This window comes from Coffea arabica, chromosome 8c, assembly GCF_036785885.1.
Source record: "Coffea arabica cultivar ET-39 chromosome 8c, Coffea Arabica ET-39 HiFi, whole genome shotgun sequence".
Classification (NCBI taxonomy): domain Eukaryota; kingdom Viridiplantae; phylum Streptophyta; class Magnoliopsida; order Gentianales; family Rubiaceae; genus Coffea; species Coffea arabica.
In genome coordinates this window covers 1,708,418-1,780,335 of record NC_092325.1, presented here as the reverse complement: position 1 = coordinate 1,780,335, position 71,918 = coordinate 1,708,418, and the positions used below count along the sequence as shown (strand labels likewise).

The following is a 71,918-nucleotide window of genomic DNA, read 5'->3' as shown; positions in this document are numbered from 1 at the left end:
GGGTATGATGGTTCTTTTACTAACGTAGATTCTCATTATCTGGGAGTCTTGAGCTCCACTTTAACACACATGTTTCTGAAGTTGCTCTAAAATTTCGCCCGTGTTTATGATAAGTAGTACTATTTTATCCAGAAAACACAAAAATGTAAATTAAAAAAATAGTACAAGGATGAATACATGAAGTTACTTAGCCCCTTCATTAGGGATCAAAACTGTACCATTTGATATTAAGCTTGCCGCAGAACCGTTAGCAATTCCAAACTGTACTATTTGATCTTCAGATGAAAAGGCCCCTATACATCAAACTAGAAATGCAAAATCAACCAGTGTTTTCCTTAGCACTGGACATGACTCAATGGTTGTTCTTACTTCTTAAAAGAGCAATTTTGATGAGAGTGGAGGAATGGGTTAGGTGATACGAGAGAAGAGAGTATGAATAAAAGATATTGGGTTCAAACCTTCTCACTTACATTAGAAAAAAACAAAACAAAACAAAAAAGAGCAGCTTATACGCCAACTCTTCCCTATTTTGTCGATAGTCAAGATATAACAGTTGACTATTTCTCTAATCAGGAAATAACTTTAGGTACGACTATAAAAGTTTAATTACCCGATTGCATGAATAATTAGAAAAATCTAATTCTAACCCATCAACACGCTACGAGATCTCTTTAAGTTAGATTATTCATTTTCCTAAGACAAATCTAGTTATGCCAGTTGCTACCAGGATTAAAGCAATATAACAATTACGAATTGAATCAATTCAATTAGCAATCAACTATCAAATCAATTCAAATACTGGGCCCTTTGATATTCGAATAACATAATAGTCACAATTATTAAAATCAAAAAATGAATAAATACCAACAAATAAAAGAAACAGTGTAATTGATTCGATCTCACAGTTTGTACAACAAAGTCTTCAAGTAATCCTCAGGCTAGAAATAGAATTTAGCGACGCATCCTTAAGAGAAATCCATAAAACTCCATTGATAACAAATGCGGATGTTTTTTCTCTAAAAAAACTAACGAAAGACAAGAGGGAAAGAAAAGAAACAAGTGACGGCCGTATATCCTACTTCCAAGAGTCACACTCAGAAATTGTTGCTGGCCAACTCCTATCAAGCGGTCCATTTGTTTCCTATTTGGTCTCAACCAATGTTTTAAAAACCGGACCGTTAATCGAACCGGTGAAGTGAAAGGGTCGAGGTTCAACCGGTCGGACCGGTTCAACCTCGGTTCAATGAATTTTTTAAAAAATAATTTATATAAATATATATGTGCACAAAATAAGACATGTAATGGATAATTTAATACTTTATATGATGAAAAGTTTACTATTTTTGAATAACTTGGATTTTTAAAAATAAATTTTTTAAATTATAAGTTAAAACAAATAAATTTCATCTCAATTTCAATTATATCAACCAAAAAAATCTTAAATATAATCCAAAAATATCACAATATTTGAAATTATACAAAATTCACGTCTATGAGAATTTAGACATTGTGAACTTAAATTTTAATTTACATTTTGGAATTTAAATTTACAATTTAAAAAAGGAAGTTTGGAGTTCGAAAAAAATCAAGAGAATTGAAAATAGAAATGCAAATTTGATAAGAAACAAAAAATGAGATAAAAGTGAGTGGTTGTGGTATTAAATAAATTGGGTTAAAGAAAAATAATTCTTTTTTAACTTTTTTAAATTTAATGGACAAAAACAAAATTAAAATATGGAAGAAAACATCAATAAATTAAAAATAAAGAGATTTGATTAAAAATGAGTGGCAAAAGAAAAGATGATAGAGAGAGAGAGAGAGAGAGTGTGTGTGTGTGTGTGTGTATTGAAGATTAAAAAGAAAGAGTCATGAAAGGATGATATTTTGTAAAAAAAATGGAACAAAAGAAATATGAGTGTTTGTTTTATATAAATAAGTTATAAAAAAAAACTAATAAGATGTGATAGTGCAACGGTTACTACATTGGTCTTCTATTACAAAGGTCTTGAGTTCGAATCTTGGTAACTACATTTTGCAAAAAAAAAAAAAAAAAAAAAAAAAGGAAAACTCAAAAACCGGAAATAACCGGTTCACATCCGGTTCAGCGGTTTGGCGGTCCGACCGATTTTTGACCGGTTTCTTGACAAAGTCAAACCTGGCATTGAACCGGACCGGAGCCATGGCCGGTTCGCGGTTCAACCGGTCGAACCGGCCGGTCCGGTCCGGTTTTCAAAACACTGGTCTCAACTACCAATAACATAACATGTTTCCTAAATAGAAAAAAAGTAACTATTAAAGATAATATTTCAAGTTTTCTAATCCAATACTAGAACTAATAATGAAAATTAAAGTTTTAAAAATCTACCTCTAAAAATTAACCTGAGTTCGACTTGGACTTGGGAATTGCCCCGAATGTTCCACCATCAAATTAACTCTTGGAATGCTGGAAAGTTACTCCTTTTGATCTCATCTCACATAATTCCCTATAATTAACATAATTAACCAAAGTTACTCCTTTTGATCTCATCTCCTTTTGATAACATAACATGTTTCCTAAATAGAAAAAAAGTAACTATTAAAGATAATATTTCAAGTTTTCTAATCCAATACTAGAACTAATAATGAAAATTTAGGGTGCCAGTAGTCATACCAGAAATATGTATCAGCACCATTTCCAATCAAATGTCTAATGAAAGGCTGAGCTTCGTCCCTCAACAACAATATTTTCCTCCATACCCAAGAACCATTAACAGGAATCTTTGCTGCCCAAAAGGAACACCCTTTCAAGTTGTTGATATGAACCCATTTAACCCAAAGAGCATCCTTTTTACAGCAAACATGCCATATTTGCTTCATGATTAGACATTTGTTCCAAAGTTCATGATTAAACATGCCCAATCCTCCCTCCTTCATAGGCATCCATCTATCAGTCCACTTAACTTTTGCACAGTAATGAGTTGTAATCTCACCAGCCCATAAAAAGGAAGTTAGCAACTTAGCACACTACAAACCTTCTTGATGACAGATTTGGGAAAAATAAAAGCACTAGACCTAAAAACTTGAACCCCATTTAAGATGGATTTTATCAATTGTAATCTGCCTCCATATGAAAGTTTTTAACTAGCCCAACTATGAATTCCTTGTTCTATCTTATCTAAAATAGGTTGACGATGTATAAATCTCAGTCTAGTAGATATCAATGGCAAGCCCAAATACCTGACAGGGAGTGAGCCTAAAGGCAGCAGCAGTGGATTGCAAAGCTGAATCTGCATATCCTCATTCACACCAGCCATATATATCTGACACTTGTGTAGGTTTTGTTTGAGGCTGGACATTTCACCGAATTCATGCAAGGTTTTCTGAATCAACTGAAATGATCTCCTTGTAGCAGCAGCAAGTATAAAAAGTTCATCAGCAAAAGATAAATGGGATGGGATATTTTAAGTTCTTGACACTTGGGGTGATAGTTGAATCCATTCTTATCAATGTTCCAATTCAGCAATTTTGTGAATATCTCCATAGCGATCAGAAACAGATACGGGGATATAGGATTCAGTAAATTTTATGATCTCGCATTCATATTTGCATGATGTTGTTTATGTACTGTATTTCACTCTTATCTTTTTGTTTCTTTAGCTTTTCTGTATTTGGTTTAGAAAATAATCCCTTGCACGCAATTTCAAATAAGAATTCAATCTTTATTATTTCTTTTTTCTCTAAAGAAGCACTTGCGATGCACATTTCATTTGGATATACAATTTGCAAAAAAAATGCACATTATCCACAGAATATATTTTCTAACCACCTTTTTATTACATATACATCATATTAAAAAAAAGTGATATATAAATAACATCAAAAAATTCTAAGACAAACTTGTTGTTTAAGTCATGATCTAAATCTTAGTATTTTTTTTCTTTATTATTTCTTTTCCCACTAGGAAGAAGCACTTGCGGTGCACCTATTGTTTAAGCAACGATTTACTTTTTTTTTTTTACTTATTTATGAACTAATACAATATTATTTTGAAATTTGCCTCAATTTAATGAAAGAAATTAATACGCAATTACATATTTTTTCTTAAAATTTTTTTCTGGCAAGGAGAAGTAGGAGGGATGGGGACGGAGAGGGGGAATTTAAACTTGGGACCTTTAAATTTTGAAATCTCAAATTTAACTACTAAATCGTACATATATAATATATATATATATATATATATATATATATATATATATATATATATATATTATTAAAATATAATTAAAACAAGAAGGTAGGTGTACTCTTAAAGTTGTAAAATTATCATTCACCACTTAAGTTGCAACACTTTGATAGAAAAAATTAACTTTGGATCCACCTCTTAATTTGTGCACTACCAAATAGACAAAACCTTTACACGTATACATTCTTAATTACAGTAGGTGTGTTTGGATTGTAAGTTATTTGAAATATTTTTACTGTAACACTTTTTGTGATGTGATGTATGTGAGATAAAAAGGTAATTGGGAAGATAAAAAGGTGTATTGGAAATTGTAATGGTGATGTCAGCAAATATATTTGGCCAAATAATTGGCTGTCCAAACACACATACTAGTATTTTACTACATATATGTGAAATAAGTTCGCAAAACTTTTATTCTAGATGCCAAACGTGCCCTTGGTAACTCTAATTAATCAATCTGGTTCTTCCCTATCTATCCACCCTCCCATTTTTTACCCAAAAAGAAGAAAAGGATGACTGAAGAATCGCAGGCATCGCTGAAGTGTTAGTATTGCTTTTCTGGGCAGATAGAAAATGGAAGGGCATCGGCCACTTGACAGCTTGGTGCTAAGGCTCGGCATCTCTATCTCTTTTGTCTTCTCGCCAATGTCGCATTGCAATATTGCACATGGGCTATAAATAACTTCTGCTAATAAATTTTTTTGTTTGCCTTCCTTTTTTTTTTATTTTTTTTTGTTTGCCCCTTTAACGTCTCTTTTTGAGTTTTGAATACTTGCAGTATCATATAAATAACAAGTTGGCGCACAACATTATGAGCTTTTTTGGTAAACAAGTTTTTTACCAAGTTTATCTGTTACGAGTTTTTTTAATAATTTTATCTGTAATAACATCAAAAAAATTTTCAAAATTTTTAAACTTTACACTTTAAAATATCCAAAAAATTACACATTTTAAAAAAAAATTTCCACAAATTTTACAGTAAGTTACAGTAAATATTTAGACAAACATTCAAAAAATTCATTTGTCAAATGGGGCCTCTATTCTACTAAAAAATATTTGGAGATTCCTGTTTAACAATAGAGTATTGCTTTTAAAAAAAAGGCAGGAAAATCACGACATATCTAAAGGACTTACTATTTAAGGAGATGGTGAGACAAAAAGCAAGGATAGGGAAATAAAAATCAGGTAACAATAGAAGAGAGAGAAACCCAAGATTATAACACATATATCTTTAATATTGTAGATCATTTATTATTATTAGCATTAATGCATGTGATCCGAGTTTTACCCTCATATAACCATAGGTAAATGAATAGAGGTGTGCTGATTTAACAAAGATCACTTTTTCTACATAAATAAACAAGCGCTCATTCCAATCATGTGCGTTCACACTAATAATTGCAAATGACTGGAAGAGACTGGCAGACAACAGCATTTTGCTATCGCAACTGGAATGAGCTGGCTCCAACTCATTATTGTCATCTTTGCATTATTTTGAAGCCTGGAGCCCAACAATTGCAATTGCATCAGCAGACTCTTACCAACTCCACCACTTGCAGATTCCCATCCATAAAATATGGTGTATTATTGCACTAATTGGCTTCCTCGCAAGTTCAGGGCATCTTGTGATTAATTTACTGATCTCCTTCATTTCATTTTGGTTTCTAGCTCCTCTGTGCTAAAGGACGCTTTCAAGTACCTACCACTGACTTTTATTGGTGAACATGATGTACCTCGTTAATTACAAATATTTATCTATATTTATATCTATACTATAGTTACCTTCAACATGGTACACATTGATGCCAGCTTTTCTACCGACTACCATTGACTTCTATTGGTCAACATGGTTTACCTTGTTAATTACAAAGATTCATCAATATCTGTAGTTTGTATTGATGGTTAGTGTTCAAGTTTTTTCTTTTCAAGATTGTCCTTCTTACAAAATAATTAGGACGACGTCAGTCCCTAAATTTGAATGCACTTTCTAATATCATTGAGGGTATTCATGGTTTGTCTTAATCAAGATCTCATATTCAAAAAAGAATTTTTATTGCATCAAATTTTCTTTTGAATTATGAAATAAAATTAGATTTCGAATGAATCGCGTTAATGTAATTTCTAACAATGCAATAAAATTAGCTTTGGAATGAAACACGTCAGTGTAATTTCTTTCTTAACTTTATCACATGGCTTTAACAATTCGTCTATAATAAGTTACCATATAAAAATGACAAACATCAAGAGAACTTTATAATATCGATATTTTATGTTATTTCTAGGAACCAACGGCACTATTGATCACTAGGAAAATTTTTTGACTTTGTTTCTTCTTTTGTTTCACTTAAAATAGCTCGAATAATGCACCTTATCACATTTGAATCCAAATTATGACTGTACAATAGTTAATTATGGCTTTGAACTAGGATTGGAGAAAAAAAAAATTGAACTACTACTAGTTTTTTAGCCTATAACTCTTTAAACTCAAGAAAAACCAATCCAACTATATGTTTCAAATTTCTCTTTTTCGTATCCCTACATAAAAAAATCTTCTTTACAAGGGTACATTCTCGCTTCCTATATATAGTCAATCTTTATTTATTCCTTGCAGATATGCAGCAAGATTTTCCCACAAATTAATTATGCCTGCAAAAGGACAGATTCCATGCTCCCATTTGGCTCCATTTTAACGATATATCATTACAATGAGGTAAACAGTAAGATCCCACCCCAAATGCTGAGATGATATAGTAAATTACAACAAATATCATGCATCTTGTATGAAGCGATTTGAGAAAGGTGAATATAATCTAGCAAAAAGGGGCAAACTTGAAAAGAAAAATTGAACCACTAGACACACATAATAGTTATAGAATGAAACATATGCCAACTTCAATACTATTGGCAATTAAAGATCAAGTATAATAGTATACCTAATTTCCCGCAAAGAAAAAAGAAGGAAAATAGAAACACAAAATTATGATTTTACTTTGTCGAGTACATCAAATTTTTTTTTTTCATTACAAGGAACTAAAAGACTAATTAGACATGATAAGATGGTGGTGATGGGATTTGGCTCAGTAGTTAAAGGTTACCTCAATTGTCTTATGCTGAGTAGTTGGTCATAGGACGAAAATAAATCACTACAGGCTGTTAATCTTTTCAAACTTTAGATTTATATTTTGATAGTAGAAAAGAGAAAATAATACTATAAAAAACAGCATAATGTGCATGTATAGAATTTTAAACGTGCCGAATAATAACTAATGCCCTTAGTATAGCCTGAAAGTCAGCATGCCTTTTGGGTTGGACCGTGGGTTTTTCTTAGGTATTGTGTGTGTGTGTGTTATTTATGGTTGTTGGTGGATAAGAAAAATCATGGAGTGGTTAAAAGCCGTTGGTGAGCCTTTGGCAATAGTCTTGGTGTTTCCCCTCCCCCTTTCCCTCTATTTCACATCGATTGTGAGTGGTGTGTGTGTGTATTACTTAAAGGTTCTCAGTGTAATCTGAAAGTCAGTATGCCTTTTGGATTGGGTTGTGAGTTTTCCTTAAATAGTGTGTGTTTATTATTTATAGTAGAGGTGGCAATATGGATAAATGGTTCATAATTGGTTTTGACTTAATGGATGGTGGATAAAATTTATCCAATCCATTTAGATCCATTTAATAAATGGATCTAAATGGATTAAATAAAAACCAATTATCCATTTATAATCCATTTAAATATTTTTGTTACTTTTTTTTTTGTATTACCATTTCTTGTAAATTCAAGCCAAAAAATACCACGGATGTAAATTCAAGCAAAATGAACTTTCATTTCACTAAAAAACTATCTGAAATTATTATTATTATTATTATTATTATTATTATTATATATGTATATATATATTACATATTACAGAGTAGCCATATATTGCAAACTAACCCAAACAATAGAAGTCCTGCATAGACCGTACGTAGGGTATCCACAAAAATACCAACACTAGCTTGTATTCGTACTCACACAACACTTGCAATGTCTACTACTAAAGCCACGGATGACTTTTGAGCTCAACATCTAGTAATCAGGTGCATGGGTGTACCAAGCAGGGAGGCTGAACCGCAAATTCTGTGGTGCCAGGCTTGCACTCTAATCCTCCACAAGGAATCGTTGGGAAAAAGTAATGGGTTTGCTTCAAAGCCAACCGAATCTCACTTGTTTCCTGACCTCTTCAGCAGTAAACCCCAACATTCAGTTTCAGGGTTGGTTACTATTCACGGGGACAGCTTTTTCACACCCCAATTGCAATTTTAGGATGGCTCCTTTTTTAGTCATTTCCTTTCCTTCTTTTTTATTTGATTTTTAAGTAAATGGATATATATGGTTTTAGTGGATAATCCATATAAATTCATTTAATTTAATGGTTTTACTTTGATCAACCATTTAAAACCAATACTATAAATGAATAATCCATTATCCATTTAATTATGAATTATATGGATGGATAAATGGATTTCAATCCAAATTGCCGCTTCTATTTTATAGTTGTTGGTGAATATTAACTAATGCATTGAACACTATCGTTAGATAGTTCTCTTGTAATTCTATACCTACTTCTTATTGAATGCTGGTTTCTAGAAAATGGGGTTTTTGGCAATTAGCTTCTTTTACATTTGTCTTCTGCTAGCACATTTGTGAATGGGTTTGAAATTGTTTTCGAATTTTTATACTATTTATTTACTAGACTAAGCTCAGAGGAGTAGTTCAGTCCGAATACTTTGATTATTTTACATGTAAATTCTAATAATCTTATGCTACTCGAACAAAATTTGATTTTGATTAATTGACAAATCAATTTCGAAAAAACTCGTATCTAGCCCAACTGGAGTAATTAACTTGATTGTCTTTCACCTCTAACTACAACTACAATTTATCGTTCTAGGGGCAAATTACTAAAGCCGATTAGTTTAGCGGTGAATAGTGCAATTATCCTTTTTATTTAAATGATTAAATCTCGCCTCTTTTACATTTGTCTTCTTCTTCTGATACATTTGTACATTGTATTCTTCCCCCGTACAAATTCTCTCCCTTCTCTCTCTCTCTCTCTCTTCTTCCTTCCTCTGTCCCTCTTCTGTCTCCCTCCACCAGAACAATAATGGAGGAGCAACTACACTCTCAACTCAACTTCCATACTAGTAGTTCATTTTAGCTCTTTTACGACGTCGTTCTACGTCTACTTCAACAAATCTGAACCCCTTTTTTTCTTCTCTTTCATTCTTTTTTGCGCCTTTTCTTTCTCTTAACTCCAACAAAGTTTGCTGCTGCTGCTGCTGCCTGTGATCTAACTTCTGAGTCCTACCTTGCCTGTAAAAGATAAAGTCTCGAACTTCAGGTGAGTTTTTCCTCTTTATCTTCTTTTGTCTCAGCTTTTTCTTTTTCCTTTTCAGTTTTTTTTAAAATTTAATTTAAATTTTTGAGGTTGTCTGAAAAGATGAATGAATGTGACTCTCTAGATTTGACTATGACTTTTCTCTGTTTGACTCTCTACTTTATGTTCTTCTGAAAATTGCAGTTTTAACTGCAAAAATTCCTTGAATTTTACGTCCATTTCTGAGCTGCATTTACTGGTAATGTTGACCTGCTGTAATGTTTAGTACTAGGGTTTATGAAGATTTTTGTTTTTGTTCTGTAACGGTTTAATAATAACGCGGAGATTTGAATGATTTAATATTTGTTTTTGCAGTAAATTTTCATCAAATGTGGTTTTTTTTTTTAATTCTTGAAAGGTTTGCGACTTCTTGAATTCTAAGCCTTGTAACGGCATTACAATTAAAGGTTTACATCAACTGTCTTATGCTGAGCACAGAAATAAGCCACGACACGATTGAGTGGTATGCAATCTTTAATTGCAAAGAAATTTGATTCTTTTTAATGCACTCCTTAGCATTTTCTGCTTTTCTTTTTTCTTTTTTTTTTTGCTAAATTTGCATGCTTTTCACAGACCTCTTAAATCAATATAGTTCACGTTTTGGTCAGACACCGCATTGGAGTGGTTTGTTCCCAAGGCTTCTTTGATATTACATCCGTTTTTATTACAAATACTAATTGGTCACCAGAAATTAGTACCATATAGGAAAGACTTTGTAGCAGTTTTGTTTCTTCGTCAATGAAATCAACAATGTCCAGTCCAAAAGCGTTTTAACTTTCTTCCTTCCCCTTGTAAAGAACCCACAGTTGAAAGAAGGTCCTGAAGGCTGATCACCCCACCATTTGCAGAGTCTTCTTAATAGCTTCCATGATTTTGTATTGTAGCAGGTAAGGCAGCTTCGTTTTTCAAACTCACGCTGCTGCCTATCTTCCTGTCTTCAATTTCCATCATGTTTCTTGCCTTAGCTTCTTCTAATTGGTTAATTCTTTCTTTTTCTTTTTGACACGGTTTTTCCTTTTGATAAATACTGCAACATATAGCATCAAAGTTCATCAGCTTATGAATCTATAACCTACTCTTCCTTCTTCCTTTCAAGATACTACAAGTGGACTGTCGCATAAACGAGAAGCCGCTTTCCCCTACATTCTTAAGTTAAAGAGAAAGACTGAAAATGGCAGAAACAGTTCTCTCTTTTGTGCTGGATCAACTCTCAACTTTTCTGCGCGAGGAGGGACGACTGTTGGGTGGGCTTCGGCAAGAGGTCCAATTCATCAGGGATGAGTTGGGGCACATGAGAGCTTTCCTGAGAGAGGCAGAAGCAAAAGAAGAAGATGCTCAACCCAGACTCCAAGAATGGATCAAGCAAGTACGAGAAGCAGCTTATGACACTGAAGACATTCTTGATGAATTTGTAGCTCGCTTTGCTCGGCATCGCACAACAGGATTCTACGGCTCTTTTCGGAGAATTTTCAGCTCCATCAAGAATTTGAGAGCTCGTCATCGAGTTGCTAGCCAAATACAAAGCATCAAGTTCAGAATCAATAGTATTTCTGAAGGTCATCAAAGATACCAATCCGAATATGGTATCTCTGCCCAAGCATCCAGCTCACTTTCTGCTGTGAACAACACAACATGGCGCTATAGCAGAGATGATGCACTACTTGTGGAAGAAGCTAAATTAGTTGGCGTTGACCAGCCCAAGAAACATCTAATTTCTCAGCTCCTCCAAGGGGATGATTACCAACTAAAAGTTGTTTCAGTGGTTGGTATGGGAGGACTTGGCAAAACTACCCTGGTGAAAAAAGTGCATGAGGATCTTGAAGTCAGAAGGCATTTCCCAGTCCGTGCTTGGGTAACTGTCTCTGAAACATGTGACTTTCAGTACCTCCTGATAGACTTGATTCGGCAGCTACACGAGGAAGGGAAGAAACCAGTCCCACAATCGATAGAGTCTATGACTACCACTGAGCTGAAAAAAATTGTCAAAGATTTTCTTCAACAAGCTGGAAGGTATGCAATTGTTTTTGATGATGTATGGGACGTGGAATTTTGGAATACCATCAAATTTGCACTGCCCGAGAGTAGCCATGGCAACCGTGTCATGCTAACAACTCGAAGAGCTGATGTAGCCTCTGCCTCTTGCATTGAATCTCGGCGTTTTGTCTACAGAATGGAGCCACTATCTATTGAGGATTCGTGGACCCTATTTTGCAACAAGATCTTTAACGGAGGTACTTGCCCTGGTCATTTGATGGATGTTGCCAAAGGTATATTGGACAAATGTGAGGGCTTGCCCCTTGCAATCCTTGCAATCAGTGGCCTTTTGGCTTCGAAAGATGTAAACAGAATAGAGGAATGGGAGATGGTTAGATGCAGTCTTGGGGTTGAATTAGAAGGCACTGGTAAGCTGGACAGAGTTAAAAAGATACTTTTTCTTAGTTATAGTGACCTGCCTTGGCATCTTAAGATATGTCTGTTGTACACAAGCATTTATCCAGAGGATTACAAAATAGGATGCCTAAGACTTGTTAACTTATGGATTGCTGAACGGTTTGTAGAATGGAGAGAAGGAATGAACATTGAAGATGTAGCCTGGAGTTATCTCAGTGAACTTGTCAATAGAAGCCTAATTCAAGTGACTGGTGTGTTTTATGAAGGAATGCCCGGAAATTGTCGAATCCATGACCTATTGCGAGAAATTATCATTTCCAAGTCAAGAGAACAAAACATGGTCACAATTACTACTGGACAACCAACAAGGTGGCCGTCCGAGAAGGTACGCCGTCTAATAGTCCACACTAGCAGTAGTAACAACACCCAGCACCATGAGCAAACACAAAATTATTGCTTTGACCACCTTCGGTCGTTCGTTACAATTGGATCCACGAGCCCACTCCTGTCCAGAATGTTGTTATCTGAAGTTTCACGGGGTAGTAAGTTGTTAAAGGTTTTGGATTTGAGAGGTCAAAAGACACAGAAGGAAATACCAAATGAGATTTTCAAAATGTTTCATCTCAAGCATCTAGACCTATATGGTACAGGAGTGGAGAGAGTCCCAAAAGGCATCGGGAAGCTTCAACACTTGGAGTATCTGAATTTGGGAAACACTGGAGTTGGGGAATTACCTATTGAAATTCTAAAGTTGCAAAAACTTCGGGTTCTCAAAGTATATCAACGAGTTGATCCTTCAGATGATGATTATGGACGCCACGGATTTAAAGCCCTATTCAATATGGGAGGGCTTCTTTCTCTAGAAATATTAAGCTGCATGGATGCAAGTAGTGGATGTATAACAGTTAAGGAGATAGGAAAGCTGACACAATTAAGAGAATTAGCTATTACAAAGTTGAGAAGAGATGATGGAAAGGAGCTGTGCTCCTCCCTTGCCAACCTCACCAATCTCCATAAATTAAGCGTTTATTCAATTGGAAAAGGTGATGATCATGAGATAATCGATCTAAATCATCATAATCCTTCTCTTTCTTCTTCATCTTGTTCGTTTCTTCAATCTCTTCGTATGCTGATTTTGTGTGGCCGCTTAGAAAAGATGCCACAATGGGTAGCTCATCTTCATAGCTTGGTAAGAATAGATTTGGACTGGAGCAGGTTAAGGGGTGAGGAGGATCCGCTTGAATCCCTCCAACATTTGCCCAATTTGGGTGAAATTAATTTCTGTGGATCTTACCAGGGAGAAGGATTGTACTTCAAAGCTGGAGGGTTCCTAAAGCTGAAGGAGTTGCACTTAAAGAGAATGGAAGGGTTGAGATGGATGAGAGTGGAGGAGGGTGCATTGCCTCGTCTCCAAAAACTATTTCTGCAACAACTTCCATTACTAGAGGAGTTACCTGTGGGTATTCAGCACTTGAGCCAACTTCAAGAGCTAACTTTGTATGAGATGAGTTCTCAATTGAGAGAGGAGCTGTTAGAGAATCAGAAGGAAGAAAGTGAAGATTACACAAGAATCGCACACATTCCTGAAATTCTCATTGGTTACTATACAGATGATTGGAAATGGAGAGAGCACCAGCTATGGGAGAAGAAGAAGAAGAAGAAAACATAATCATTCCTAGCAACAGCTGCCGCCGTGGCTTCCCTTTCTCTAGTTTATACCCTCCCTGTTGTGGACAACACTACTGCTTCCTCTTCTTTTGTTTTTATTTTTTTCTTGGTTTTCTTCCCTTCGACATCCATGAGAGAAGTTCATCATTTGCTGTGTCTTACCTTCTTGTTTATGGTGTGTATCGTTTATAATGCGTGATGATGTTGTTAATGTACTGTATACAGTTACTTTTTATCTTTTTGTTTCTTGATGATCTTTTCTATAATTAATTTAGCAAACGATCAAGAGGTAGGCAGGTTAAAAGTGTATTAATTATATCTAGCAGAAAATTTTCATTAAAACTCCAAATAATAGCTTTTAAATTTTGGTCAAATAAAATATGTTAATACGGCTTGTCTGGTAAATATAGTACACTAAGTTTGTTATAGGGTTAATTTCAGCAACCTCCCCTGAGGTTTCCCCTAGTCACACCTAGCACCCCTTAACTTTGAGAAATCACACTTACCACCCTTGGCAGAATGACGTGGCATGCTGTACCAATCAGTAGAGGAGAAATTACGATGCTACCCCCTATTATTAAGTAATTCTTGTGCAGGAAAATGCTGCAAAAATTTAAAAAATTGAGGCTATGCCTCTACCAAAAATAAAAATCCCATGTTAGCTATGCCTCTACCAGGCTTTCCTCTCCTTAGAGCACCCTGCAATGGAACAACTTTAAAATTGAGCATGTAATTATCTAGCTCTCACAAGTTAGCTAATATTTTGTGATTATCAGGACAAATTTGGTCCCTTTTATATGTATATATAGTCAAGTAACTAACATCTAACATGATGTATATTTTTGTAAACTGATTGTACCTCATAGATCACCCCGTGTAAAGTATTCACAGACAAGCAAGGACTACTCATACAAGCAAAATTACACTTCTACTATAGGGAGATGCACAAATTGATCAAAGGGCTAAATAACCATTCCAAATTTATGCGTACCATTACACTACCTTTTATAGATATACACAGTCAAGTAACTGACATCTAACATAATGTATATTTTTGTAAACTGATTGTAACTCATAGATCACCCCGTGTAAACTGATTGTTTCAAGCCAGTGGTTGTTTCACACTGTATCAGGGCATTTCCAAGTGTTTAAAGATGCTAAAGGCTCCCTGCAATCCTTACTCTTGGTTTTTGAAGTGGTACAAGTACTCTTTATTATCAAAATGTATGATAGAAGACTTATTGTATTTTTGTTGTATTTCATCTGGTGGAATATGCATTGCCATATACTAATCTTATAATATATAGCAACACATTGATGCACTAGTTGCTTGGAAAGACACGTTGATGCATTAGTTGTACGAATAGATATGAATAGTAGCACATTTTTTGGAATCTTAGTTTGGCTTAGACTTAGCTAAACATGTGACCGTGTCAAGTACACATCTGATTGGATGTCACAAGTACCATACAAAACAGGCTCAACTTCCTCAGCTTTCTACTTTGAATTGCCTATGACTATGAAGGCTAAAACAGTTGGTAATCAATTACAGCATTGCATGCTGTACTTGGACTTCATCAAATTGATTTTGTAATCTGAATAAATGTAGATAGCAATCAGTGTTAGATTGATGCACCAGTTGCTGCAATTTGCAATTTGCCCAAAGAAAATCGATGGTGAATGATATTGTTATCTTGTTTCCAATCTGTTTAATACAGCTTAAGCATCAGACAGGTTGGAATGGTTTTGCCCAACGGTCCTCTATAGTATCAATGTTAAGAAGCTTCTTGTGCTTATTAAACTTACACCCCTTTAGCTTCTAAAATAACATCACAACATAGTTTTGTTTTTATTTTTATCTTGTAAATTCAAAACTCATCTTCCAATAGGGCAAAAGTGGAACAGAAAAATAGTCTCTCTCCTATAAACAATTTTTAAATACAATTCTTACACAAAAGGGCTGACAATGTGATGAAAGTTATCATTCTAAGGGTGGTAGTGTGATTTCTGAAAGTTGGGGGTGCTAGGTGTTATTACGAAAAACTTCAGGGGAGGTTTCTAAAATTAACCCTTTATTATATGACCCCTTTTACGTGATAGATATCCTTCAATCGGCTCTTTCCTTCACCAATTTGCCGATGTTTCAATTCACATTGCATATGATATGACATCATTCATCATTGACTAGTAATAATTACTTTGTGCTAATATACCTACAATGTGTATCATTGTTTCTTAAAATAATTTTACACTAAAAATTTGCATTTCATTCTCTGATAGGAATTATCACAAAACACAAAATTTGAATTCGATTCAATTCACTATAAAGATTTTCTTTTTTTAAACTTGACAAAATGTAGGTGAACAATCAATCATCTTCTAGTAGTATAGAAGGACTCATTACTTTTTTTTTACAGCATTTATTGGAAAATCAAAAGATGTGGTTTATGCTGGCAATTAGGAACAAAAATGCAGATGACCTATGTATGTGTACGTTGGCAATCGAGAACAATCTCTGACCCATTTGCTTGAGCAATGTAAGGGCAAGCTAATATTAAGTTGGGCAATTTACCTTTTACCTCCCGTGATTTGGTATTTTATCACATAATTCCTTATGATTTAAAAACTTATATATAATAACTTTGGATTGAAGTGTCACCTTTAATTTTTCCGTTAAAACTAACGGTCAATAATAAAAGGTCAAAATCAAGGGATAATTTCAGAAACCTCGCCTGAAATTTTTGATAGTTTCACTAGACTCCCCTAAGGTTTACAAAATTACCCAAACCTCCTCTGAGGTTAAGGTTTTGTTAACAAAATTAATCCAATTAGAAAAAGTAACATTAAAAAAGTACTTTAAGGAGAGAAATGAAACATATATTCCATAAATACCCTTTATGCATGTATATAAATTGTATTAGTAAAAGAATAAACATAATTAAAAGTTAGAAACAATTAATACACACATTTCATCACTCAAAAAATTCACAATCAATAAATTAGATAACACATATAAGCAACAAAACTACACTAATGATGACAAGATTCAATAAAATAGAATAGTCATCTCTTTTAACATGATGTTTGTTATGATTCTTGTGATTTTGAACAGACTAATTTTTGAATTTTGTCTTTCTTTTCCCTCCTTTCTCCTTTACTAGTATCTAACGGTTAAATAGTTAGAGCACTAATTAACTATTAGTAACGAATTAACAAAAATAACTGTTAAAAATTTCTTTAATGATGAACGATTACTTGTAATTACAAAATAACATCAATTGATATATCTAATGGCGCAATTTTGTGATTGATAGAATTTGATAATGACAAGAAATCAATTGCACATAATGTGAGAAGAAGGGTTTTAGTAGAAGAAAAAAATACAGGGCAATTTTACAGAGGTTATTTTTCGTAAAGTTTACATTGAACCTAAGAGAGTGAAATAGATACTTGTAATGTTATTAGGGTTATATGACAATGAGTGAAACCATAAAAGGTTATGTTTAATTTACCCTAAAATAAGAGTAGGGGGTACTTAAAGCTTAGGCTAAAGTAACTGCATTATTATGGAATTCAAGGTTTACAAATAGTGGTAAAAAGCTTAGGTGGAAAAAAAAAAAACGCTGTGCCAACATATTTCTAGGTGGATTTCTAAAAATTTCACGTATAATTTTCTGTTCTTAACTCGCCCATGGCTTAGTCCATCAATAGTAGCACTACCAACACTCTCTTGTGATCACTACCAACATTAATGTCTAAATGCTATTGTCTTCTTTAATCAATCCCCGACTGCCCGAGTTTAACAGAAATTGAAATCTCACTTTTCTCAGTCGTCCATTCTTCAACTGACGCGAAAGGAGAAAAATTTAAAACCAACTTTAACCCACAAAATGCTCAAAACTCAACTGCACCTAGGGCTGCAAACGAATCGAGCCGCTCGCGAGCGGCTTGAGTCGAGCTCGAGCTGGCTCGAGTCGAAATCGAGCTCAAAATATTAAGCTCGGCTCGCGAGTTCAAGTATATAAATATAATATTTTTTATTTTTTTATTTTAAATATATATATTTTCTTATTTTCTTATTTTAATAGTAAAATTACATATATATCCTTAATATTTTATTATTTATTAAGAAAAAAATATTATTTTATTTATTTTTTAAAAAATAAAATAATTATTTTTTTTTTCGAGCTCGAGCTTTAAATTGCCGACTCGTCGAGCTCGGTAAAATCTAGTTGAGATTCGACTCGATTAGTCCAAAACTCGACTCGACTCGACTCGTTTGCAGTCCTAGCTGCACCCCTACTCTCCTGTAACTTTGATAGAATAATTCATTTTGAGTTGGGTTTTTCTTTATTGACAGTAGTAGATTCTTGTTCTCTCATGATCTTTCCTCATTTCTACTTAAACACACATTATGTTCATGCCGAAAATTTGGTCAGATATTGTACTGGAATTTGTTTCTTCCTAAGGTTGCTTAACATTCCATCCGTTTCCAGTACAAATACTAATCGGTGTAAGGGGCAAAAACAATACGAATAAAGCTAAAAACTGAAGACAGTTCGTGTCGGCAAGAGGAGTGTAGTAGTTTTATTTCTGGCAAAAATGCAATTTTGGTACCTAATTTTTATCTCATGTGAAGGTTTAGTCCTTAAAGTTTTGGTAAAAGCAAATTTGGTCGTCAATCTTTATCCCATGTTTAGTTTTTGTTCCCAGAGTTTTTGCAAGAGCAAATCTGATCCTCAATGTATCCATTTTAAAGCAGATTTAGGACATATGAAGAATTTTCCCTAATTACTGACATAACTTTGTCACATCTAGTTATGTGTCGATTAAATTACATTTCAAAACAAAGAAACAAAATAGTTAGTAGTTAACTTTAAACAACAAAATTAAGAACTAATAATTCATATGCTAACTAATTAACTAGTAAAAATTTTAAATTAAAACTAGTTGAAGTGCCCAGTTCATCAATATAGAACTCATTTTCCTTTTATTTATTCATCAATGAAGTCATTGTCCAGGCCACCAGGTTTTAGGTTTAGACATCGTTGGTTTTGAAAGATGGTGTTGTACGCTGGTAGCCTCCTGAAGACTGAAGAGTGAACGCATACGCCCCACCAACTGCGCATAGTCTCCTTAATAATTTCCATGATTTTGTAGTGCTGCGGGTAAGGTAGCTTCGCCTTTCAAAATCCCGTTGCTGTCTATCTTCGCTTTAGTTTCTTGTAATTAATTAGTTACATCTTTCTTTTTCTCTTTGACTGACTTTAATGGCTCCACTCCATTTTTTTTTTCTTTTTTTTGGCTGCAGTTTCGTTGTGACGAGTAAGAATTTTCCTCGTATTTCGTTCTTAATTTTCTCACGCGGCTTTGACAATTCTTCTATAGCAAGTTACTATATAAAAATGATAAATAATGACAGACTTTTATAATGTCGATAATGTGTTTCTGTCACCTTTCTTATGCTGTTTCTAGGAACTAGTGTTATGATCACTATGAAAAATTTGTGCCTTTGCTTCTTCTTTTGCTTTCGAAATTGCTTTTCCAAAATACAGCACTCAAGTAGCTCGAGTAATGCACCTTGTCACACTTGAGTCCAAATTATGACTCTACAATAGTCAATTTTAATAGTGAATTTCAATTCATTAGCTCAAGTAGGGGCTTCGTATTAGGATTTGGGGAAAAAAAATTGAACTCTAATACTTTTATAGCCTATGACCCGTTAAATTCAGGAACAACAAATCTAACTGCATATATGTCTCAAATTTCTCTTCTTCATAACAATATCCCTATATAAAAAATCTGCTTTACAAGGATACATTCTCACTAACTTATATGGCCAATATTTGTTTAGTCCTTGCAGATATGTAGCAAAATTTTCCAATAAATTAATTATTCTTGCACAAGTAAAACTGCAAAAGGACAGATTCCAAGCTCGGGCTTCCGCTAACTATGCTCCCATCTGGTTCCATTTTAACCATTTATCATTACAATAAGGTAAACAGTAAGATCCCATGCCAAATGCTAAGACGATTTGGTAAATCAGAACAAATATCATGCATCTTGTACGAAGCGATTTGAGAAAACCTCGGAACGTTGAAAATTCAATTCGATGATGAAACGTGAATATAATCAAAGAGAAAAAAAAAGAGGCAAACTTCAAAAGAAAAAATTGAACAGATAATTATAGAATGAAACATATGCCAACTTCAATATTATTGGCAATTAAAGGTCGAGTATAATATATACTATATAGCATGCATAGTTTTCTTCATGTTGTTTGGCTATGTATAATGCATAACTTAATTCTAACCGGTAAAAAGAGCCACTTCTTGTCCCTTTTTCCTAACCTAGTCTTAGTTGTAATAATTTCACAACTGGAGAAAAAGAACTGAGATGAAAGATTACATTGGGGATCCAAAGTCATTCATTTTACAAAGAAGAAAGAAGAAACATAAGAAACGCAAAATTATGATTTGACTTTGTCGAGTATATCTAACTTTTTTTCTTTACACATTACAATAATAAACTAAAAGAAAAATTAGACATCATAAGATGGTGGTGATCGGATTGGCTGCGTGGTTAAGGGTTTACCTTAATTGCCTTATGCTGAGCATTAAAAAATAATTTAGCCATCTCCAATATTTTCATTCCCACTTCTTTCTTCACATCCAACCTTGTCTACAAAACCAGGGGAAAAAACAAAAAGAAAAAAGAAAAGCTTTCCAGTTTCCTACAAGTAAAACTGTACGCTTCAAAGCTAGGAACAGCAAACGAAGAGAACAACTGGAGATCATTCCAGTTTCCTCCGAGTTCAAACATTATTGTTTACCTCTTTTCTCCTTTTTGAATAACTAACAGAACCAAAAGTAATAATTATCCATCCATCAAATTATCTTTAAAAAAATAAAATTACATTATTTCACAAGGTAATAATTTTGAAAGGATTGAAGAATAGAATAGCATTAGTAAATTTTTTTACTTGAGTTGCTTATTATTTGATCTGGTCCTTTTTAATCAAAAAAGGCAATATAGAATTAAATTTGTCCTATCTTTACTCCTTTAGTAAAGTTGAAAATATAAGGTCAAGAGTAATAAAAAGAGGTAAATATAGAATGAATTTTATCTCATCTTCAACAAAACTGAAAATATAAGGTCGAGAGTAATAGTAAGGGCAGTGGTGGTTGGCTACATTTTTATGAATTAAAATACACAATTTCTTTATGTTGTTTGATGATGTATGTTGCATAGGACGATTCTAATTGGTAAAAAGAGCCGCCTTTCGTCCTATCCAGCTCAATAAAACTTTCGAAGTCTGTTAAATTACTGGTTTAAAAGACTTGGGCCAAGTTATTAGTTGCTCGTGGATCCTAAGCTTTTCTACTCGATATGCTGATTTATGCTTCTATCTTCCACAGGTTTCACACTTATATGAGCTGTTATTAACAAAAAATAACATTGAACTCATGTTTTGGAGTTGTGATGCCTTTCACTTGATCATTATTTCAACATAAGAAAGTTAATTTATTAGGTTTTAATTTTCAATGTCCTCGATGATTCTCCTCTTTAATTTGTTGTTTTCCTTTTCTTTTGGAATCCCATGGTTGACGATCACTTGGCGTTTTATTTTTATTTTTTTTAATTTTGTGGTTGCCTCGTTGGCTTTGCGGATATCGCTCTAGATTAGATACCAAATAAGCCTCTCTATGCAAATGTCTATCACCTACATACATATATACATACATACATATACAGATACATACATACATATATATATATATATATATATATATATATATATATATATATATTAAGTGATACTGAATTTTTAAATAAAATTTACTCCCAAAATTAAGTGATATGCTATTCACTTATCACTGAACGTGATATGCATTCAAATATATTAGATTAACAATTCAATAAATTAATGAATTCAGATTTTAAACTTCAATTTTATCAAGCACACCATTAAATAAATAGATTCTCATTCTCATTCTCGTGCTCTTTCCTCTTTAACTACTTAAACGCACATGCATGTCTATACCGAAAATTTGGTCAGAGATTTGTTCCCAAGGTTTCTTTGATATTCCATCCGTTTTTATTACAAAAATACTAGTTGGTCCAAGGGGCTAAAAAAAAATGCAGAAATTAGTTCCATAGGAGGAGGAGGTGCAAAGACTTTGCAGTGGTAGTTTTATTTCTTCGTCAATGAAATAAATAATGTCCAGTCCAACCGCGTTTTAACTTTATTCCTTCCCTTGTTAAATAATTCGACATCATTGCTTTTGCACGATGCTGCGGTAGTCACTCCTTTTATCTTTATCCGACCAAAGGACCCACAGTTGAAAGAAGGTCCTGAAGGCTGATCACCCCACCATTTGCACAGTCTTCTTAATAGCTTCCATGATTTTGTATAGTAAGCAGGTAAGAGGCAGCTTCGTCTTTCAAACTAACGTTGCTGCCTATCTTCTTGTCTTCAATTTCCATCATGTTTCTTGCTTTAGTTTCTTCTAATTTGTTAATTCTTTCTTTTTCTTTTTGACGCGGTTTTTCTTTTTTATATATACTGCATCATATAGTTTCAAAGTTCATCAGCTTATGAATCTATAGCCTACCCTTCTTTCTTCCTTTCAAGACACTGCAAGTGGACTGTCCTATAAACCAGAAGCCGCCTTCCCCAACATTCTTAAGTTAGAAAGAAACACTGAAAATGGCAGAAACAGTTCTCTCTTTTGTGCTGCGACAACTCTCAACTTTTCTGCGCGAGGAGGGACGACTATTGGGGGGGCTTCAGCAAGAGGTTCAATTCATCATGGATGAGTTGGAGCAAATGAGAGCTTTCCTGCGAGAGGCAGAAGCAAAAGAAGAAGATGCTCAACCCACTCTCCAACAATGGATCAAGCAAGTGCGAGATGCTGCTTATGACACTGAAGACATTCTTGATGAATTTGTAGCTCGCTTTGCTCGGCATCCCGCAACAGGATTCTACGGCTCTGTTCGGAGAATTTTCAGCTCCATCAAGAATTTGAGAGCTCGTCATCGAGTTGCTAGCGAAATACAAGGCATCAAGTCCAGAATAAAAAGTATTTCCGAAGCTCATCAAAGATACCAATCTGAATATGGTATCTCTGCCCAAGCGTCCAACTCACTTTCTGCTGTGAACAACACAACATGGCGCTATAGCAGAGATGATGCGCTGCTTGTGGAAGAAGCTAAATTAGTTGGCATTGACCAGCCCAAGAAACATCTAATTTCTCAGCTCCTCCAAGGGGATGATTACCAACTAAAAGTTGTTTCAGTGGTTGGTATGGGAGGACTTGGCAAAACTACCCTAGTGAAAAAAGTCCATGAGGATCCTGAAGTCAGAAGGCATTTCCCAGTCCGTGCTTGGGTAACTGTCTCTCAAACATGTGACTTTCAGTACCTCCTGAAAGACTTGATTCTGCAGTTACACAAGGACGGGAAGAAACCAGTCCCACAATTGATCGACTCCATGACTACCACCGAGCTGAAAGAAATTATCAAATATTTTCTTCAACAAGCTGAAAGGTATGCGATTGTTTTTGATGATGTATGGGACGTGGAATTTTGGAATACCATCAAGTTTGCGCTGCCCGAGAGTAGCCACGGCAACCGTGTCATGCTAACAACTCGGAAAGCTGATGTAGCCTCTGCCTCTTGTACAGAATCTCTAGGTTATATCTACAGAATGGAGCCACTGTCCTTTGAAGATTCGTGGATCCTGTTTTGTAACAAGATCTTTAAGGGAAATAGTTGCCCTGGCCATTTGATGGATGTTGCCAAAGTTATACTGGGTAAATGTGAGGGCTTGCCCCTTGCGATTCTTGCAATCAGTGGGCTTTTGGCTTTGAAAGATGTAAACAGAACAGAGGAATGGGAGATGGTTCGACGCAGTCTTGGGGGTGAATTAGAAGGCACTGGTAAGTTAGACAGAGTTAAAAGGATACTTTTTCTTAGTTATAATGATTTGCCTTGGCATCTAAAGGCATGTCTGTTGTACACAAGCATCTACCCAGAGGATCACAAAATAGACTGCTATAGACTAGTTAATTTGTGGATTGCTGAAAGGTTTGTAGAAGGGAGAGAAGGAATGAGTATTGAAGATGTAGCCTGGAATTATCTCAGTGAACTCGTCAATAGAAGTCTAATTCAAGTGTCTAAGGTGTTTTATGAAGGAATACCCCAAAGATGTCGAATCCATGACCTATTGAGAGAAGTTATTCTTCTCAAGTCAAGGGAACAAAACATGGTCACAGCCACTACTGGACAACCAATGACGTGGCCGTCCGAGAAGGTACGCCGTCTAGCAGTCCATAGTAGTAGTAGCAGTAACAACACCCAGCACCACCACCAAAGACGAATTTATTGCTTTGACCACCTTCGGTCGTTCGTTACAGTTGGATCCACCGACCCGCTACTATCCAAAACGTTGTTATCTGAAATTTCAAGGAGTAGTAAGCTGTTAAAGGTTTTGGATTTGGATGGTCAAGAGACACAAGAGGAAATACCAAATGAGATTTTCAAGATGTTTCATCTCAAGCATCTGGACCTATGCGATACAAGAGTGGAGAGAGTCCCGAAAGCCATTGGAAAGCTTCAACATTTGGAGTTTCTGGATTTGGGTAACACCAGAGTTAGGGAACTACCTGTGGAAATCCTGAAGCTGCAAAAACTTCGGGTTCTCAGAGTATATCAACAAGTTGATTCTTCCGATGATGATTATGGATATCATGGATTTAAAGCTCCCTCAAATATGGGAGGGCTTCTTGCCTTAGAAGTATTAGACAGCATAGATGCAAGTAGTGGATCCACAATAATCAAGGAGATAGGAAAGTTGACCCAATTAAGAGAATTAGGTATTACAAAGTTAAGAAGAGAAGATGGAAAAGAGCTCTGCTCCTCCCTTGCCAATCTCACCAGTCTTCGGGAATTAAGCGTTGATTCAATTGGTAAAGATGATGATCATGAGATAATCGATCTAAATCACCCTTCTCTTTCTTCTTCTTCTTCGTTTCTTCAATCTCTTCGTCTGCTGATTATGTACGGCCCCTTAGAAAAGATGCCACAATGGGTAGCTCATCTTCACGGCTTGGTAAGAATAGATATGAATTGGAGTAGGTTAAGGGTCGAGGAGGATCCGCTTGAATCCCTCCAACATTTGCCCAATTTGGGTAGAATTAATTTCTGCGGATCTTACCAGGGAGAAGGGTTGTGTTTCAAGGCTGGAGGGTTCCTAAATCTGAAGTGGATGCACTTAAAGAGAATGGAAGGGTTGAGATGGATGAGAGTGGAGGAGGGTGCATTACCACGTCTCCATGAACTCATTCTGGAACAACTTCCATTACTAGATGAGTTACCTTTGGGTATTCAGCACTTGAGCCATCTTCAAGAGCTGTCTTTGTATGAGATGAGTTCTGAAATGATAGAAAAGGTAGAGAATCAGAAGGAAGAAAGTGAAGATTACACAAGAATTGCACGCATTCCTGAAATTGTCATTGGTTGCTATACAGATGATGGAGAATGGACAGTGCGCCAGCTATGGGAGAAGAAGAAAACATAATCATTCCTAGCAGCAGCAGCAGCCGCCGTGGCTCCCCTTTCTCTGGTTTGCACCCTCCTTGTTGTGGACAACACTGCTTTTGTTTTTTATTTTTTATTAGTAAATTTTTTCCCCTTCGACCGTAAGAGAGGTTCATCATCTTCTGTGTCCTACCTTCTTATTTATTGTATGTATTGTGTATAATGCTTGATGTATAGTATAACTCTCTATCTTTTTGTGTCTTAATCTTTATTCAGCAAACGATCAATTTTAAAATTTTGGTCAGAGATAATATGTAAACCCAATTTATCCTGATGTCTGCTTGTATATGTAAATCCAATTAATATGGTTTGTCTGGTAAATGTAGCGAATGTTGGGTATACACCAAGTTTATTATGCGACTCTTTATCATGCGAATGTTGGATACGTTGATCACATATCCATTTGCTTTACCATTGCAAGGGCTAGCTAATATTAAGTTAAGTAAATTACATTTTATCCCCTGTGATTTGGTACTTTATCAAATAACTCTCATATGGTTAAAAAAAAAAAAACCTATATATGACTTCCTCATGATTTAGGTTAAAATTTCATTATTAGTTTTTTCAATAAAAGTAATGGTCAATAGTAAAAGGTTAAAATCAAACTAATAAACTAGAATTTCACTTCTAAAGGTGACAAATTTTAGGTAAATTAGGCAGGCAATCGAGAACGAATGCTGAAGATAAGGTTTAGCAACATGTGGGCAATCAAGAATGATTGGTTTTGCAATTTGTCTGATCAACGTATGGCGCTAGCAAATTTTAAGTTCTATTGAGTTAAAATATATATATATATATATATAAAGAATATGAAGAGAGGATCTCTAATTAACTTTCATTTTTGAAATTCAGGAAGCTAGTTTCTAATACATAACATTTGGACCCTCATATTTCTTCTCAAATTTCTCTCTATTGATTACAACGTCATTTGACCACCCCCCCCCCCAAAGTTCTATATCATTTTGTCGAAAAAGCAATTCATGTAAAAAAGAATAAATTACATATAATCCCCCTATAATTTTCTTCAATGCCACATAACACCTCTAAAGTTTCATAATAGTTATATAACCTTCATGTAATTTTATGTAAAGTAGAAAATGGAAGGAATGCACCATTGGTTAGGTGTTTCAACTAAATGCGCTCCCAAAAACTTGTGTGATGGAATCATAAAATCCAATTAACCCTCTATGATTTAAATAAATACGCATTTTACCTCATTGTATTTTTTACATTTATCCACATAATTTCCTTGCGATTTTATCCAAGGTGGTTAAACATTTATTCACTTTATCATTTAAATAAGGACATTATTAGTATTTGAAATAGTGATGTTAGAGAGGTTATTTTTTGTAAAGTTTACACTGAACCTAAGGGAATGAAATAGATATTTTGTAATGTTATGGCGGTTATATGACAATGAGTGAAACCATAGAAGATTACGTTTAATTTACCCTAATATAAGGATACTTAAAACTAAGGATGACAACAATGGCAGGTGCCCGCAAGAATAAAAAGAGGGCGGGGGATGGGACGGGACAGGGGGAGAAAATTTTCCCCTACCTTAAAACGGGGCTGAGGCAAGGCAACATACACCCGCCTCATCCCCCGCACACGAAAAAAAATTATATATATATTTTTAAATTTATAGATGTATATATAATACATATATATACACAATATAATAATTTAGTTATAATCCAATTCTTTATATTTAATAATATAAGTAATAACATAAATGTGTAGTTTTGGTCCCTAAAATTTTTGCGAGAGCAAATCTGGTCCCTAATATATCCATTTTAAAAATAGATTTAGGACATTTGAAGAATTATTTTCAATTACTAACATAATTTAATCATGTCTAATTATGTGTCCATTAAATTACATTTCAAAACAAAGAAGCAAAATAGTAGCTAACTTTAAACAACAAAATTAAGAACTAATAATTCGTATGCTAACTAATTAACTAGTAAAAATTAAAAATTTTTAAACCAAAATCAGTTGAAGCACCCAATTCATCGATATAGAACTCACTTTTACACTCTATCCTGACTATGCCAAGCACAAAATCGTAACATTTACTTTTTCATATAGATTAACAAATTTTCTTTCATTTTTTTCTCTTGATTAATTAGTTACCAGCATGGCATCATGTAAATTGGTCTTATTATTGAAGGGTACTCGCTATTTTACTTCTTTTTTAAGATATTTAAAATTAACAAGCATGTAATCACACGTAACAGATTCTACGTCAATCATCCTAAATTTTGCTTCAAAATGATAACATGGGGGACCAAATTTGTTCCTACCAATATTTTAGGGACTAAAATTACACACGTGCTAAACATTGAGAATCAAGTTTGCATTTTTCAAAATTTTAATGACTAAAACTGCATAAAGGCCAAATATTAGAGACTAAATCTGTATTTTCCCTTTAATTCTACGTCAATGAAATCAATGTCCTAGCCACCACGTTTTAAGTTTAAGACATCATTGCTTTTGAACGATGGTGTGGTACACTGGTAGCCACTACTTCATTTGATCGAAGAACCACAGTCGAAAGGTCCTGCAGTAAACGCCCCACCAACTGCACTGTCTCCCTAATAATTTCCATGATTTCGTAGTTCAGCTTCGCCTTTCAAAATCACGTTGCTGTCTATCTTCTTTCCATTCAATTTCCATCGTCTCTCTTGCCTTAGTTTCTTGTAATTGGTTACTTCTTTCTTCTTCTTTTTGATTGACCATAATGGCTCTACTCCAATTTTTTTTTTTTTTTTTTTGCTGCAGTTTCTTGTTGAGTAAGAATTTTCCTCGTATTTCGTCCTTAACTTTCTCACACAATTTTGACAATTTTTTTGTAGTAAGTTACCATATAGAAATGACGAACATTAATTGACAGGAATTTATAATGTCAACAATATCTTTCTATCTTCTTTCTTATGCTATTTCTAGGAACCATAGGAAAATTTTGTGCCTTCTGCTTCTTCTTTTGTTTCAAAGCGGCTTTTTCAGCGTACAGTATTCAAGTAGCTCATATAATGCACCTTATCACATTTGAGTTCATACTATGGCTCGGGGAGGGATGGGTTGGATGACACTCCCGCTTGGACTAAAAAAAAAAAGTTCATATTATGGCTCTAAGATAGTTGATTTTACTAGTGAATTTCAATTCATTAACTCCGGTAGCAGCTTCATACTAGGATTTGAAAAAAAAAAAAAATTGAAGTACAACAACTTTTTTAGCCTATAACTCATTAAATTCAGGAAAAACAAATCTAACCATATATAAGTTTCAAATTTCTCTTTTTCATAACAATATCCCTATATTTTTTTATAAGGATACATACTCGTTAATTATAGTCAATATTTATTTAGTCCTTGCAGATATGTAGCCAGATTTTCCCACATATTAATTATTCTCGCACAGGTAAAACTGCAAAAGGACAGATTCATTTGTAAGCTCCGGCTTCCGCTAACTAAACTCCCATTTAGTTCCACATATATCATTACAATGAGGTAAAAAGCAAGACCCCATAATACCAAATGCTGAGATGATATGGGAAATCAGAACAAAAATCATGATCTTGTATGAAGCGATTTGGGAAAACCTTGGTGCGTTGAAAATTTAATTCAACGATTTAAAGGTGAATATAATCTAGCCCAAAAAAAAAAGAAAAAATTGAACCTCTAGACGTAGATAATTATAGATTTGACTTTGTCAAGTGTTTCTAATTTTTTTGACATTACAATTAACTGACAGACTAATTAGATATGATAGGATGGTGGAAATCGGATTTGGGCTTACATCAATTGTCTTATGCTGGACATAGAAATAAGCCACGACATGATTGAGTGGTACAACAATTCCAACGAATTTCGTAATTACAAAGAAATTTGATTCTTTTTAATGCACTCCTTATCATTTTCTGCTATTACTTTTTTAGCTAAATTTGCATGCTGTTCATAGACCTCTTGAATCAATATAGTTCACATTTTGGTCAGACACCGTATTGGATTGGTTTGCTCCAAAGGTTTCTTTGCTATTACAAATACTAATTGGTCAGCAGAAATTAGTTCCATATAGGACAGACTTTGTAGTAGTTTTATTTCTTCGTCAATGAAATCAATAACGTCCTTCCCCGCGTAAAGAACCCACAGTTGAAAGATGCTCCTTTATCTTTATAATCCATCTGATCCCACCAAAGGACCCACAGTTGACAGAAGGCCCCGAAGACGTGCAAACAGAGCCTTCTTAATAGCTTCCATGATTTTATATTATGGCAGGTAAGGCAGCTTCGTCTTTCACAATCATGTTTCTTGCTTCAGCTTCTTCTAATTGGTTAATTCTTTCTTTTTCTGTTTGACGCGGTTTTTCTTTTTGATAAATACTGCACCATATAGCATCGAAGTTCATCAGCTTATGAATCTATAAAAACGAGAACCCGCCTTTCAAGATACTACCAAGTGGACTGTCCTATAAACGAGAACCCGCCTTCCCCGACATTCTTAAGTTAGAAAGAAAGACTGAACATGGCAGAAACAGTTCTCTCTTTTGTGCTGGATCAACTCTCAACTTTTCTGCGCGAGGAGGGACGACTGTTGGGTGGGCTTCGGCAAGAGGTCCAATTCATTAGGGATGAGTTGGGGCACATGAGAGCTTTCTTGAGAGAGGCAGAAGCAAAAGAAGAAGATGCTCAACCCAGGCTCCAAGAATGGATCAAGCAAGTGCGAGATGCTGCTTATGACACTGAAGACATTCTTGATGAATTTATAGCTCGCTTTGCTCGGCATCGCACAACAGGATTCTACGGCTCTGTTCAGAGAATTTTCGGCTCCATCAAGAATTTGAGAGCTCGTCATCGAGTTGCTAGCGAAATACAAAGCATCAAGTCCAGAATCAAAAGTATTTCTGAAGGTCATCAAAGATACCAATCCGAATATGGTATCCCTGCCCAAGGGTCCAGCTCACTTTCTGCTGTGAACAACACAACATGGCGCTATAGCAGAGATGACGCACTGCTTGTGGAAGAAGCTAAATTAGTTGGCGTTGACCATCCCAAGAAACATCTAATTTCTCAGCTCCTCAAAAGGGATGATTACCAACTAAAAGTTGTTTCAGTGGTTGGTATGGGAGGACTTGGCAAAACTACCCTAGTGAAAAAAGTCCACGAGGATCCTGAAGTTAGAAGGCATTTCCCAGTTCGTGCTTGGGTAACTGTCTCTCAAACATGCGACTTTCAGGATCTCCTGAAAGACTTGATTCAGCAGTTACACAAGGAAGGGAAGAAACCAGTCCCACAATCGATAGAGTCTATGACTACCACTGAGCTGAAAAAAATTGTCAAAGATTTTCTTCAACAAGCTGGAAGGTATGCAATTGCTTTTGATGATGTATGGGACGTGGAATTTTGGAATACAATCAAATTTGCACTGCCTGAGAGTAGCCACGGCAACCGTGTCATGTTAACAACTCGAAAAGCTGATGTAGCCTCTGCCTCTTGTACAGAATCTCTAGGTTATATCTACAGAATGGAGCCACTGTCCTTGGAAGATTCGTGGACCCTGTTTTGCAACAAGATCTTTAAGGGAAATAGTTGCCCTGGCCATTTGATGGATGTTGCCAAAAGTATATTGGACAAATGTGAGGGCTTGCCCCTTGCAATCCTTGCAATCAGTGGGCTTTTGGCTTTGAAAGATGTAAATAGACTAGAGGAATGGGAGATGGTTAGACGCAGTCTTGGGGTTGAATTAGAAGGCACTGGTAAGCTAGACAGAGTTAAAAGGATACTTTCTCTCAGTTATAGCGACCTGCCTTGGCATCTCAAAATATGTCTGTTGTACACAAGCATTTATCCTGAGGATTACAAAATAGGGTGCCTAAGACTTGTTAACTTATGGATTGCTGAAAGGTTTGTAGAATGGAGAGAAGGAATGAGTATTGAAGATATAGCCTGGGGTTATTTTAGTGAACTCGTCAATAGAAGCCTAATTCAAGTGACTGGTGTGTTTTACGAAGGAATGCCCGGATATTGTCGAATCCATGACCTATTGCGAGAAATTATCATTTCCAAGTCAAGAGAACAAAACATGGTCACAATTACTGCTGGACAACCAACAAGGTGGCCATCCGAGAAGGTACGCCGTCTAATAGTCCATACTAGTAGCAGTAACAACACCCAGCACCACCAACAAACACAAAATTGTTGCTTTGACCACCTTCGGTCGTTTGTTACAGTTGGATCCACGAACCCACTACTGTCTAGAATGTTGTTATCTAAAGTTTTAGAGAGTAGTAACTAGTAAGTTATTAAAGGTTTTGGATTTAACTGGTCAAGAGACACCGGAGGAAGTTCCAAATGAGATTTTCAACTTGTTTCATCTCAAGCATCTAGACCTATGTGGTACAAGAGTGGAGAGAGTCCCAAAAGCCATTGGGAAGCTTCAACATTTGGAGTATCTGAATTTGGGAAACACTGGAGTTAGGGAATTACCTATGGAAATCCTAAAGCTGCAAAAACTTCGGGTTCTCAAAATACATCAACGAGTTGATGCTTCACATGATGATTATGGACATCACGGATTTAAAGCTCCATCGAATATGGGAGGGCTTCTTGCCTTAGAAATATTAAACTGCATAGATGTAAGTAGTGGATCTGCAATAGTTAAGGAGATAGGAAAGTTGACCCAATTAAGAGAATTAGGTATTACAAAGTTAAGAAGAGAGGATGGAAAGGAGCTCTGCTCCTCCCTTGCCAACCTCACCAGTCTTCAGGTATTAAGAGTTGCTTCAATTGCAAAAGGTGATGATCATGAGATAATCGATCTAAATCATCATCCTCCTCCTCTTTCTTCATCATCTAGTTCGTTTCCTCAATCTCTTCGTATGCTGATTTTGTGTGGCCGCTTAGAAAAGATGCCACAATGGGTAGCTCATCTTCACAGCTTGGTAAGAATAGATTTGGATTGGAGCAGGTTAAGGGGTGAGGAGGATCCACTTGAATCCCTCCAACATTTGCCCAATTTGGGTGAAATTAACTTCTGTGGATCTTACCAGGGAGAAGGGTTGTGCTTCAAGGCTGGAGGATTCCTAAAGCTGAAGCAGTTGCACTTAAAGAGAATGGAAGGGTTGAGATGGATGAGAGTGGAGGAGGGTGCATTGCCTCATGTCCAAAAACTATTCCTGCAACAACTTCCATCACTAGAGGAGTTGCCTATGGGTATTCAGCATTTGATCCAGCTTCAACGGCTGAATTTGTATGAGATGAGTTCTCAACTGAGAGAGAAGCTGCTAGAGAATCAGAAGGAAGACAGTGAAGATTACAGAAGAATCGCACACATTCCTGAAATTCTCATTGGTTACTATACAGATGATAGGAAATGGAGACACCGCTGGCTGTGGGCGAAGAAGAAGAAAACATAATCTTTGCTAGCTTGTGGCTTCCCTTTCAGTAGTTTGTACCCTCTTCTTTCGTTTTTATTTTTTATTAGTAATTTTTCTTCCCTTCGACATCCATGAGAGAAGTTCATCATCTTCTGTGTCTTACCTTCTTATTTATCGTATGTATAGTGTAAAATACATGATGTTGTTAATGTACTGTATATTACTCTTTATCCTTTAGTTTCTTGATCTTTTCTATATTTGATTTAGCAAACGATCAGGAGGTAGGCAGGTTAGAAGTGTGTTAATAATATCTACCAGAAAATTTTCATTAAAAGCTCCAAATAATAACTTTTAAAGTTTGGTGAGAGATAATACGTAAACCCAATTTGTCCTCACTCTGCTTGTACAAACCTGCATTAATAATGGCTTGTCTAGTAAACATAGCGAATATTGAATATTTCACTGACTAATGGAATATTGAATATTGAGTAATGTAAGGGCTAACTAATGGAGTATTTAAATTTCACTGAAATATTAAAAAAGAAATTGTAAATGGGTGTGAGGGTTCTTTTACTAACGTAGATTCTCATTATCTGGGAGTCTTGAGCTCCACTTTAACACACATGTTTCTGAAGTTGCTCTAAAATTTCGCCCGTGTTTATGATAAGTAGTACTATTTTATCCAGAAAACCCAAAAATGTAAATTAAAAAAAAAAATAGTACAAGGATCAAAACATGAAGTTACGTATGGAGAAGCAAGGTTATGTGTCCGCAGAACGGGTGAAAAGACCATGTAGATAGGTAGGTAGTTTGATTCTCCAGCAAGCAATGATCTTTTATGAGTTTATTCCTTCCTTTCCCCAACAGAGATCATTCCCTTTAGCTCCTATCCATTGCCTTGAGGCTCATATATTCTGCTCATGGTCATGGGAATATGTGCCAGAGATACATTGCTTTGGAAAGAAACGTTCATTATTCAGATACATTGCTTTGGAAATACCTAAATGTTTAATATTCTATCAAGACATGGTCTTCCCTAGTTCATTGATTACTATCAACCTTCATAAATTAGAAATGATTCTTCTACTAGAATTATCAAAAATCCGTCCAAAGTAGCTTATACAGAGGAAGGAAAAAAGATAGGACAAAAATGGCGGAGACAATTTTATCCCTGGCGTTAAATCAGCTCTCAACCACTCTCCTTGAAGAAGGAAATCTATTGGGAGGTCTTAAACAAGAAGTCGAGCATATCATCGATGAGTTGGATCACATGAGAGCTTTCCTTAAAGTTGCAGAAGCTAAAGAAGATGATGATCATGCGATTCAAGCATGGATGAAACAAGTGAGGGAAGTTACTTATGACATTGAAGATGTTCTAGACGAGTTTGCGGTTCTCACGGCTCACCATCATGCAAGTCGATTCTCTTGCTGTTTCAACAGCATAAAAAACTTGCAAGCTCGTCACAAGATTGCCGGCGAGATTCAGAGAATAAAGTCCAGACTCAGAAATATTTCTGAACTGCGCCAGAGATACCGACTTGACCATGGTACCCACCAGCACTTTCTGGGATCTGCCCCTACTGCCAACACCTGGTGGGATGATGCAATTCTTGTGGGAAAGGAAAGGCTGGTAGCCATCCAAAAGCCCAAACAGGAACTCATTTCTCAGCTCCTTGATGGTGATTCCAATCTCAAGGTTATTTCAGTGCTTGGCATGCAAGGGCTAGGGAAAACAACCCTCGTTAAAAAAGTCCATGAAGATGGCGATGTACGAAAACAGTTCCAAATCACTGCTTGGATTACTGTCTCCCAAACACGTAGCATTAAGGAGCTCCTTCAAGATTTGATTCGACAAATTGTCGACCAAATCAAGAGGCCAATTAATTATGCAGTTGAATCCATAGCCGAGCTGAAATCTTCTGTCACAAAATTGCTCCTGGGGAAAAGGTATGGAATTGTCTTTGATGATGTATGTGACATGGGTATCTGGAATTCAATCAAATCTGCACTTCCTGATAGTGGTAACGGTAGTCGTGTAATGATCACGACACAACTACCTCATGTAGCCCAAGCCTCTTCCCCAGAATCTCAAGGATATGTCAACAAAATGAAGCCTTTGTCTTTTGAAGACTCTTGGACTCTATTCTGTGACAAGACATTTCAACAAAGCTACTGCCCTATGCATCTGAAGGCTATTGTACATGACATATTGAGTAAATGTCGGGGCTTGCCCCTTGCCATTGCTGCAATTGGTGGGGTATTGGCTTCAAAAGACAAAGATAAAGACAAAGCAGACCAATGGGAGATTGTTCGAGATAGTCTGGCAGGTGAAGAAGAAAAGACAGGTGAGCAGGATATGGTTAAAAAGATACTTCTTCTTAGCTACAAGGATTTACCTTCCCATCTTAAGACCTGTCTACTGTATATAAGTATTTTCCCCGAGGATTATGAAATACAATGCCATCGGCTCATTCAATTATGGATTGCTGAAAGATTTGTACAAGACAGAGGAGGAATGACAGCTGAGGAAGTAGCCTTTGATTATCTCAAAGAACTAATAAGGAGGAGCTTAGTCCGAGTAACTGAGGTATCCTGGGATGGATCACCCGACCATTGTCGTATCCATGACCTAATGCGAGAATTCATTCTTCGCAAGTCTCAGGAACAGAACATGATCACCCTAGCCAGTCTACAACACACAAGGGGCCCGAGTGAGAAGGTACATCGTCTGGTAATCAATAATTCCCTCACCCAAAGAAGCAATTATTTGAAACATCTTCGATCCTTGATTACACTAACAAACACAGAGCCAACCTTGTTATCTGAGCTTTTATTGAGTAAGCTACTAAAGCTACTTGATCTCAGAGATGTGCAATTAGAGGAGATCCCAAATGAGGTTTTCAAGTTATTTCATCTCAGGTTTTTGTGCCTAAGAGGGACGAGAGTTAAAAAAGTCCCTAAATCCATCAAAAAGCTTAAAAATCTAGAACATTTGCATTTGGGTCAGACTAATGTGAGGGAATTACCTATACAAGTGCTGAAGCTAAAGAAACTTCGACATCTCAGGGTATTCCAAGTAGTTGATTCTTCAGATGCCAATTACAAGTGTTATGGTTTTAAAGCTCCGTCTAAAATTGGAGAACTGCTTTCGTTGCACACATTACTATTCATAGATGCAGAGAATGATGAAAAAACAGTAGTTGGAGAAATAGGAAAGCTCATCCAATTAAGAGAGTTGGGGATTACCAAGCTTAGGAGACAAGATGGAGAAGAGCTCTGTTCCTCCCTTAAGAAGCTGACCAATCTTCGCGAATTGAATGTAACAGCAATTACCAAAGATGAAGTGATTGACATCGATCACGCTCTACCTCCTTCTTCTCTTCAGTTACTTCGTGGGCTAATCTTGAGGGCCCGATTAGAAAAGCTCCCACGTTGGATAAATAGTCTTCACAGCTTGATGAAGATAGATTTGATCTGGAGTAGGTTAAGGGGAGATGATCCATTGGAATCCCTTCAACGTTTGCCCAGTTTGGTTGAAGTTCGTCTGAGTCAAGCTTATGAAGGAGAAGAATTGTATTTCAGTGCAGGAGCGTTTCTGAAGCTGGAGACTTTATACCTTGGGGACATGCAGGGATTGAAATGGATAATGGTGGGAAATGGTGCCATGCCTCATCTCCAGCAGTTGTACATGTCAGAGCTTCCACAATTAGAGGAGTTGCCCTTGGGTATTCAACACTTGAGAAAGCTTCAATCTCTTCACTTGGATGATGTGAGTTCTAAATTGACAGAGAAGCTGAAGAATCCATCTGATGAAACTGGAGTTCGCGGGAATATAGCACACATCCGGGAAGCTGTCATTGGTTTCTGGGCAGATGGGGAATGGAATGAACTCCGCCTGTAGCGGAACTGTGGACGAGCAAAATCTGAGCAGCATGGCTAGTTTCTATCACCCTCTTGATGCGTGCGATGGATTGTGATGCAATTTGTTGTTCGCAAGTTAAAGCTTTACATGTTTAAGATTGTGCTGCAATTTGTTGTTCCCAGTTATGTACTCACTAATTTGTTTGACATTTGAGCTATTATTTGTGAAAATAAAGGGGTAAAATACCAAAAAAAAAAATTACTGTGATTTGCTAAATGTTTAATTTAATTCCCTTTAATTTAAAAAATTACATTATAACTTCCCATAATTTTAACTAGATTAAAAATTGAACAAAAAACATCCAATCCAACAGTTATATCTTATCTTATCTTTCTTATATCCTATCCTATCCTAAACTACATAAAGCGCCGAAGGTGCTGCTACAGTCAATTGTCTTGGTTTCAATGCAATTCTGTTGCTGATTTCGCCCTTTTTTGTCTTTTCACCATTGCATCTAAACGTTGCACAGAGCAGCTTTGCCTGCTGTTGCTTCTTTCCTCCTTCTAGCTTTTGTCACCTATTCCGATTCTACCCTTTTGTCTTGGTTTATTTGTAATTTAGGCTTCAATTTTGTCCTTTTGTTATTTGTACCTTGCACTGCTCCTGCATCTCCTGTCTTCAGCCGCCAATATCCCAACAAAAAATATATTGATTTGCTGCAGCATGCGTACGTTCAAGGAAATTCTACGCCATCTGATGAATGCAAATCAATTGTGTTACTCTGCGCTAGCATAATTTCCCTCTACTTTTTAAAAACCTTGCTTCTATAACAAAATCAATTCCTTGTCGATCTACTGAATATAAATCAATTGTACTGCTTTTGATATAAAAAATACTATTTTTACAATATTTGTTAATTTTAAATTGCATAAAATTATAAGTTATAGAATTATTAGTCTAAAGCTTTCACATTTTAAGACTAAGTGACATAAAATAAATATAACAAATACAAAATAATAATTAATTACATGTTCATTTATTGGCGAATACAAATTTTCCCTTTTTGCTTTTTGTTGATTAATCACACATTTATTCTGAAAAATGTAAGATAATTTCCCTGTGTACAATATTTGTTAATTTTAAATTACACAAAACTGCAAGTTATAGAATTATTAGTCTAAAGCTTTCGCATTTTAAGACCAAGTGACATAAAATAAATATAAAAAATACAAAATAATAATTAATTACACGTTCATTTATTAGTGAATACAGATTTTCCCTTTTTGCTTTTTGCTGATTAATGACACATTTATTCTGAAAAATGTAAGATAATTTCCCTGTGCTCCAAAAATATTACTTTTATCAAATTTCTTTAGGACATCACTTTTATTCTCTACAAAATGATGATTAATTAGATAATTGCTTCAAAAATTATAGGATCGTTTCCCCCTATTTCATAAATGTTACTTCTGTAATATTTATTGATCAATAAATTATTATGGAAGTAAATATTTTTTCTGCTATCGAAATATTATGGAAGTAAATGACATAAGAATCATCAACTGCTATCATGCTAAAACTCGATGGATCTTTCAGGTTGAAGGAATAGAAAAAACAGAAGGTTGGCTAGAGTTCCCACAAAAACACTTCTTGTATGAAGGAAGTGTCATCCTCTTCACCTTGCTCAACAAAAACAACTATGATTTCCAGCTCTTCTGAAGAGACTTTTTCCAACAATCATAATTAAGCATCTCCCATGTACCTTATTACGCATACCAACTATATGTCCCTTAAATTCTCTATATTTTCCACCCAGTTATATCTAACAATATAAAAATAAACACATCCAAAATATACCAAATTATTAATTTATCTTAAATTTTAAAAAAATAATTTACATTTCATTATTTTAACTAATGTTTCCATTCTATTCATTTTAAAAACTAAAATACAAATCACATCACTATTACTATATCTATTTATAAATATATTAATCTAATCTGTCACATCCCTGTCTATGATTCCGACCCTATTATCATACAAAACACTCTAAATATCAATTATTAAATAAATCTTACATTACATATATATATGTACACATACATAAACAAATAAATAAATATATAATTAACAAACAAAACCACAAAAAATATAAACACTACAAAAATTTAAACTATTCTATCACCTAAAATAAAATACTAAACACACACACACACACACACATATATACATACATACATACATACATACATACATACATATTACAAAATATATCATATACCTATAACTATATATTAATACAAAATTCACTCTAACTTTAAGTAACATAAAATAACTCATATAAACATCAAACAATAAATATTAAAAAATTCTACCACAAATTGCACTGATTAAACTCTATAATTTTCATGTCCAATAATTTTTATTTCTTGTACAAAAATTTATATACATCAACTTACTTTCAATAATATCCATTTATCAATAAACTATTAATATATCAAATCTCTCAGCTCTCAAAATTAATATTATCCTTTATTTATTCAGATTCTATTAATAAAAAAAAATACAACTTCTATCTATTTCAATCACATTCATTCATAACTAAATAAACATTATCTTTACTTATCCAAAAAAACCTACTTAATTAATAAACACATATTTTACCAACGTGCAATATCAAATTATTTCCAAATTATGAATTTATGTCATCATACAACACCCAAACTATATCAAAATTTGCCAAAAAATATCTATTATGCATTTATTTCTCAGCAAATTTTCAATTCTTTTATATAATTTCCATAGACTTTTCCACTACAACAATACACACTTTCTCATCCTAGCTATCCAAATTATAAAAAAATCATCGTCTAAAATACATAAACTGCCAATAAACAAAATAAATTATAACACTGTCAATGTAATTCTTCACCTAATTTTCCATGCTATAAACTTTAAAAAATTAATATATATTCCATTAATTTAAATAATATTTACTCACCCCACAATTAAAATACAAAAACAAATTTTTTTCAATATTATCCATTAAATCCCTAGATCATATTAATTTTAAAAAACACAATACAAATCAAATAAATTTTACTATATTTATTTATAAATAAATGAATCCAATATATCAATGCTCTATCCACTATTCCAGCTCCATTATCATACAAAATACAATAAATCTATGCTATTAAATAAATTTTTCATTATCCTAATATATTCAATAATGGACATCCCGCGGAACCCGCAGGGCACCAAACCTAGTAAACTACGTAAAGCGCCAAGGGCCGAGTAACAGTGAATTGTGCTGGTTTCAACGTAATTGTGCACCTAATTTTGGATTTTTGTGTCTTTTAGTATCATGGGGGCCGGCTGCAGGCTTGATTGCCTGATTTTTGTGTCTATGTAGGGCTGCAAACGAGTCGAGCCGAGTCGAGTTTTGGACTTATCGAGCCGAGCTCGACTTAAAAATAGGTGGGCTCGAGCTCGAGCTCGAGCTCGACGAGCCTAAAGAATTGAGCTCGAACTCGACTCGACTAAAAAATACTAGGCTCGAGCTCGACTCGATATGGCTCGCGAGCTGAAGCTCGATTTCGGGCTCGCGAGCAGCTCGAATCGTGAGCTCGAATTTTTGACTCGTGAGCTCGAATTTTTGGAATTAAATCTGAGGCTTCTATTCCGTCTCCTAGCTTAAGTTTTAAACAGAATCACTAATAACAAATTGTACATCATTAGGATCATACAAGAACAAAAAAGAAAACATAGGAATTGAAGGAACGGAGAAATGAAGGAACAAAATTCCATTAGGCATATACATTAACACATTAAAGATCCTTCACACTTCCTCAGGAGCTGCATCAATACAAATGAAAGACAATCTGATATCAAAATAAAATGACTCTGAAATTCCGTTCCCATCCCTCAATTTGAAGCACATTTCTAATCCAAGGTGAAACTCACATCAGATTACAGTCACATTGCCACCTTATCCAACGCAATCATACAAAAGAGTGCAGAAATCACCAATCATCCGAGTCTCAACTAAGTCACAAGACAACTAAAACCCCACCATTCCAAGAAGCTCAGTACAGTAGAATCGACAATTCAACCATTTAAACAAAACCCAGAAACGAAAGCCAGTTACTTAAATCATCAATACCCCAATGTACATTTTCTCATTTACACGTTGTCTAAAAGAAAGAAAAGGATAAGAAAATACATGCCACATAAAAAAGGACAATCATTGAAGTCACGAACTTCTTCTCTTCCTCTGATCAGCAACAGAAACATATTGAACCAAGATAAGTTTGCAATGGCAATGGCAATGGCAATGCCCGGACGTGGAGGGCCCAGTCTGAAGCGCAAAAAGTCACAAAGTTTTAGACAATGTACAAAAACAGCGGCTAAAAATCCTGCCCAGAATTCAACTAATGAATAGCCCAAACAATAAATTAAACAATAGCTAAAAATCATCTGAAAAAAAGGAACTAAAGCAGCCAAATAACTTCCATTTTAGTTGCAATGAAACCAGCCACCAAATAGATCATATACACATATAAAGAAACCAGCAGCCAAATGAATAAAGAGGCCAATAGCCAAAAAACTAAGAATATAGATTACCTAAAACATGAAAAAGTTCAAGGAATAGGCAATGAAATCTCTTGTGCTGACTTCATTTTCTGCAAAGTAAAAAAAATAATAAAGACCAAGATTAATCTAACTATAAAACATATTGTAATAGAAGAAATAGTAATTTGCAATATAATTACCTTATCCCTTTTCTTCACCCCGTGTAGCTTACGACACCAATCCCCAGCACATATCAACATTTCTACCGTTTCTGGAGCTAAAGAAGCACGGTAGGAGTCAAGCACTCTAGTTCCAGCACTAAATGTCGCTTCCGAAGCTACGGTGCTAACAGGAATGGCTAAAATATCAGCAGCCATCTTAGGCAAAATCTTGTATTTTGTTGTGTTTTTCCACCATTTCAAAGCATCTAAGTTGACAATATCCAGGCTCGACTTCTCCGTAGCAGTGAGAAGGCCATCTTCAAAGTAGATATCCAGGTCATTCTTCTCCGGTTGAACGGGTTCCACAGTAGCAATATGAGATAGAAATTCACACATTCCAGTTATGTGTGTCATTGTAGAGGATGAACTACTGCTACTCTTGCTAACTGGATCATTTGTCACTATTTGACAGCTTGCTCCAGAACCTCTTGAACTTGAAACATGCAGCTCCACATACTCGGCATATAGATCATACAATGCTTGCCGAACTTTGTTTATATTCGCTTGCACTTCATGCGGAGGATATATTAATGGAAAGCAGTAGTTGATAACTCGCATCTTGAGCCTGGGATCCAAGATAGCTGCTATAGACATCATCAGATTACACTCACCCCAATACTTGTCAAATTTCATCTTCATCTTCCAAACCATTAATTGAATAAAGTTGTCTTCATCATTTGCTTTGCTATCTAGAAGCGTTTTTATCCGACAAACTTCATTTAAATATAAATTAGCTGTCGGATAATCACTCCCAGATATTATATGAGTTGCATTCCAAAAAACTCCTAAAATACTGCACACCTTTTTTACCTTTTCCCAATCTTCTGTGGAAGGACAAAAAGTATAGCTTGGCTCTCTGTCTTTGAATCTCGGGAACACCTCATGGAACTTGAGAGCACAAGCTAGCATCTCATAGGTCGAATTCCACCTTGTTTTGCAGTCATAAATCAGCACTAAATCAAGCAATCGCAGCTGGTGTACAATTTCACCAAAGATCAATCGCCTCCCTTCAGTTTTGTTTACAAACTCTACACTTGCCCTTATGTCATGAATTATTTCTTGAATTTCACTAAGGCCATCTTGAACCATTAGGTTAAGTATGTGAGCACAACATCTCACATGGAATAACTTTCCTTTGGCCAACAAGCACTTGTTTCTCGAGAAGGTGTCCTTCAAACATCGTAGTGCGGTGTCATTATTCGACGCGTTATCAACTGACACTGTATAAATTTTGGTCTCAATGCCCCAATCCAACATGCATTTGTAAATTGCATCTGCAATGGCAATGCCCGGACGTGGAGGGGGAACATGCACAAAGTTGAGGACCCGTTTTTGTAATCTCCACTGGGTGTCAATCCAATGTCCAGTTATAACCATATATTCAATTTTTTGGTTCTTGGACTTCCAAAGGTCTGTGGTCAAGCTGATTTTCTTGACTTTACTTAACAAATGCTTCAATTTCTGCTTCTCTCTTTCATACACGGAAAGACAATCTTTCTTGTTGATAGTCCGGCTGATTTTTTGCCATTCAGGCATCCCCTTTTTCATCATTAAGTTGAAGCCATCTTCCTCCACAATTGAAAAGGGATGCTCATGCATAAGCACCCACTCAGCCGCGCTTTGTCTCATGGCAGCCATGTCAAACTTGCCAGTATGAAGGAGGGAATGAGCATTTGAACTAGAATCAGCAGCTGGAAAATTGAGTTTTTGCTGGCGTGCCTCTACTATTTTGAGTTTCTCCAATCGTTTAGAACAATTTTTTCGATGCCTTAACAAACTTGAAGTTGTACCGGTCTTCGTCTTTTTGAATCTAGACTGACAATGCCTACACTCTGAGTAAATTGTTTTTTGAGGCCCAACTTCCACATCTTCGAAATCATCCCATGCTTCAGATTTTCTGGCTCTTTTTTTCTTTTTAAAAGCATCTAGAGTATCACCTTCAATAGCATCTTGGTTTGAAGTTTGAACAGGAGCTTGTGTATCGCCTTCTAACTGCTCCTCTTCACTTCCAAATTCTTCGTCGCCAAGAGAGTATTCCAGCTCTTCCTCGTTGTCATTTCCCCCCTCTGTGTCAATGATATTCACAGGACTAGTGGAATTCCCACCTGTTCTACCTAGCTGTGAAAACGCATCTTCCGCAGACTTATCCATATTATGATTCAACTATTGACAAAGGAAAATAATAAAACATGATTAGACAGCCATCTTTTACTCTCAAACATTCAATACTATAAAACACATAGAACTAACGAGCTTGTGTTTTTTAATTCTATCAAATTTTTTATATTAAATCATCCCAAGCAGAAAATATCAGCCAAGAAAAAAGTGCAAAAACCAGCCTAGAAAAAAGCACTTAATCTGTTGAAGTTCCCACCTGGAAAAAAACAGCCCAAACTTGGATGACTTAAAAGTTACTATCATTGTCTCTTCTGAAATGATTCCAGTCAATGGCATTTTAAGAAAAGAGAACCAAAAAAATTGTTCAAAAGAGATGTATCTGTAGATATGATTCTCTTAGAAAAGGGATACAGCAATATCAGAAAGACTCAAATACCAAACTGGAAGATGAACAAATGGAAAACAAGATAGAATATCTTCCAAGAATAAAGGGACCATTAACAAATAGGTTATATGATCCCTGCATCACTAATCAGATCTTGGTCTTGGATAGTTGGATGCATTTAACAAGGTATCACGACCTTACTGCATTATCTCAAATATTATTAACCAAGTGCATTGCTTATTGAATACATGGTATTGATTTGTACAAAGGAGAAGCAAACTATGGGATCTTCTTTTGTTGATCAGACAATAGAAAACATAAGATGCATATCTGCAAAACCTGAACAAATATCATCCAAGAAAAAAGAACAAAAATCACATTTGCTCAACATCCCGATCAGTACAATGGTCACAAGAGCCCCAGAAGTGAATATACTTGCAATAGAAAAATGTCACTAGTGTATTACACAATTCAAGTCGGATAAATTATTACCATCGCCTAATTAAATAACAAAGGCAATCTTCAAAAGAGATGTATCTGTAGATATGATTCTCTTCCGCATATTTTTTTATTTCCAACATAACTAAGCCGGCACAACTTTCATCTAAAAGAACATGATATTCAAAGTCAAGAAACCGCAGATGGTGCAGAGATACCAATAAAGCAGGCCATTTTTCTACTCTGCCACTTCAACCATCAGCATGCATCAAGTTATTGGTTTTATTGTGTTCATATATATATATATGATTTGGGCAAAATCTATATTTTGTACTTGCTAACTAGAGGGAAGCAGCAAACTTCAGACGAGAGAAAATAATATACTTACAAATTCTTTAATTGAACAAGTGAAGCTGCGACCCAAATGAAATCCCGGATCCAACGTACGAATTAGGAGAACGCCGAACCAACCTTAAATTGGAAATCAAATTGAGGGCTTTTTTGTTATAATCTGGATTCGAGGTGGGAAATGAAGGACGAGCGGCGCGAAAGGAAGGACTGTTAGCAGTCGTTAAGAATACAGCTGGGCCGAGGAGAGCCGCCAGGTGTTATTTTGATGGCGGTGGTGTCTGTGCTGGCGGTGGCTGTGGTGGCGGTGGCGATGGTGGCTGTGGACCTGTGGTGCACTCGTGGCGGCGGTAGCTAGGATTTGTTTGAGAAATTGTGAAGGAAAGAGGAAAGAGAGATGCGGGAGCACGGGACAGCGGGAGAAGCAATTAGAAATGCAATTGGGAAATAACTTTTGCTCTGAAGTCTGAAGACTCTGAAGTTTCCAACTTAGTAATTAGTTATACAACTAGGGGTATTTTTGTAATTTTATATGGCTCGACGAGCGGCTCGACGAGCTAACGAGCTTAATCTCAGTAGGCTCGAGTTCGACTCGCTTACTAAACGAGCTGCTCGAGTTCGACTCGAGTTCGAGTTTGACCGAACTCGAGTCGAGCTTTGACTCGAGCGGCTCGCGAGCCGCTCGAGTCGTGTGCAGCCCTATGTCTATGCCAGCCGTTGCTCTTTTCCCCACTTTTCCTTTTGTTGGCTTATTTCGAGCGTGCCCTTTTGTCCTGGTTTCTTTGTAATTTTGCTGCCAATTTTGTCCTTTTGTTTCTTCTACCTTCTACTGCTGCAATTGCTACCTCCAGCCATTTTCTTTGTGTGCGTTTTTATGATTTAAAAAATGATTCATTTTTATGTTTATAATTTTCCCTCCTCTTTTATATTTATTAACTTTCTCCAAAATGTGTATATTGACAAAAATATTGATTTTCTGATGTCTTTATAATTTTCCATGCTCTTTTATATTTATTAACTTATTTATTAACTTTCTCCAAAATGTGTATATTAAAAAAAATTTCGATTTTCTAAAAAATATGCAAATCGATAAAAATTCTATGTGCATCTAATATATACAAATGAATGAAATTCTATGTATATCTAAACAATATATATAAATCAATTATGCTGCTTTGTATTAACATAGATCAATGAAAATCATATGTATATCTAATATATACCAACGAGCAAAAATTTTGCATGTATCTAATACATATAAATCAATTGTACCGTTTCATATTTACATATAATAGGTGTTATTCATATCAAATAATCATAATTTAAATTTTCCTTATAGATGAATCAATGTGATATTGGTTGATTTGGAGTATGAGTTGTTTAATCAATAAATAAATATGCTCTTTTATATTTATTTGCTCATTTATTAACTTAATCCAAATTGTGTATATTGTCAAAAATATTGATTGTCTTATATGTTTATAATTTTCCGTGTTCTTTTATATTTATTAACTTTCTCTGAAAAGTGTATATATTAACAAAAATATTGATTTTCTAAAAAAAATATCCAAATCGATAAAAATTCTGTGTGCATCTAATATATGTGAATCAATAAAAATTCTATGTGTATCTAATCCATATAAATTAATTATGCTGCTTTGTATTGGCATAGATCGATGAAAATTATAGGGAAAATTGTTCAGAACGTCCCTTATATTTTTCAAGATTACTTTTTTGTCCTTCACTTTTAAAAGTGTAATTTTACGTCCCTTACAAATTCACATTGACCAAATTTGGTCCCTACCTAGGTTTGCAACTAGTTTTTTGCCGGAATTCACCACGTGACTTGCATGTGATCATTTTTTAAGGGTAAAATTGTCAAATCAAATTTTTACATAATCTGATTCATTGTCCCTCACATTTCACAAAATGAATTTTGTCGTCCCTAACATTTTACAAAATGAATTGTTTCATTCCTCACATTTCAAAAAATGAATGTTTCTATCCCTTACATTTTTCAAAATGAATTTTTTCATCCCTCATTGATCATGTGTACAAATAGTTTTTTTCTATAAATCCACGTATATGTCTATTTAATTTTATCTTAATAGTATGAATAACATGTAATTTATCTCTATTGGATTTCATCTAAACATGCTAATCATAGTTATACACATGCTATTCAATAGATATATATATAGGGGTATAAAACTAATGATTTTGTTTGAAACCCATGCATATATTTATATGATTTCACCATTTGAACCTATTCAATATTTGTGACCTTTCTCTTTTGGTAATAATTTTTTTATAATAAGGTCATCTAATTAATGGGTCCTAACTCGAATTCTATAATTGTGCTAACAAATTTCAGTTTAAATCTGAAATTTCTATTCGATACTTTTAAGACAAACAATTGAATTACTTGCCTTGTGATTGTCTTAACATTTAAAAGTGCCAATCACTTATTTCTTTTTGTCATACTTTTCTTTTGTTTACTTTTTCTATCCAAATTTAATTCGATATAAACACTCGATAATATTTAGGATTAAATGTCTTCTTTATTTTTAAATTTCTATTAAAAGAAAATAAATATAAGTGAAAAACTAGCAATTTTTTTAAATTCATATATATATTTATTTGATTTCACTTGAGCAGTACGAATAGTATGTAATATGTCTCCATTTGATTTCACATGCTATTCATACTGTTCAGGTTAAATCAAATAGATATATACATGGATTAAAAAAAATTATTCTCACACACATAATCAATAAAGGATGAAAAATTTTATTTTGTGAAATGTAAGGGTCGAAAAAATTTATTTTATGAAATGTGAGGGATTATGAATCGAATTATATAAAATCTAATTTGATAATTTTATCCTTAAAATATGATCACGTGCAAGGCACGTGGTGAATTCCGACCAAAAACTAGTCGAAAATCTAAGTAGAGATCAAATTTGACCAATATGAATTTGTAAGAGACGTAAAATTATATTTTTAAAAGTAAGGGACGAAAAAAGTTATTTTGTAAAATGTGAGGGACGTTTTGAACGATTTTTCCAAAATTATATGTATGTCTAATATATATGAATCAACAAAAATTTTCTATGTATGTAATACATATAGATCGATTGTACCACTTTGTATTAACATATATAATAAGTGTTATTCATATGAAATAATCATAATTTAAATTTTCCTTATAGATGAATCAATGTGTTATTAGTTCAAGCACATCCAATAAAATATAAATCAGTTGTGTCACTTTGTATTTAACTCCCATTAATTCCACCAATTGTTGTTTAAAAATATGAGATAATTTCCCTCTATTTCAAAAATCTTATTTCAATAATATTTCTTATCAAGTGAGTTATTAACTTAAACTTTTTTGCATTTTAACATTAAATAACATAACATAAATATAGTCAATGCAAAGTGCTGATTAATTGTGTACCTTTTTATAGATATTGATTTTCCACAAAATATATATCAACAAAAATATCAATTTTCTAAAATACATACATATATATATCAACAAAAATTTTATATCTATCTAATAAATAAAAATCAGTTGTACCACTTTTGTATTAGCTTGCATTAATACAACTAATTGTTTTTAAAAATATAAGATAATTTTCCTCTATTTCAAAATGTTACTTCAATAATATTTCAAAAAAATAAAAATTGAAAAACATACCATTAAAAATGAAGATAAAAAAGGCAAACTCCTCTCTAAAACTATAACTTACATTATCAAAAAACTATCAATAATGGACATCCCGCGAAACTTGCGGGGCACCAAGCTTAGTGTGAATATCAATATTGTTCCTACATAAATGAACTCCTTATGATACGTCGAAGTAGGCAATCTGGAAACAAAACCATACTATTCTACGAACGCAATTTTTACGTCCAAAATTAGCAACCTAATACATAAGAATCTCAACTAGATAGATGCTCACACCAATCTCCTTGTTCTTTCAACAAAACTGTACCATTTGATATTGCCGAGCATTACCCCAAGAGAGAACGAAGAAAAAGCTACGTTAATATTCCCCGCCCGCTCTTTGCAGAACTCAGCTCATTTTTTTGAAGGCCTGCTTCTTCCTTGCCTCTCACACCATTCCTACCGTCCATAACAGGCCAAAAGTAGTAAGTTTCGTCATCTCAACCAGGTTCAGAGAAATATAGATGCGTCGCCCATTGGTGCAATCGTATGTTCATATAAGAACCATCTGAGTCATGAGATTGTTCGAGAAACTTCACAGGAGAACTGACCATTCAAATTTTAAAAATCTACAGGAAGCACGTCTATTTTCATAATCAAGCATTTATTTTTTCACATTATGGGCTATACGATAAATGTGGGACTGAAAAGAGGAAGCTGTAGCTTACAACAACACACGCAGCTTGGCACGAGGAGAAGAATAATACACAGATTTTGATGGTGAATTTTACATGATACAGTTATAGTTAGGGTCGTGTAATTAATTAATCCTGTATGGAACATCCTCCATTAACCCCCTTCTCTTGTAGTACCAACAGAGATCTGCTGCATCTGAGGAGGGCAGGGCAAGTTAAACAGCCTGATAATTAGGTGATTGTTAAATATGCATGTTCCGCGTCCTGTCATAACTTTGAATGCTGTCTCCATGGGCACCCGCCTTCAAAAGCCTGTTCCAACACATCTTCCATTCGTCTGGCAAGTAGTATCTGTTCAATGAGTTACAATTAGATGGACCATGCAATCCAACCTTTAATTGCTTTGGTGGCCATAAAAAATATTCTTGGGACTTGACTGATTATACAGCCATGCAATAAGCTCCAAAATGAAAGTTACAGCATGCCAGAAATAGCATTACAAAATTTCAGCAGAGTTCTGATATAGCAGATACGGACAGAATTCAAAATATTCAGAACTTCTTTTTTGGAAGAGAAACAAAATCTCTTCTCGGTACCATGAATTTTTATTTGTTTAAAACATCTAGTTTATCTTGCTTACCTATGTATATGAATAGACCATTCTCTGATACTAAACCAAATACCAGGCATTTAAGCGGTGAATGATTGTTGTTCTTGAAATAAAACTGCATTTCCATCTTGCATACACAACAGTTAAAGCACATTTCCTGAGTGGCAAGTAACATATTATTCTATTTCATGTTTTCCTTTTTCCAGGATACAGCCACAGTGCATCACATAATTAACTAGTCTTGCGAATAAAGTAAAGCATGATCCAGGTTTATCTTACTAAGTTTCAAGTAATTCTTTTGTAGTCAAAGTAGAAGAACATGGCATTGGTACTACAAAAAAAAAATTTAAAAAGATATTAAAGAACAGAAGAAGAAAACTAAGAAAAGGCCATAACTTTTTTTCCCCAGTCAAAGATTAGAAACTGTGTGATTTTCCATGCACAACTTCAGAGAACGTAACTCCAGTGCTCCTTATCTTAATATCCAGTTGAAGTTTGAATGAAAACTTTAACCAATAAGACAGTACTTTCTCAAGGTTATTGACCAAATATTAATGGATGACCCAATATCTTTTACATTAATCAAGCAAATAGGTTATGTGAAGAACAATTTACCTCCAGACTGGAGAGCACATGAGATGGAACTTCCACCAAGTCCTTCAAGTTCCTCTCCGGCAGAATTACTCTTTTGATACCATATCGATGGGCCGCCAAAACCTGCACACACAACCTGGTTATTTTTAAGTAAAAGGTGCTACACCACTTTTTCAGCAATTCAATATCACATAATTGGCCCACACAGAATTCAGCGCATCAACACCAACAGCAAACCTGAAGGTCCTTCAATTACAGTAACCTGACAAAAGAGAAACCACTCGCTCAAAGTGTAGGTCCTTGTGCAAACAGAAACACCTCCCACCCAAGCGTCCCTCAAACAAGCTAAACAACCGTGGTGAGTTCAAATTGACCCAAAAACCTATAGCATAAAATTGGAATGTTGACCATACATTTCTAGTCAGCAACAATGAACTGGTTCTCTTCTAGAAACGGATTATATATTAAAAAATGCAACAGAATTAGGCAGTAGCAGCTGTGAGAAGCATATCCTCAATCTTTGTTTGCCAATTATGCAGCTATAATATAAAAGAGAAACAACTTTTCCCAATCAAATGAACCAAGTTTGTAAGGGCCACATAATTCTTCTTGCTGACTCATTATTTACTTCTATAAAAAACATGAAATCAACAGTAGAGGAAGCTCGTTTTTCTCCTTTGCTTATTCTATTCCTCCTTTCCTCTTTGTCATCTAGAAGTCCTAAATCTTTCTTTTCTTTTTGTCACAGTTATCTTTTTTCTTTTTTTTTTGTCCTCCTAGTTTTGGGTGACTGCTTGACCTTGTCTCTGTTTTTGCCTTTATATGTGTCAGAAATGGGCAAAGAAGGAATCCACCATCATCTATATTTTTCCTTTTTTTTATAGTGTAAGTGGGAGGGCTTGAATCTGGAACCTCTCACTTACAGTCCCTCCCCTGAACATCAATATTTTTCCTTCACAAATAATAAAATAAAATCAATCAGATGCACACCTTATCCTTGATGCCACCTACAGGTAAAACAAGACCCCGTAGCGTCATTTCTCCTGTCATAGCTGTATCTGCTCTTACTCTTCTCTGGCTGAAAAGAGAAACTAGAGAGGTTACAAGAGTGACACCAGCCGAGGGTCCATCCTTGGGTACAGCACCAGCAGGAAAATGGATATGAATATCTCGGCCCTCTAACAGATTACTTTCTTCAACTGTAGCCAGTTTAAGTTCTGTTGCTCTTGCTCGTACCTGTTAAATCACGGATGCTATGAATTCTATGAATGAAAACACAGCTTTAAAAAAATTTAATGAATTCCATGCTTTGCAACAGACTCTCCCGTTATTTGACACAACTGAAGTAATGCATTGCTTTTCAACACAATAAAAACTCACCACACACTGCACCAAGTCCATCATATGAATATATCTAAAAGAAAGTAACCAATGCATGTATACAAGGAACACATCTTCTATTCCAACCAGTCTTGCAATAAGACAGAATTACCTTTTTCAAGTAAGCCAGTATTTCCAACAAGAACACCACTACTTTCTATAAATTAAATATAACAAACTACCCAATTGGATCCTAATAGAAGTAAAAGCCAAACACTTCGTAACGATTAAATAGCAACCCTTCTGCTTCAGTTGCTAGTGTTTTTAGATTTTATTATCATCTTGAGACTGTCAAAACTGTCTAGTGACAAACTGTTGATTGAACACCCAAATATTAAGAAAATAGAAAACAACATCAGAGTATTCAAAGAATTTACCAAGAAAGATCCCTCAGTCCCATCTGTTCTAAGAATGCCATAAGCATTTTAAAGCACGTGAAGCATTTCACCTCTTAATCCCACCCATTCGATGCCAACAAGCATTTTTAGAAGATATGAAGCAGTGACAAACATCATATACAGGTCCCAGAAAAGAAATACTAGAACTTTCTCTAGAACACTTGTGCACATCAAAGCATCAGAAAACTTGGCATTAAAATCGTGATACATCCTTAACTTAAAGTAGTAACCATTTCAAAATAAGAATAAGAATAAGAATCATTTGTGTCCATTCCAAGAAAGGAGTACAAGGTCCTCCATTAACTTCTCTATGTAATGTAAACCTCATGACAAATATGAAGGTTTATTATTGTGCTGGTGTAGCCACTTGTATGACAAACAATGAGAAGGTAAACTCACCCATGTCATTGCAATCTGTGCAGATTCTTTAATCACATCCCCTAGTTGGCCGGTGAGGTGTAGATCACCTTTTCCCACCATTGCTGTTGCTTCAACAAACTGAACTTCACCACCAAATGCAGTCCAAACCAGCCCAACAGATACACCAGGGGTTGCAACTCGTTCTGCTGTCTCCCGATCATCATATCTAGCAGGCTGCATTAGGCACCCAACAGCAACAAAAAGTGCTCAAACTTTAATAGGCTCTGAGAAAAGTGTATACTAGTTATACTAGAGTGCTTAGGCTTCCTTTCATTGGATCCTGTGATTGAATATAGAATAAGCTACATTGAAATATTAATTTCTGCCTAAAACATTTGTGATCAAAGAAATTGCTTCCTACACAATCACTATACATGTCATTGGGAACAAATGATGAGGTATTCATAAGAATAGTTGTAAAAATGTGTAGACTGCTCATTCAATGGAGCACCAGGAATCTAACAATGCATAAGAAGTAGGATAGTTCTGGATAAGAAAGAGAGTTTGAATGACATTATAACCAAGTTTGGGCAATTGGAAAATAGCAACATATTTTTCCAAGACAACATTTAAGCTAACTCTTAAGGAGATGACTCACCCCTAACACTTTTTCCAGCATAGCTTCATCTACAATCAAAGGTGAGGAGGCCTTAAACGCGCTTGATATGTCATGATTGTTAACACTCATTGGAATAACTTCCATTTCTACTTCAGCCCCATCAGCAAGCCTGCTTTCTAACAGAGGTGAAGCAAGCCGCTGGACATCCTTGCTGAGTGGCATAGCTTCTTCTTGTTCTGCAACTTTGACAGCTGCAGCACGAGCTAAGGCAGCTAAGTTCCTCTCCAAATTCCGTACACCTGCTTCCCTAGTGTATCTTTGGATGACAAGCTTCACCATTTCCTGCCAAAGGAGAAAATATGAGGGCATACTATAATTAGCGTAATCTTCTCCAAGGACACCAACGAGATGGCATATTCAGGCGAAAATAACTCAAAGGCAAAAGTTATACCTCATCTAATGATTTCTGAAGGCTTGATGTATTGTATTACAGCTTTTTAGAATAAGATTGATGTTACTTAATTTTCAAATATATTACCAGAAGCAGCAAAAAAATAAAAAATCTTCCAGCATAACTTAGTAATTACATGCTCAATTTGCTTCTTTTATGCTCTTCCATTCAGAAACGATGACTATCAGAATTTGATCCAATCCCAACACTATGAGGAATGTCGGTCACAGTAATGATAACACTTCTACAGCATCTTTCAACAGATTAACAAGCATTTATGAAAATCTTCAACCATTTTCCCAGCCAGTAAAAGGGCTTTCACTGGAATTAAAAACAATACAGGGATTTAAATTTGGTAGATATTTGAAGTGTGGAAGCACAGGATCAGTTTACTCTCACTGCAACAGCCAGTAGAAATTCATTCAGATACCTAATGATGGAACTCTAGGAATTTCTGGATCAAGAACACTATCTGAGGTCAAAAATCAATTTAGCAGTCCTTCACAAGAAGAACAGGATAATAACTTAAACCGCATGAAAGAAAGATTTGCCATGTGTGACATTTCAACTTCTAGGCCACAATTGAGTATCACGCTTTGTCGGACACTTATTATTCAGTAAAGACAACAACAGAGCCAGCAAATGATAAAGAACTCCATAGACTAAAAAACCTACAAACGCATTAACTGAATATTAATCAAAGAAAGACTTCAGAAGTAGAGACAACAACCTCTGGAATTTGAAGAAAATCAGAACTAAGACCATGCTGATCTAGAACTCTTGGGATCAAATGCTGCATTGCAATTCTTAGCTTTTCTTCAGGTGTATATCCAGGCAGCTCAATGACTTCCATCCTGTCTAAAAGTGGTGGAGGAATAGGTTGAATCCTATTTGCAGTTGCCACAAAAATAACTTTTGATAGGTCATATGGGACATTTAAATAGCTAAAAGCTCAGTTAAGGAATTACTATATGATATGTACAATTTATAATGTTTGTCAAAGCTAAAGTAGTATTTCCATGTTCAGCAATTTCTTTCTTCTACAAGAACAAGAATTTGGGATGCTGCTTAATCAAATTCCCACCAACAAGGGAGTTGGGTCAATAAACAGGTAAACTGTGTTGTTTAGATTACTGACAAGCAGGATGCTAATAATAAGGAACAGAATGTTTATACTCTTGGTGATCTGCATAGAAAAAAATTGAAATGACAAAAAAAATTAGGATACTGATCGTTGAATGTTTTGTTCTGTTCAGGATCCAAAACCTCTAGTAATGCTGAAGCAGGATCTCCCCGTATATCCGAACCCGTTTTATCAATCTCATCCAGCAGCATAACTGGGTTGCAAACAGATACTCTCTAGAAGTCAAGACAGAAAAGAGCACTTTAATTTTCCACTGAGAGAAAATATCTTGCCATAAAGCTCAAAGGCCATCATTAGGAAGATATTGTGATATAAAAAAACATTGAAAAAGACCAAGGATATGACAAATAGAAGAATTCAATGTTAGCAAATTCCCAACAAATCACGCTTTGGGTGTAAAATATAATAGTCCGCCAAGTATAGACAGAAACGTTTACATGCGTGTCCCTTCCAACATTTAAATCAATTATTAATAATTTGGCCTGCCTGCAGCATGTTCTCAAATTCAATGATCCCATTTGAATAAAGAACTAGATGGTAGAAAGGTTTCATCCTAGCCAATCAGCCTAGCATGAGCTGGTCCAAATTATGTCAACAGGCATCATAATTAGCCATGCACGTGTGTATATGCACACACAACGTGGACGTATGTTCCATGTGACTACTTGCCATCTAACAAATCCATCAACAACTAGGACTTCTAATCTAACATATCTGTCAACAACTAGCTGCAATTTCCAAAAATGGAAAATAAGTATTTAGCATTTACCCATGATATCGAAACTTAATATAGTTCAACACATCAAGCAGCAGAGTAACATTGAGTTTGTTTGGATAGGAGATTATTTGAAATAATTACTGTAGCACCTTTTGTGATGTGATGTATGTGAGATAAAAAAGGTTGTTGAAAATTGTGTGTATGATGTAAGCAAAACAAAATCTGAATTTTTTTTTTTTTTTGGAATTCTTGATACCCAAACAAACCCGTTGAGAACTTGAAGCATAGATCCTAAAAGATCCAAGAAGCAAACTTTTAGTTATTGTAAACTTTGCACCAAATTTAATCATTATATTAAACCTAACCTTTATTCCATCAATAAGTCGCCCTGGCATGCTTCCAATATATGTCCTCCTATGCCCTCTAATATCAGCTTCATCTTTAACACCACCAAGAGATATGCGTACAAATTTTCTGCCCAAAGCAGCAGCAATTGATGAAGCCAATGATGTCTTCCCAACACCTGGAGGACCAACAAAGCATAACACAGGGCCTCTTGCATCAGGTTTAAGCTGCACCAAATTTTCAACTCCAAATTATACTACATTCAATGACAAGAAGATTGAAACAAATTCGAAACAATATGTATTTCAGATTACCTACCTTGCGAACAGCCAGGTACTCAATTATCCGTTGCTTGACCTTAACTAAACCATAGTGGTCACTATCAAGACGCTCTCTTGCAGCCTTTAGGTCTAACTCACGTTCCTCACTTGCTTTCTGCCATGGAAGGTCAGCAAGAAGCTCAAGATATACACGAGCGCTATTATATCCAGGTTGTTGAGGCTGCATCTTTTTGAGTCTCCTGAAATAGTAAAAGGTTTGATGTAGAGTCAAACAAGTGTTCTTCATTACAGTTTCGAAACAAAAATTAAGGGTCATTATGCGACTTTGAACAAAGTGCTGGATGGAGGGGATTGTAGTACCCACCAAATGATTGTAACAATCAACGTAATTGAATGCATGATGTTGAACAACGAGCATTAGACTGTAAAATCAGCTACCCCCCAGCAAGGAAAGAATATAATTGTTCAGAGTTACTGCCAACCAAAAATTCCAAATCACAAGAAAATGCCAAATTCATGAAGGCTCTAAAGTAGTTTCTGAACTCTGAGTTTCTAATTGTGCATCAAATAAGATTTATTTGCCACAGTATGCCATCTGAAGAAGAAAATCAACAAATCTAAAGTCTTGGAAAATAGAACATAAATGTCGGCAGTTAATTTCCTTAACTTTTTCCATGTCAGCATATACTTTATTTTTTCCTCATTTTCATCATTAAAAGCAAGGATTCATCCAATGAGGACCAGCATGGAGGTGAAAACTTTTCAAGTAAGACTTAAATGCAAGACCTGTCAACAACTGTGCAAGATAAAAGATCAATAGTCTTCCTCAAGAAACTCAACAAAAGCCTTATGCCATGCTGTGAGGCCAGCTTCTTCCAGACGCTCTCCGTATGTAATTTAAATGAGTAAACTAACTCTTTCTGGTAACATATTTCCAAGAGTCCCCAATACATGTCAAACGAAATTTCCAGCCACAAATGAAATTAACACATTAAGTCACAATTCCTTGTCAACAACACTAACAACAATAATCATGGGTCCATTCCATTCGCCTGTTGTTTATAATAAAAAATTTAAAAAAAAATTTGTTTTTCTAAAAAGACACTTTTATAGTAACTCTAGTGGAAACATTCGGAAAACACCCAAAAAAACCACAAAATACGCAAAACCAAACAATAACACATTAATCCACACACATCAGCGCCCCTTGCCCTCTTCCACCACTGCCCCCACCACCTGCCCACCCTTCCACCCCCAAGCAGTACCTCCCTTCCCTCCCCTCTCTTTTCTCCACCTTAACCCCCCCCCCCCCTTCCCCCAAAAAAAAAAAACCAACCAATTCCCCTTCCCTCCCAATAACAAAGTCTTGACTTTCAAAAAAATAAATGAAAGAAGAAATAAAATAGGCGTAAAGAACTCTTGAGTCGCAACCTTAATTTCATCATCAGAAAGTCCATGAATCAAACTCAGTGTACTATTTCAATTGGGTCATACCTCAATTCCCTCTGAGCATGCTTCCAGATATGTGCAGGCATTCCTGCATTTTGCATTTTCCTTTCTAAAGCTGCCAAATCATCCTCATCATCATCATTATCACCAAGTTCCTCCTTTATAGCCCGCATCTAGATTACATTCAAGAACATGCCAAGGATCAAAAACCGTATTAACTGATGTAGGAGAATAAGATATTTCTTTAGGAGCCAGAAACCAGATATCTGATGACATGCACAATAGTAAATGCTTTATGCTAAAAAATGATTTTTCTTAAACATTGTGAGGGCAGAGAAATCAATACAATCGACTTATTATGACAGTCAATGCCATACAACAGTATCAAAAAGAATTTTGAAATGTAAACATATAAGTGCATCAAGTCCTACAAGCTGAACTTGATCGGCAAAGCCAAAATGCTTAAATCAAGAAGCAAAATCTATAGATGCATTCACTTGCAAATATATACATTGGAAACACTAGTTAAATTCCATAGAGAGGAGTATTTATTTGTATCACAAAATTAGCCAATCATCACCAGACAATTAATAGAGAAAAAGTTAAAAGCAAAATACAGGCACTGAGAGCACATGATTTCCACTCGACAACATCTAGTTTCACATTCTAAAACATCTACTAATTACAGGGGGCCCCAAAAGTAACTGATCTGGACTAAAGCCAATCATATTCATACTTTGGAGCCACATGAAAAACTTTCTACGGGTGGTGGAAAGTCATTCAAGTTTCAGCATGTCCAATCCAAGTATATTAGTTTCTTGGAGCACATTCACAATAAAACTTTCCATACATATCCAAGTTATTGTGGAGAAACCACTACCATGAGATAAGCTAACAATTCTGCTCCCACAGCAGTTCTCTCAACTCCAATTACCCTACTAGATACTCATAAGTGCACATTTATTATTTTAACAGTATTTCTCTAAATACTTTCAAAAGACAAACCTGCTGACGAAGAAGAAATTCTTTCTGTGACTTTGACAACTGTCCCTCAACCTTTTGTGTAATCTTCTCTGCCACACGAATTGACTGTACAAAATAAGATGAATAAAAGGAGAACATGACCGATCACAAGCTCAGGGAAGAGAAAATCAAACAAAAAATGTCAACTAGTAGCTAAATACCTGTAGATGCCTGTCCACCAACTCAGTAGCTTTAGATATCCTCACTTTCACATCCACTGAATCCAACATGGACAGCTGCTCCTCGAAGCTAATCTCAAAGCTAGCAACAAAAATATCTGCTAGTTTGTGCACCGGAACAGTCTCCAAAAGAACTTTCGTACGACCGCCAGTTTTTTGTTTCTACAAACAGGAATGGGACCGAAACTTAGGTATGACAAGTAGCCAATACTTTCTGTAATGTTTAAGGTGTTGTTCCTATGAAAGAAAATCTGAAGAGAGGAAGGGGAAGCATTCACAAACTCAGACTGGAGGTAGATACGATCATTGAGGAACGACAAAAATATAAGGAAATTGAAGAAAGAAAAGCTACCATGAGAAAGAGTTCAAGGCAAAATAACAGGAAGTAACCAAAGAGCGAAACTTTCACAGAAATAACAGTAGACACATTAGTTTTTTCATTAACAAACTTTATCAACAAAAGTTCAATGACTAAAACATCTGTTAATATTAGTTATTCAGAAAAGCAGCTGCAGTAGTCATGGTGGTTTCCAATTTTCACATCAGAAAGGGAAAAAAAAAATCTCTAGAGAAAAATACACATTTTTTTTTTAGTGGATACAAGAGACTTTCAGCAACTTCAGTAACCAATCTCATTTTGGTGAAGCACAAATTTTAAATGTCAAATGGCTGAATAGCAAACAATAAGTGGACTTCCCAAGATTGCATGATGGGACTGATGATTAAGGCTGGTGCCTATTGTTGCAAAGCAAGCGGGGAAGTTCAGATAAGTTGGGAAACAGCAATGGTAAAGAAATATACTTCGGAAACTAGGAAATTGCTCTGCCCAATCTAAAGGTAGTATAAGGTAAACAGTCACATGCACAAACACACAGAACGAATTTTACGTGTACTTTTTCTTCAACCTTTCTTGTTGGGGAAGTCTAGTTAAAGTAGAAAACTTTTGTTCTTCAATCCCACCTCAAGTTGGCTGCTCTGTATCACAAGCAGGGAATAGGCAAAGGATACAGAGCCCTTAAAAAAAGACATATTCTTTCCTATTTATAATATTTCTTTCAGAAAGAAAGCAAAAATTCAAGAACATTTTATAACATACCAACATTAATACCTTCATTAAGTCAACCTTCAAGCACAACAGCAGCAAAAAATAAGGATAAAGAAAATAAAGGACTTAAAGTTACCTGCTCAAGAACAGAAATTAGCTCCATGGCCGTGGCTTTAAATTGACGAGTCAAAGATATGAAATCTGGATCTTGCTCCACTTGTTCCATCTCTAATAAAGAATATTTAAGACTGGCAGCTTAGCATCTCATAGTTTGCATAACTCTATATCCTAAATAGATGTCAATCGCTACAGCCGAATGCAACATGTAAATGACCCCAGGACAGATTAACATGCTCACACGCGCCAGGTGACTTTTGCATCCGCTAACCCACTGGGAGAGGGGAAACAACATAAGCAATGTGTAACAACCCGAACTCTGAGAAGGTTATCTCGTGTTTGTATTTCATATAAAAACTAATTCCCCAGTGACATGAAATTCAACATAGTTCAGCCCAGTGTGCCTTTTGTTTAGCAACCCTGGACTCCTCAAATCAAAAGAAGGCAGGTTAAGCACCTGCTAGAAAATAAGAAATTGATCATTCCTTTCAAAGGTGCAGTTTTCACAGGAAGGGCTACTGAAGATTGGTGTTGTAATATGAATTCATGAAGTAATGTTCATCACTGGGTAGTCAAAAGAGTTATCTTCTGAGCGTCCTGAGTCCTATTAGTCAGTGAAGCTGTTATTTCGTCCCAATATTGCACTGGATGGAAATTGTGGGGATGTAGCTAATGCAAACAAGCAATCATAGAGGTAGATGAAGACTGTGCCAGAATGGGGCATCATTTAATGATGTTAGGAGGAAATTATGGCTGTTTAGAAGTTAAGATTGAAGTGGGTGGTGAGAACTTAGATTATTCCAGAGATAGTTGTATGAGTGGATGTTCCTCCACCTTTTGTCATGCCAAACATGTTCACAGAATCTTTTGATACACATTAATAATTTCATTGTGTTTCTACAAAAATTAAAAAAAAAAATCAAGGAAAGAACTATTCTGGGTCAAAAAGAATGTACACGCCTAGAGACATATAACAACAGGAACTGCTCATCAAAGAAAGTAACATATCAGCACTCAAGTATACAGTAACATCCAGCAACAATCTTCTGATGGGAGCCTTAATTGCCAGATTGTACTATATAGCTTATCGTAATTTCTAGCAAAAAAGCAAACGGATCAAATGTCTTACCAGTCTTCGTCATATCGAGAGAAGTAATCCGAGCAGTGTAATATGTCCCTCTTGTACTCAGCTCCTGCACATTGAATCTGCAAAGGCCTTCAAGCACAACTATGTAGGTGACCCTCCCGCTCGGCTTCTCCACTCCTCTTGATAGATGTAAAGCTCGAGCTGCAACTCCCCTATGTGAATAAGATAAATCAACGGCAGAATCAACACAGAGCTTATCAAAGTTGATCTTCCTATGACATAAATTTGTCTCATCAAAGGAACACCTTCCAAACAACCATACCTATTATGCCAATGAATAACTTCCTGTGCATTTTTGCTTTCATGTTTGTGAGCATCTGATACTCCTACTTGACTTTTTGAGTTTCGCTCCACAGAGTCAGTTCCCAAGCCTGCAATACTAGAGATCATTTCACAATATTCAAAAACAAAAACAGACAAAATGCAATCTTCAGAGCATTGATGATCACCTTGAGATAATGAAGGGGCCACAGTTGCAGTCTCTGCAGAATCCCTAACAGGGAGAATCCCAATCAAACCCTTCTCTTCCCTTTGCCATAACTCTTGCTCAACCAACTTCACACTACACATGGAAAAAAAAAACTCACACAGTTATCATTCCAAGGTGAACAAAGATGATAAAAGAGTCTCATTGGCATCATTAGAAAGCAATATTAACCCTGTTTCATAAAAAGATCAGTTCACAGAGCAGTAACAATGAGACGACCAAGCTACTTGTCACAGAGTCTGAAGCAAAGGATCCCATTTCGTTGCTTAATAGTTAATCCTACATCAACCCACAAAAGTTGGGAGTCACAGCAATAACCTCAAACCTATTCATTGTTTATCGGAAACCATTTTTTGAAGTACAACTCAACCTTTAAGACCCTTCGTTCCTCCACCAACATATAGTACATCATATAATGGAACAAAGAGAGTATCTTTGGCACAAAACCGCTAACTTTTCTTTTTTCTCATTTTTATTATTGCTGTTCAACTGAATTTCGAATCAGTAGCAGAAGAATATACAACCCAACTCGATTTCAAAAAAGAATAAATGTATACAACCAAAAGCCATTCAAGTGTAAGGGAAAAACTAAAACTAAAACTATAGCGCTCAAATCTACAGGTCACAGATAAAAATTTGATATTTTTCCGTTTGAAAATGCAGTAATAAAAAATTTTTAAATGTAAAAAAAATGAAAATTTAAGCACTTGCGAAGATTTTGAAGCTAGCTGAAACTCGTACTAATCATACAGAATAAAATTCATATATTAAAACAAGAACAACACTGAATTCCATAAAACCTCGAACAATTATAACAGCATAATAAACATAATCACAATAAGAATATCAAAATTGCAAAAACGAAATTGGTGAAAAACCTGCTGGGTGAAGTGCAGCGAATCCGAATAATAGCACCAGGCAATAACACCTTGTTCCTGAAGGGCAGAATCGCCAATCGACTCGGCAGCTCCACCGATTCCGCCATCTTTCTTCTATAGTGAAAAGAAATATGCGTGTCTGTGTTTTTGCTGCTTGTCTGCGTGAGAGAGAAGAAGAAATAAGGAGGGAGAGGTGCAGGTTTTTCAGTCAGAACTCAGAAGAAGCAATTAAACGGCGACGCCTCGTGCTTTTGGTGTTTTGTTTAATTACTTTTTTTTAAAATTTTTCTCGCTCCTCATGATAAATGTTTTACTAGTCGATTATTGGAGTGGGAGCACGGCCACTTTGTAATGTTATGAGTTGTAATCCTATTAGGATGACTTTTGTTGCAAACTAGGACCTATATTTTCCCTTATTGCTACTAATGGCCGGACTCTGAATGCTACAAATGTGCCATTTGCCTTGGGTGAATTTTTCAATCCTAAATAAACTTTCAATGGACATTCCATCCTAGTGTATAGAATTCGAAGTTGAATTTCTAATTTGATTTATTTTGCTAATTACTTGAAAATTATTTATTGTTGTTGTTGGTTGACGTTTTCATTTTCAATGGAGCCATTTTTTTTTTAAGAAAAGCTAAAAGAATAGGAATTGTATATAAATTGAAAGATGGAAATATTTTCCAATTAATTCTGTGTAAATATGTGATTTGCATGTCTGAGTGATGTTTATGGCTTTCCAAGCAACAAAGAATCTCTCAAACACGGTATTCACTAAAATGTCTTTATTCATATAATATATGTGAAAAAAAAAAAGTTGACAACCATGATCACAGAATAATTAATAAATTTCAAATAATGCTTTTTTAAGGAAACGTGTATTTAGTTTGCAATACTTTATATGCACATTATTATTTTAGTGTGCATTTATATTAACTTTTAACTATTAAAAGTTAGTTTAATGTTTGTGTTTGGATTGTACCTTATTTACCTACACTGATTTCTTTGTATCATTAACAAATTTTTCAATCATTTTTTTATTTCACATACATCACATTAAAAAAGTATTAGGGTATTTTTTTAAAAAATTATCCCGAATAATCTCCTATCCAAACACATTTGTCCCAATCAACTAATTAAGAGGAACTAAAACCTCAAAAGATATTTATATCACCATTAAACTTTTGAGAATAATCATGGAACAAAGATCTAGCGATTAAAAAGTATTTATAATATCTTCAAAATTATACATAATTATAAGGTGAAAGTTATGAAATCAAAATTGTAGTTGACGTTTTTGTGGTGTTAGTATAAAACATAGTGGATTTAAGTGAAGATGTCAAAAAGGCAAGGCGGTTTAGTATGAAAAAACCTGCAGCAATCATTAAAAGAGTTCCCTGTTCAAAAGTTTGGCCATCCACGAAATTCTGAGCCGTTGGATCGGCAGATAATGGGAAGATAACGTCATCCACCCTATAGATGTGCTGCGTCAGCAGCGAGGCTCGGCAGCCAAAACCGGCACGTCGGTAATGTGGGGACCACGTGAGTTGAAGTGCCAGGTGGCTAATTAGTTGATAATGGATAAAGGCAAATCAGAGGTCCACCCTGGATTGATTGTATTGGAAAGTCAAGTCATCGAGTGGTTAATGCCCACTACACGTTTCAATTGTGGTGGGCCGCCTAAACACCATGCATCATAGGATGATTTTTTTATATTGGATGATGGCAAATGTTTATCTTTCTTTTGCTCCTTAGGAATAATTTTTGGCATACATGATAAGGAAAGAATGTTGTGTGTCTGGATTGGCCATTATTTACAGAAAAAAAATTACTCACGTCGTAAACATATTTTTTAATTATTTTATCTTTTAAAATATTTTTTCATCTCATATATATCACATCACAAAAAAATATACAATAAATATTTAAAAAATTTCCTTTGTAAGACTATTATTGTTACTTCAAAGAGAAGTTTTGCACCTGCTAGATGAATAGACCTCTTCTTTGGAATAATCTTTTTGCGGTTTTTGATTAAAATAAGGGATAAATCTTATATGCATTAATAGTGCATACACCATCAAGATTGAATTTATGACGCATATTTAAATTTTGAATTTCAAGTTTAAATTTAAATTAGCTGTTATTTATCAAAAGCTAATCGTGTATAGCTGTCAGTATATAAAAGACAGAAAAAAAAAGGGTTAAAATTAGTTTATAGTTAACCGTTTGAATCATGTTATCTCCATTATATGTGTAGTTTTTTTTTTTTTTTTTTTTTTTGCATAACAAGGGGGAATTGCATCCACACTGTCTTCAAGTGTCAAAACAACTATTATAGCCAATGTAAATATCTTCCATTGCATGATTGCACATTGGAAAATAAACGTCCGGACAAAAAAACACGTGAATCAATAACAATTTTATTTCGCTGTCCTATGTAGACGCTTTTTAAAAAAAAATAAATAATCCTATGCAGACGACTTTGAATAAGGAAATGACAAGTCAATGCGCAGAAATAGATGCAAACTTTGCTAAATCTCCAAACAATTAATAAATGAGTCGGTCGCTGGAGTAAACGATTATGGCAATTGCAAGAATGTTGAGATGTCTTTTTCTGTTAACGTAGGGGCTCCAACAAACATCTTATATCATATTTTAGTAGTGTTGGTAGACTTTTGGAATATCGTGTCATAGAGGTTATAAATTGACTCACTTGACTTGAGCTGCTGAGAATGTGGCCAATTTGGATTAGAAATTGCCTTCTTTGGAATGTGACATTTCGTGAGTCTTTTTTTTTTTTGTTTAAAAAAAATTATAAAATACTATAATATTTTTTTGAAAATATAATGTGTCCAAGGTAAAAAAATAATAATTACAAATTATATTAAGAAATATTTTTACGAAAATCTAATTTTTTTTATAGAAAATACAAAACAAACGAGGTTTTAGTTTCGAGAGATCGAATCCAACTGCTCTCTTTCTTTGGATTCCAATTTCCGTTTTATTTGATTACCCTGTATAAATCTCATATATCCTCATTTGTCCAAACTTATCTTTCCTTCGGGTTATGCATTGGTGGTCAATTTTGCTTCATTCATGCTGATCGGCATCTGTAACTCTTTTTTTTTTCCCCCTTTTTCTTTAGCCATAGGTGTATATCCTTGTTCTTGTTTGCATGTACATATCCTTATTCTTGTTTGGAAGTGCAGTAGAGTAGATGGTTTAAAAGAAGGCACATTTGATCAACTATTTTCTTTAAGAAGAAGAAGAAGAAAAAAGAACAAAAGTATATTAATTATAGTCCCATGCAACAAATTTAAACATAAGGAATATATATATCTTTGGAATTGAATGGTGGATTACAAAAGTAAGGAAAAAGCTCGAAAGTATGAAGGCCATTGGAGTCATGTCATAGGATCCCAAAAGTTTCTTCTGCCAAAAAGCCGAATTTTGTAATGAGCCTAATTGTGGCCCAATTTCAAACGATAAACAAAAGGGCTTCCAGAGTTGAAATGGTAAAAGCCAATTTAGCCCAACAGCTTACGGAGTTTAGAAGATCAGTACAAATTCCTCAGTTTTGTAGTTAGGTATTGGACTCAAACTCTTAAAGTGATTGGATTTCAATCTGCATTTTTTAGAACTCTAAGTCCAATAACTTTTAGAGGAAGGTGAACCGGCCAGTTAGATCAACGCACAACTTCACAACCTCAGAAGCTGAGGTTTTGGAAAGAGAACAGAAGCTGTTTATATCTTGTCATTTTCTTTTCTAACAAAGAGGATGTTTGGATGGCAACTTTTTCAAGAGTTATTAGGAAAATTTTATTGGAACACTTTTTAGAATGTGATACACTAGGGCGGAGTGCTCATGCATCACGTGGGTGTTTGGTACATGTGATTAAAGAGAATTTTTTTGTGGTTGAAGTGAATATCAAAAAACTCATGCACATTAAGTGACAATATTATTGATAGGTGAGCAAGTGAATAGAGATGAGAGTAAAATAATGATGCATATTAAGTAACATTAATAATATTGTGGCAGATAAAAACACATATTAAGTAATATTTAGAGAAGCAGCTACCAATAGATAGTAGAGTAGTTTAAAGGACATTAAGTATGTCTACTTATTTAGAGATAGTAATAGTAGGAGGCTTATTTGGATACTCTAATGAGCAGCCTCAAGTACTCATTGTTTCTTGGTGATCCCTTCAGTTTGTTTTGTGGGTGTTATTTGAGTTAGAGGTGTGTTACCGGACTTTGCAGAAGAGGAAGCTTCCATATTGGTCAGTGTTTAGGGAGTCACTAGAAGAGGAGATGTTATTTGAGTCGGTGTTTAGGGAGTCACACCACAAGAACCACCCACAAGAACAATAAAATTAAGGAACAAACCTCACCTCAAGTAATAACTTCGACTGAAGACCATTTTGGAATGCTGAGTGTAAAGGTTGCAAAAAATAGCCCAATCTCAGAAGCCGAATGGGAGAAACTGAAGAATGTGAAGAAGGAGTCATTGGAACAACCATAACCGATACTCAAACATTAATTCATTGATATATCCATGTTTTTTGGCAGTTTAATTGAGATGTAAATAGCAAAGAAATGGGTTGTTTTAGACATCAGACATGAGTCTATCAATAACCTCACACGGTTAGTTATACCATCGAGTTTTTGTTTTAACTGCACAACAAAAGCAACACTTCAATTAAATATGTCTATAATACCATTTCGGTAATTACACCAACATATAAGTTTATATGACTTGTACCTAATGCAAAAATAGTTTCAAAATAATCCCACATTCCAAAAATACTCAGATATCTCCCTAAATAAAACCTTTAAATGCACAAACATGAGGACATTTTCGTAAACATACCCAAACACAAGCTGCTATCAATTTTACCAAAAGCTTAACAAAGCTACACATCATTCCAGATTTTCGAAATGCACTTATCCCCCGCGATTGAATTTCAAAACTTCTCTTTGACCACAACTCATTTTTATTTAGTATAAGGATATAAGGTGAAAAAAAAGTGATTAAAACTTCATAAAACAATAATCCAAATGGGGACAGAGTTTCCTTTCTGTTGCTTAAAAGAAAAGCTTGTCTTTCCCTTATTTACTCACTGATAACAAGTTTTCTATTATGAAATTAATGAAATGATAAATATGGATATTCATTTATCTCTTCAAAATATATATCGAAACATTTATCCCCTATAAAATTCATTAGTTCATTAATGTATCTTCTGATATATCTTTTCATAATTAGTTAGTTCATTATAGACCTACTTAATTCATGTACTTCAAATACACAAAAATTAAAAAAAATTCCCCTTCTTTCTTCTTCTTTCTTTCCATGCCTCAGTTTACCACTACCTCTTGCGTCGCCCAATGCCCACCGGCATCTCAATTGATGCTGGCAACGATCCGGCAACTGTTTTTTTCTTTCTTTCTTTATTCCCTCTATCTCTCCTCCTCCCACCTTTCTTCTACTCCCTTACTCCCTCTTCCTTCTCTCCTTTCCTCTCCTTTCCCACAATCTTCCTCCCTCTTTTCCCCATCGCCTCTTCTCCAGTCTCTCATTTCACAGGAACCTTTCCCCCTTCCCTGCTAGTCACGCAACCAAAACCGCGAGCAACTCGATTGATTTCTACAAGTCACCTAAACATCATAAACTTTGATGAGTTCCAACACTTGAATCCTATAAACTCTACTTAGGTTCCTTTGAATCCTAATGATCTTCTCCTTTCCTTCAACAAACTTTGTATTAAACTTTTGATAATTCTTAGATTCTTTGTTTCATGAAAACCCTTTTCATTTTCATTAGAACATGACTTTTCTTTTTCTAACTCCTGTAAAGATCGGTGTTTGATCAAATGGTCAAAAGTGATTTGATGTGAGATTGATTTTTTAACTAACGGTTTGGCTAACAAATACTTGTAAGATTAATTCAAGAAAGTGTATAAATACACCAAAACCGCGAGCAACTCGATTGATTTCTACAAGTCACCTAAACATCATAAACTTTGACGAGTTCCAACACTTGAATCCTAGAAACTCTACTTAGGTTCCTTTGAATCCTAATGATCTTCTCCTTTCCTTCAACAAACTTTTTATTAAACTTTTGATAATTCTTAGATTCTTTGTTTCATGAAAACCCTTTTTATTTACACTAGAACATGACTTTTTCTTTTCCTAACTCCTGTAAAGATCGGTGTTTGATCAAATGGTCAAAAGTGATTTGATGTGAGATTGATTTTTTAACTAACGGTTTGGCTAACAAATACTTGTAAGATTAATTCAAAAAAGTGTATAAATACAAGAGAGGATAATATTTGTTTGTACATGTATTCACATAGTAGGTTGAGTACAATTTAGGTGTATTAACAAATGTCTATTAAGCAACCGTTAGAAAAATCCTTTTTTAATAAAGTATAATTGATTGAAAAAATAGCTAAATGCAGGAGTGCAATATTTTGGATTATACATATTTAGGTGATAAATTAGGTGCGATTTAGACGTATCAATTAGTGCCGATTGGATCATCTTATTCTAATGTTTTAAAATCCTTCTTTCTCTTCATTTAAAAAAATTTATCCCTTCTTTGCTTAAAAAAAGAAATAAAAAATAAAAGAAAAAAAATAAATAGGTTTTAAATTCCATCTCGCCCAAGCTTAATAAAGGCGCAACGGTATTTAAGTATGCGTTTAACAGATGTCCGCACCTTTCCCCAAATCCCAAACTCCCTGAGCCCCACCCAATTCAAATACTACTCGTCTACGCCTTTTCCTCCCAATAAGCAGCTCCAAATCACGCCTTCTATTCCTTGGCTATATAAACAAATCTCTCTCCCTCCCTTTTCCCCAATTCTTTGAATGTCTACGTAAAGTTTTGCAGGCAAAAAAAATACACACACTCCCACACCTCTGAATTCACAGCGCGGTCACTTCAGATATCATCGTCGATTCTCAGAATTATAAATAAACCTAAAAAAGTATACTAATAGGGAATTTCATTGTAATTAATTTTATTGATTTCTGAAAGGGATGGCGGCTTCATCGCCAGCCCTAAGCAACAACAGTAACGATACGCCGAGTTCCTCCGGCGCCGGCGCTGCCACCTTCAACGTCAATACTCCTCCCTCAGCTGCCGCCACGTCGAAGAATCTCCGCGGACTAAACAAACCTAAGTGCATTAAGTGCGGCAACGTTGCTCGTTCCAGGTAAGGTTACTGTCAGTTATTTCGAGTTGTGACGAAATTACTGTCTGTTGTTTTTCTTATTTTTCTTATATTATACAGATATTTTTCCTGAATTTTTTTAGATTAGGAAAAAACTGAAATAGTACGATTTTTGATGGACCACTTCCCTGTTAATTAGTAAAAATTTGATTTTTAGGGCAAATTTGCTGGGTAGGGATTGATTGGGAACATTTTGAGGCTTCAATTGATATATATTGGATACAGACTATCTATTCTCTCTGGGGAGCTTTAGAAGAGCTTGCTTGTGGGTCAGTTATTATTGTTGAACTGATTTTGGGGGAGGAAGAGACATTTGTAGCTTAGGAAGGAATAAGTTGTTGATGTTTTGGCAATGTTGGTGCTGCAATTTGTGAATAAGGAGGTATTGATAATAATCAAATTGGTCCAGAAGCTTGTTGGTTTTAGTCATAGTTGTGGTTAGGTAATGATGGTAATAATAGATTACGGTGCTGTTATTAAGTCGAGCAATGCTCTTCTGGATTGCATAATTGCGTTTTGTATTGCGCTCAAAATTTTGGGGATTGTATTTTTAAAAGAAAAAACACAAAAAGGGTCTCATAGGCTTGATTTTACTTCCTAATGACTGAACTTCTCAGTAACTCTTCCATTTTCTGTCACATCTATGGAATTTTTTTTTTCGAGAATTAGGAAGAACAGGCTATATTAGAGGACTTCCAAGGCTGTGGGGATTTTTCTGGCAACTGGACATTGTGGTAGTTGATTGAAGTTAGAATGGGGATTGACTTTGATTTATTAGGGATAGTGGGGGAGTGGCACCATAGACAGTGGTTTGAGGCTTTTGCCTCTACATCTTATGAATTTGACCAAGCACTGGGAGCTTATGTGTAATGTTGAGTAGATTGTTGCTAAGCTAACAGACAAAAGTGGCAGCCAAGGATTCGTCATTCATTAAAATGGTTTGAAAATTGTTAAAATGGCAGATGGATGGTTGCAAATTGTCAAGTTTTGTTTAACTTGGAAAATAAAACTATTGTTAGTTTGCATCAGTTTTCAAATAAACCAAGTTTTGTCCCCTTCTTTCTTTTTCTTTTTTTTGAAGGTAATAACAGATTAGGATGTGCTTGGAAACATATCTTAAGAGTCAATTTGCTTTGGTAGAAATGTTCTGAAGACAAACATTGGTCATAAATGAGCATAACTGAAGTCCTTTAGAAACACGAGCTCTCTAAATATGTGGGCAAAATTTGTATCCTTGTGATAAAGCACTATTGTAGAGGGAAAGCTTGTTCTCCATAGATCATAACCAAAGAGGTGGATTATTTACCAAGATACTATGAAAAGTATTTGATTGAGTCGAGTGCTATGTTTATAAGCGAGTTGAGACAATGAAATTCTGGGATTTTTAAGAGTTATTGAGGTCCATGATATCTTGCTGCAGCTGCATTTCCTCCATGTATAAGTTGTCCCTTGCAATGAGCTACATGCTAGAGAAAAATTGCGCATCATATCTATTTTGTATCTTCTTCTTTTAATGGGACAAATGAAATATGCAGGTGTCCATACCAATCATGCAAAAGTTGCTGCGCAAAGGCTCAAAATCCATGCCACATTCATGGTTTGTAGACTTCAAGCCTTTAATAGTGTGGTTAAGTTACTAAGTATCATGCTGTGTTCCAAAACATAGAATAGTGGAAGCTGAGATAGAAAGCTTTAAATATCATGTACTTTAAGCATCTTATGCAACTAAGTACTAAGATTTATCGACAAAAAGTCCTAATTCTTGTTTTTGATTTGTTGAGAACCAAGAAATGCTAGAAATGAAGTAGATCACTAATGCAGAATGACAAGATATACAGATAGATCCTAAACAAATGAGGATGAAGCAGAGGAAATTTTGGCAGGACTAGGTTAATTAAATGTGGGCTGTACAAAAATAGGGTACAAAGAATAAATGCTGAACCTGCATGTATAGTAAATAGGCGAACACGTTGGAGATGTGATTAGGAACAAAAATGCTTCTAAAGCTTCATTCAGAAAACTGAACTTTGGCACTCATTTTATAGTAATATAAGTTGTGCTGCTACTGCGCTAAAGCACTGCTTGCGGTGTTGCTCACATCCAGTAGCTGTCAAGAGTACCGGAATGAGTAAAAGCAACATCTCAAGACTTACTGGTTATGCACATGTGATAATTGAAAACATGCGTGACTTTTGAAGAACCTAAAAAGCATTGCTGCTAAGCAAAGTGATTGCCAACTAATCGCCAAGTTAAGAATATAATAAATAGAATTAAGTTACCAGAACATACAAGAACAGCCTTCTTCTGCCTTTGTGATGATCCTGCTTCAGATGCCTAATTTATTCTAGTATCTGGCTTCTCTGCTGCGAAAAGCTTGTTTGGGATGTCGTGGTTATTTTATCTTTATCACTTTGTTAGTTGCATATTGTTAATAAAAAAACCTTGGCATCCATGTGCTCTTTCCCTCACTTTA

The 71,918-nt window shown here is 35.1% G+C and overlaps 7 protein-coding genes across 11 annotated transcripts in view; 5 read left to right on the top strand and 2 right to left on the bottom strand.

Moving 5' to 3' along the window:
* Positions 1-9,253: 9,253 nt before the first annotated feature.
* LOC113706666 (disease resistance protein RPM1-like) lies at positions 9,254-13,940 on the top strand. Of its 4 annotated transcripts, XM_027228603.2 has the most exons (4): positions 9,254-9,594; positions 9,989-10,093; positions 10,428-10,517; positions 10,727-13,940. In XM_027228603.2, exon 4 carries the CDS (start codon positions 10,802-10,804, stop codon positions 13,688-13,690), a length of 2,889 nt encoding a protein of 962 aa, XP_027084404.2. In that variant the 5' UTR covers positions 9,254-9,594; positions 9,989-10,093; positions 10,428-10,517; positions 10,727-10,801; the 3' UTR covers positions 13,691-13,940. The 4 variants fall into 4 exon arrangements, with proteins under 4 accessions (XP_027084404.2, XP_027084401.2, XP_071919652.1 ...); XM_027228600.2 differs by lacking the exon at positions 9,989-10,093; XM_072063551.1 differs by lacking the exon at positions 10,428-10,517.
* Positions 13,941-21,933: 7,993 nt separating this feature from the next.
* LOC113706890 (disease resistance protein RPM1-like) lies at positions 21,934-25,495 on the top strand. Its single transcript, XM_072062476.1, has one exon. The coding sequence runs from the start codon at positions 22,400-22,402 to the stop codon at positions 25,268-25,270; it is 2,871 nt and encodes a 956-aa protein (XP_071918577.1). The 5' UTR covers positions 21,934-22,399; the 3' UTR covers positions 25,271-25,495.
* Positions 25,496-29,817: 4,322 nt separating this feature from the next.
* LOC113703475 (disease resistance protein RPM1-like) lies at positions 29,818-32,707 on the top strand. Its single transcript, XM_072063834.1, has 2 exons — positions 29,818-31,422; positions 31,574-32,707. Exons 1-2 carry the CDS (start codon positions 29,818-29,820, stop codon positions 32,705-32,707), a joined length of 2,739 nt encoding a protein of 912 aa, XP_071919935.1.
* A 1,111-nt stretch (positions 32,708-33,818) lies between these two features.
* On the top strand, positions 33,819-36,569 carry LOC113707054 (disease resistance protein RPM1-like). The gene has a single exon (XM_027229209.2). It carries the CDS (start codon positions 33,819-33,821, stop codon positions 36,567-36,569), a length of 2,751 nt encoding a protein of 916 aa, XP_027085010.2.
* Positions 36,570-40,622: 4,053 nt separating this feature from the next.
* On the bottom strand, positions 40,623-43,483 carry LOC140013824 (zinc finger BED domain-containing protein RICESLEEPER 2-like). The gene is made up of 3 exons (XM_072063994.1): positions 41,306-43,483; positions 41,157-41,215; positions 40,623-40,890 (listed from the first exon to the last, which is right to left on the bottom strand). Exons 1-2 carry the CDS (start codon positions 43,475-43,477, stop codon positions 41,174-41,176), a joined length of 2,214 nt encoding a protein of 737 aa, XP_071920095.1. The 5' UTR covers positions 43,478-43,483; the 3' UTR covers positions 40,623-40,890; positions 41,157-41,173.
* Positions 43,484-48,934: 5,451 nt separating this feature from the next.
* Positions 48,935-62,514, bottom strand: LOC113706889 (lon protease homolog 2, peroxisomal). 2 transcript variants are annotated; one of them, XM_027228935.2, is made up of 17 exons: positions 62,208-62,514; positions 61,292-61,404; positions 61,105-61,213; positions 60,825-60,994; positions 59,715-59,806; positions 58,516-58,695; positions 58,337-58,420; positions 57,377-57,504; positions 55,920-56,121; positions 55,622-55,828; positions 54,623-54,753; positions 54,125-54,338; positions 52,983-53,285; positions 52,364-52,558; positions 51,177-51,422; positions 50,208-50,309; positions 48,935-49,333 (listed from the first exon to the last, which is right to left on the bottom strand). In XM_027228935.2, the coding sequence occupies exons 1-17, from the start codon at positions 62,312-62,314 to the stop codon at positions 49,250-49,252; spliced, it is 2,667 nt and encodes an 888-aa protein (XP_027084736.1). In that variant the 5' UTR covers positions 62,315-62,514; the 3' UTR covers positions 48,935-49,249. The 2 variants fall into 2 exon arrangements, with proteins under 2 accessions (XP_027084736.1, XP_027084735.1); XM_027228934.2 differs by having other exon boundaries at positions 61,105-61,404; positions 62,208-62,462.
* A 6,426-nt stretch (positions 62,515-68,940) lies between these two features.
* The window catches only part of LOC113706491 (uncharacterized), a 4,584-nt gene continuing 1,606 nt past the window's right edge, over positions 68,941-71,918 (top strand). The window contains exons 1-2 of the mRNA XM_027228404.2: positions 68,941-69,427; positions 70,981-71,042. Of these exons, the coding sequence (XP_027084205.1) occupies positions 69,252-69,427; positions 70,981-71,042 (238 nt within the window). The 5' untranslated portion in view covers positions 68,941-69,251. The remainder of the gene's footprint in view (positions 69,428-70,980; positions 71,043-71,918) is intronic.

Excerpts from the sequence above, each read along its gene's own strand:
- LOC113706666 (XM_027228604.2), top strand. The coding sequence starts at position 10,802 with ATGGCAGAAACAGTTCTCTCTTTTGTGCTGGATCAACTCTCAACTTTT.
- LOC113703475 (XM_072063834.1), top strand. The coding sequence starts at position 29,818 with ATGGCAGAAACAGTTCTCTCTTTTGTGCTGGATCAACTCTCAACTTTT. Across the intron at positions 31,423-31,573 it reads CAAGGTGGCCATCCGAGAAG|AGAGTAGTAACTAGTAAGTT; the intron begins GTACGCCGTCTA and ends CTAAAGTTTTAG.
- LOC113707054 (XM_027229209.2), top strand. The coding sequence starts at position 33,819 with ATGGCGGAGACAATTTTATCCCTGGCGTTAAATCAGCTCTCAACCACT.
- LOC113706890 (XM_072062476.1), top strand. The coding sequence starts at position 22,400 with ATGGCAGAAACAGTTCTCTCTTTTGTGCTGCGACAACTCTCAACTTTT.
- LOC140013824 (XM_072063994.1), bottom strand. The coding sequence starts at position 43,477 with ATGGATAAGTCTGCGGAAGATGCGTTTTCACAGCTAGGTAGAACAGGT. Across the intron at positions 41,216-41,305 it reads GGGTGAAGAAAAGGGATAAG|AAAATGAAGTCAGCACAAGA; the intron begins GTAATTATATTG and ends TTTACTTTGCAG.
- LOC113706889 (XM_027228934.2), bottom strand. The coding sequence starts at position 62,314 with ATGGCGGAATCGGTGGAGCTGCCGAGTCGATTGGCGATTCTGCCCTTC. Across the intron at positions 56,122-57,376 it reads CATGCTCAGAGGGAATTGAG|GAGACTCAAAAAGATGCAGC; the intron begins GTATGACCCAAT and ends TTACTATTTCAG. Across the intron at positions 53,286-54,124 it reads ATTTTCTTCAAATTCCAGAG|GAAATGGTGAAGCTTGTCAT; the intron begins GTTGTTGTCTCT and ends CTCCTTTGGCAG.